Genomic DNA, 72,089 nt, shown 5'->3' with positions numbered 1-72,089 from the left:
GTATCTGTCTACAATGGTCCAAATTTTCTACAAAAGGAGAAAAGTGTTTCCAATTTTTCTCCTATTCATCTAATTCATCCTCACAGAACACTAAATCCTGACTGCCCAGATCCCTATCAGTACTCTAGGTTGCCTTGCACCTTGCCTACTTCTCTCAGGTTCTAATGAAGCCCTGCTATTCGAAAGATGATAAGGTGATATAAACCCCAAAAGACTCATCACCACAGCAGACCATGCACCGGCTGGATTTCTCCCTACACAAGCCACTGTCTTGTCTCTGGTAAAATGTTCAGATTATGTATCCCTTTATACCAAAAACATAGATAGCATCCCCAAGAGCATTAACATAAACTTCAATAAACTCAATGAGTAGTGCTGATAACTTAATAACTTTCCTCCACTGACTTCTTGAAATCCAATAGAATGATTGCCTCAGGGTTCTACCTCTGGCCTTACTTTTATACAATCTTTTATATTAATATTTCTCTCTTTCGTTTTATCATAGTGGTGACAACAGGGAAACTTACTTGAAACTTGTGCTCCTGGAAAGCAACAATGTTTAAGAATTCCCACCTCCCTCTTATATTGAGGGGGAGGACTAACTTGAAAGATCACCTGGCACTCATACCATTTCCATCCCCCCTTGATGACTCTCCTAAGACTCAAGGATGATTCCCTTGTTTACTTGTCTCTCTAAAACCTCAGGCTCCCTTCTTTACTTTGAGACATTGTACATTAATGAACATTATCCCTATTGCAATAACCTGAGTAAAAGCATACCCTTAATTGTCCCATGCATTTTGTCTTTGACATTGATTATACCATTTTACATTACCACTAGCAATGAATAAATTGTTAGTGACAGCTTTGGAGAAGCTGAGCAGCACCTCCAGATGTCTTGTCTCTCCATCCTCCCACATGAAAACATAACCTCTCATATGAGTAAATGTTGAATCAACAACTAAACACTATATATTTTAAATGATATAAAAGTCATTAGCCAACCCAATTTTTCTTTCTGTTCACATGTCTTGTTTTGATGATGGTCTAGATTGCCAAGATAATAACAAGAGCAATATTTTGCCTTATTTATTTTAATCAAACAATTACATTATTGTATTAAAGCAGAGGATACTCTCTGCTTATAACTTGGCATTGTTTTCAGTCATAAGTACTATCTCTTAAAAGATACTAAAGCAAAATAAATCCTTTACCGGGAAGAATAATGAGGATAATGAGAGGCTTTTGGAGTGTTGTGTGAGGAATTCATTTTTTTTAAAGGAATTACCCATACCCTTATGGTAAAGAGAACTTTTTACTTTTTTACTTTTTTATTTTTTTAATCTTTATTTATTTTTGAGAGAGAGAGAGAGTTTTAGAAGGAGAGGGACACCGAGAGAGGAAGTCACAGAATCTGAAGCAGGCTCCAGGCTCTGAGCTGTCAGCACAGAGCCCAACGCGGGGCTTGAACTCACAAGCTGTGAGATCATGACCTGAGCTGAAGTCGGGTGCTGAACTGACTGAGCCACCCAGGCACCCCCATTGCTATTATTATTAAAATATAATACAGAGGTTAGACAAATAGTTCTTGAATATTCCTTAAAGTCATGCATTCCTTAAATGCAACCTCAGGCAGTACACTTTATCTGAACTGTTAAGCTAAAAATGATGCATAATTAAAATAGTCACCTTTTCTAAATATTCTTTTTTAAAGTAGTTAATTCAGTTTCTTTCACTGTTAAAAACATTCAAACTAACACTGGATTTAATAACACATCTTAATTTATCAGACAGCATTTATATTGCACATGATTTCTCAGTAATTAAAATATTTAATAAACCACATAGGAACAAATATCATTTTTACTTAGTGGTAAAGAATGAGATTTTAGTTTTCTTTTTAAAAAGAATTTTTTTAAGTTTTTTTAAAGTAATCTCTACACCCCACATGGGGCTCAAACTTGACCCTAAGATCAAGGGTTGCAACATCTTCTGACTTAGCCATCCAGGTGTTCCTTAAAAAATTTTTTTAGCATTATGATGTTTGAAAGTAGAAATGTGCTTGCTCATTTTGCAGACACATAAACACACACACACACACACTCATAAAATGAATAATCACAATTTTTGTTGATTATATGTCTGCTCATGGACTATGGATATTCATATTCATAAGCATTTTATTATTCTATTAAATATTTATTTTGACATTAACTGTTCATGTATTTACTTTTCTCTGTGTAAGTGGTATATTTAAGTAAGCATCTTAGTTCTGGTAAAAACAAAACAAAACACAGACCAAAAAGCCACAAATTCACTATACAAGACTGATTAGCAATAGTGTTCTCTCATGAACCCTGGACAGACTAACAAAATGAGTGTATAAAAAGAGTATTCAAAAAGAGTGTAACAAAAAGAGTGTACATAAAGAGTATTCAAGAGAGAGCTGAGAGATGAAACTTCAGGATTACTTTGATTAATAAAGTCAGATGCCTCAAAGTCATGATTATAATAGTAAACCACATGGGAGGACTACCCTGTGATAAAGACTTAGTATATATAGCAAAGAACATAAACAACTGGAGAGAACTTGGAAGTGAAGAAGGATAACAGAGCAGGAGGAAGTGACATCCCTCTGCTATTTCTTTGCCTGTAGCTCAATTTAAGCCATGCATAAGTTATTTCTTATGATTACTAAATAAGACCCAACCTGGGACTCAACAACATCTGAAGTTACTTAAATTGTTGTATAAGATAATAATTCTAGCTTGTTTAACCTTGAAACCTCATTCATTATTACCATATCAACCATGGCAAAGAAATTTCTAATAATATTACAAGTGATAATACAGAAAGGAGTTCACTATCTTCAACATTAATTTGACTATTTCTTGTGGAAACTGAATTAAGGTAATCTTTACACATGAGTTTCTTATAATTACCTTTTGTATTTTGACAGCTATTGCAAATTGGTTATAATATTCTCATTAAATAGAGTTACTCAAACTATTTAAAAAAACTGTTAACAATCTATTAAGTGATTTTAGTTGGAAATTATTCAATTAAAATAGATATTATCATACCTTACCTAAAATAAAGTTAATACATGTATAAACAGTGTTTGACTTGTGATCATGTCTCTTCACTCTTGTTCAAAAGAGCTGCTTTCCTATTTTTCACTATCTTCATTCACTCACAATGTTTTTCATTATTCTTTCATTGATTGTGTAACAAATATTTTTAAAAAATACATATAAGGGGAGAGATCTGATAAATTCTTATCCACACCTTCTTAGGAAGTTAGTCCAAAGGAACCCATTAATCTAGATTACTCAACCGAACTACAGAGTGGCCCAGAAGTGAAAGAGAATGAACTTGAAAGAATGTGTGGCAAACATAAATTCCAAATAAGAGTTCAATAGACAAAGTGGAGTAAGGCGTGTTCTCTAAATTGCCAGTTTGACTTCCAAATTCTTAGAGTTGGATTTACTCTTTAGTTGGTAAAACTTAAGATCCAGCCTCCTCATTTATAAGGGTACATTTTAAGACCCCTAAAAGAGGCCTTAGAAATGTCTCACATGTTCAGATATTTTTGTCATATATAAAGTTCTAAAATAATTGTGTATTCTTAAACAAATAGGACTATAAGCTTCAGACCACATTAAAGCTAGATTTACCAGGAAGTAAATCTGCATACCCTTTTTGTTGTTTTTACCTTTGTGAACAACAATGCATTGTTCCAAACTTAGTATATATGTTGTGAAAGCAAGAACAACAGCATTGTATCAAAGGTAACAGAAAAGAGTTGTCCAGCATTCATTTTGGAAATTCATTGAATTGTGGGCAAATGTTCACAGTGGGAAATAGGCAGAGATAAGAGTCTGGGGTAGGATGAACTAGCTCAGATATTCAAAAATCACAGCATCCTTCTGAGAACTGTGGGCAGTGGTGGTAACAAGAGACTATAAAGATTGTGCCTTGGCCAGCCCCCATATCCCACATGAACTGAAGTCATAAGAGGTCAATAAAGCATAAGAACAATTATAAGGCATAATAGCCTGTGGTTCTGAGAAGAAAACCCAGGACTAAATTTTTCTAATTGGGAGAAAAGCTAAAGATAGGTAAGGCCCTTTGGCTTATCTGAACTTCCCAGGATAAGCATTCACTATGTAGTAACATAAAAGTGACCAAAATAGCAACCTTCATATTCCTCTCAGTTTAACTTTATTTATTTTTTGTCCTCTCAGTTTAACTTTAGACAACAAGCTTCTTCTTGATTCTGTGCTCCCGGCATTCCTTTCCTCAGAGCACTTACTTAAAACAAACAAAAAAACCTTGTAATTACAAATTCGTTCCTCTATCCCTTGACATGTATGTAAACCCTTTAAAAATCATCTTGCCAATTTTATAATCCAGTAAAATCTTTCTCAAGCATCTGGAACCATGTCTTTGAAATGAAATACATCAAAGAAGATAGCACCCCTATCTCCAGTCTCTGTGGAAAGGTAGGAGCCTAATATTGATAAGGCCAATTAGCAAACACAGGTGGTCTAATCATAAAAAAAAAAAAAAATTGGCTAACTCAAAAAAATAACTCAAATGTTTCAAAACATCTCATTGAGCAAATTCCCCACTAACATTCTTATATAGTTTCTACTAACTCACTCCAGCACTTAACTCTCCACCCTTTGTTTCAAAATAATTGAGTTCTGACTGAGCTCTGGTCTCTGTGTCCTATGCAATAGACTTGAATAGTTTTTCTTGCCTTTTTAAGATTGTCCAGTGCAATTTTTGCTTTGACAAAAGAAAGTTGGGAAAAGATTCCTACCCTTTTATGAAAAATGGTCATGTGGCTAGTGTAGGGAAATGTTGTCCATTTTACAGGCTAAATATAAATGCCCAGAACACAGCTAGAAAAAGCCTCTAACAATGGTGCTAGAGAAGGCCTCTAACAATGGTGTTTCCAGGAACAGGATTTGAATGAAAATACAGGGAGCACTGGAGAGCAGGAGAATTCTCTGTCACATGGGCCAAGAAATGGCAGTTCTTTCAACACCTCAGGAATCACACTGTCCTCTTATTCTTGGGCAAAAAAGTAATTTGGATCAAAACTACATTTTTAGCATAGTAGTCCCTGGAGCTGAGCTATAAAGAAACAGACATAATTATCTTGTGTCCTGACTTCCCCTCGAGGCCGGTATGGCCTAAAGAATTATCTTTAACATGACAGAGAATGATAACATACTAATTGGTGCCTATAAACAGTAAGATATTAATACTATTTGTACATTAAAGAAAATAATTTACTTCCAGAGCAAATCTTTGTGCCGTTTTCAGGTTTAAAAAATGCATGGCTTTGAATTAATGACTAAGTTCCAAATATTTTCAATATGCGATCTGGTGCTTTAATTTAAAAATGGATATAGAATCAATATATGCTTATCCATATGGATTTGTTATTTTGTAAGGATTAAATTCATTATGGCAGTACTTTCAATTCAATAATTGGCAAAATTTTAATACGCATTTAGAGAAAAGTGCCCAATTACAGACAATTTACAGTTATAGCCCTAACAATTGAGCTAGTCCAGGAAACTATTGATTAGTTTTTCTTAATTTGCAGGATAACTTCTTGATCAATTCTCAATTAAACCAAATCTTTTCCATTTAAAAAAAAATAAAAAACAACCCTTAAATGCACACACACACACACACACACACACACACACACACACTTTACAAGGAAGATTTAAGTTACTGCATTGAGGAATATCTAAAAGCCTACTCTCTACTCAGAACACCTGAGAAATTGTACAATTGACATAGTTATAAATCCTTGTTTACCTAGGATGACTCCAGTTTATGCCAGCTGCTCAACATAATTATTAACAGTGTCAAATTTGTTTTCCAAAGTATTCTAATTTTGACAACAAATTATATGGTCACCTCAAACATAGCAAGCAGTTTGTGTTCCATATGTGCATGCACTCTCAATATGAAAGTAGAAGTAAAGTGTCATTAACACAAACTGATAACAGCAAACATTAAATGTTGCAGAGGAAGTTGACCTTTCATAAAACCGTACTTATATCATCATCTAAATTATCATAAGGCACAGCAAGCCTTCTTTTGTTATTTTAACCTAAGATTTTGACAGAAGTCTGCTTTTGAGCAGCTTATCCAATTTTCAAAACACTGTGGCTAATCTTCATTTGAAGGGTCTGCTTTCATTCCTCTCAAGATTCATGTTAATCTCTTCTATACACAGATGTCCTTCATTCCCCTCCAAATCAGCCTCCAAAATGGAAAGAAACAGTTTGAAAAACTCTTCCATAGAAATTATCATAGTTGCTTTTTCTTGTGTATTGTATTCCTAAAAGCTTCCAATGACCTGCCTAGTGAGCTGTCCGCAACTATAGTGGGCCACAGAGAGAGCCAGCATGTGCGTCTGCACATATTGTCAATTTCTTCATCAGTGTTAGCACACTTAACCCTCCCTACATTACAGATGATGCAGAATATAGATATCAGTGTTCCAGGGTTTTAAAAAGTTTAGAAAAATTTTTAAAAATTATTAAAGCAAATAAAGGGTTTATTATTTTAAAAAGAATTTTACTTTAATACTAAAAGAGATAGAAGAAAGTAATGCTACCATTTATGAAGTTTTATCCATGTTTTAAAAGACAGCATTTCTTAATACAGGAGAAAGTATTTAAGATTAGGAATCTCTGGATATATTGACAATTAGACAATTTACAGATTTCACAAATATGTTTTTATATCTTTCCTAAACAAGTCTTGGGAGCTCTACCTAGTGTTAAAGAAATGGTGACAATACATGAGCCATAAATATGCACTTGGGCTTAAGTAATCAGAAGTATTTTAAATAATCCCTTATTTCTGCGAAACTCTTGAAAAATATACCAAAATATAGGTAATGAAAAAGATGAGAAAAATCATATAAAATCACAGAAGTGAGAATAAATATATCAATTGTTATGAGTTAATTTCTTAAACCTCCCTATACAGTTATTTCAAATATTTTCAAAACCAAAAATTATATTTAGAAAAAAAATTTCTTTTAATTGTGGTTTATTGTACAGTTTTGTTCCCTTGTTTCTTTTCTTTTCAACATTACAACTAGGAGACTGGTTATTATCCACATTGTTTTCTAGGAATCACCCTTCAATGATACATGGAATTTCCTCCTGTTATTGAATTTACCACTTTTCTGTCAAAGGTCCCCAGGTGAGGTCTCAATTCCACTCTTATTTGAACACTGTACTTATACTGAAATTCACACATTTATATCTCCAGGTCACATCTTTCCTCTGACTTTATGTGTATATAGATATAATCTTTCCACCTAATACCTGCATTTGGATATCACACAGATATTTCAAACTTGATATAATTAAAATGAGACTTTTTATCTTTCTCACAAAATTTTCCCCTTTCCAAACTCTAGGCTTCCTCATCTCTCTAAGGAGGATTAGCATCCAATCTCCAGGTCAAACGCTAAATTTAGAAGAGCTATGATCTCCCCTCTCACTCATTTACTAGCCTCCAATCCATTACCACATCCTATCAATTCTTCCAAGTAAATCAGGTCTGTTTCCACTTTAGTCCTAGCCATAGTCAACTGGAGCCTGACTTTGTGAGCCTACTAAATATTCTCCTCACAACCCTTTACTGGTGTTGTTTCACACTTTACCACATCCTTGAATACATTGCATTTCCTCTCTCCTACTTTTCTTACCCTCCTTCTTACTTGTTAACTATGCTCAGCAGCACTGACATTTAGATTTACTTTCTCAAATATGCCAGAATCTTTCATATAACAGGACATTTGCAACCTGTAATGTTCTTCTTCTCTTCCTTCTGTTTGTTTGGCAATCTCTCTTCATCATGTGTTTATGAGCTTGAACATCACCTTTATAGAAAAGTCTTCTTTGATTATTCTATTAAAATCCAGGTCCTTTTCTCCATTCTAACTTAGCATTCAATTTATTTTCTGCTTGGATTTTTCTCCAAAAACACCCAAATCATTTTGTCTTTTTAAACATCTATCTCCTCCACAATTGTAAGTTCCATGAAGTCAGAAAATGTGTATATATGATTCTTTTAAAAACCATGCTATGCACCAAAACAAAACAAAACAAAAAAAACAATCACTGTGGAAAGATTATAAATTATTTTCATTTTTTTGTTGTTGGTCTATAGTATTCTAAATTTTCTACACAAAATATACAATATGTTGAAAGATAATAATGGCACCTGTTTAAAGAAAGCTAGAAAACATGATGACTATAAATGCTATTACTATTAAATTAATCATTCATATTACAATGAGTTGGTGATATTCTAACCATAAGAGTTTTCAGTGGGTATATTAAAATTATGCAGCTATAATAGTCTCCTCGGGGCACTTTGCTGGCCATTACACTCTTTTGCACTAAAGAAAAAACAATACAGCACTGAAAAAAAAATAGATGCTTTGAATGGACTAGGCACATGTATCATTGCATATGTGATTTCATACTTTACTTAAAATTTAAACTAAACCAACTCTTCCTTTAAGGTGATGATTTGAATTGCAATGCACAATCATAAGTTTCAGCAGAAATCAATTTGAGCATTTTTACAAATATAAGTATACTATTTTAAACACTGGCATTTAATTTTATCTTTAATCTTATAAAGATTTGATTTTCTGAGCATTTAATCTATAAATAACCATAACTGATATTCTTACTCCTAACCACAGGAGCTACCTGTCTATGTACACGGATATTCAGCCACACAACCAGTTTCACATTATAGTCTGAAAGAGCATACACCATTATAATCATCTGACTATACACACTGAAAGGAATATAAAATTCAATAGCATAAATGAACAAGAAGAAAAAATCACATCTGTGAAATTAAAGATTGTCATTTTTGGGAAAAACACAAAAGAGAACATTCTTACTATATCAAACTGTTGTTACCAATTTTATCTGCAAATCATTCCTGAAAATGTTACATATGTTCTGCTATTATGCAACACAATACATTTAGATTGGATATTCACTATCAAGGAGATTTATTATATCTTTCCTGAATTTACTGAAATGAATAATTAAACAAAAAGTGTCTTTATTCTGTTCTCAGAATGTAAATTGGCAACTGCAGCAAATGTGTAATATCAAAATACATATAAAACAAAGTAACAATTATCTAATATGTTTTGGCCATGGTGTTATAACAGTATTTAATGCCCTTAATTATTCTAAACATTTTCTTTTTATAATTTTTTCAATAAAATTAGTGAAATATCAATATGAATTTTTTAAGTTTATTTATTTATTTTGAGAGAGAAAAATAAAAGGAGAGAGAGTGAGAACACAATGGGGGCGGGGCACAGAAAGAATCCCAAGCAGGCTCCTCACTGTCAGTGCAGAGCACGATTCAGGATTCCATCCCAGAACTGCGAGATTATGGCCTGAGCTGACACTTAATTGACTGAGCCACCCAGGGGACCCAAGATGACTTCAAATGTTTTCTTGCAATACCTTATGAAGTTGTTAGAGTTTCTTAATTATCGTTGTTTTAAACACTAGGGGATTATATGTTATTCTGCCTCAGATTCCCTATTTGAAAGCTATACTGGCAAGTTCAAATAGCCTGAGTGGCAAACAGGGATACTGGTTAATATGTGCTTGTCTAACATAATAAACATATTGTGAAAAATAAACAGAAGAAAAAAAACACGATTAAGCAGTTATTCAAATACTATCTACAACCTTTCTTTAACTCTACGTCTTAATAATTTTAATTATGCATTTAATTATGTATTCAAAATCATTTTTTTCACCATCTTTCCAGACATCTGGATTTTTAGTTTTGGCTGTGACTATTTCATTGATGCCAAAAGGGCTTTTTCAAAATTCATAATTAATTTAACATTTATTCAAATGGCTACTAATTACAATATACTCTGTGGATTTCCTGAAATAAAGACGCCTGTGACATGGTCACTTTCACCAGGAGCACACAAATGGGTTTTGAACCTTGATGGCATCTGATTCCCATAAATAAACATAGCCAAGTGGATACACGGACTCCTCTACATATCATCTATCATTTTGGTTCCACACCATGCAGAAATTGATGGATTTGATAATATTATGACAGATTTTAGGGAACTAAAAGGCCATCTTTATTCCAAATACAAAGCCATCAACAATATTCATGTTCAAGTCAATACTCGTAAAGCATGTAAAATAAATATATGCACATCTAAGGGAATGGCTGAATGACTTTGGATAGAGAGTGAGAATAATAAGCTACTAGAATCTAGGTCTTTGGCTTTAACATTCTTTCATTTTTTAAGCCTGCTGATTTTCAGAAACACATGTCATATTACTCTGTTTTTCTTTTTTTAATTGAATAAATTCCTAGGAAGAAAAAATTAAGGATATGTATTTAATAAATAATGTAAGATCTGAAAAGTGAACATACTTCTATTTTAGTGTTAAAATAGTGTTTAAAATAGTGTTTAATCCATTGGAGTTTCTTTTTTAAATTTTAGTGTTTTAAGTTAATTTCTTTATATCATATTTGTTTAACCATTTAAGTCATTTCTTCATTTTATTTTGCTTCTATTTTAACTGTTTGTCTTTATTTGCACTTTACTCTTTAACCTTGTTTAGTAACAAAATAAAATTTAAGTATTTTAACATTTTATTTAAAGTGTTTTAACTCTGTATTTATCCAATGCTTCCATTTTACTTTTCTAATGAAACATATTCCAAATGTGTTTTAGAGAAAAATGTGTGTTTGAGAAAAGGGTGTTTTAGTGATCAAATCATTTCTCCAAAACAGGGTTTTCTTAGAGCTTTGCATAAATATATTGTCAATTTCAAAGGGATGGATGTAGAATATAGTATTGCTGATATTTATTTGACCATCATATTCATCTTCACTAGAATATCTTAAAGGATTGTAATACATTCTGGGAAATAAATGCATGTGATAAGGTCTGAAACATCATGAAGAAAGATTCCACTGAGCCAATAGATAGCAGTGATTCCATTAGTGAATGCGAAAGTGATCTTATATAATAATCCTCCTCTCTTTTGTCTCCCTCGCACCAGCCACAAAGGTAAGTGCAAGCTAATTTGTTCATTCCTCTTTATATGTTGTATTTTATTTATTTTGTACTATACTACAGTATTATAATCATTTTTATATGAATATTTTTGGGTTGTGGAAAGGATCATCTGAGTTTCCATTATTCCTTATGGGGAAATTTGCTTTGATATACAAGTGCTTTGGATTACAAGCATGATTCTGGAAGAATTATACTTGCAAACCAAGGTTTTACTGTATTTTAAATACTATTGTAAATAAGATTGTTTTCTTTTATACATTTTTAAATGTTTTTTTAATTTATTTTTGAAAGAGAGAGAGAGAGGGAGAGAAAGAGAGAGACAGAGAGACCTAGCAGGGGAGGTGCAGAGAGCAAATCCCAAGCAGGCCCTGTACAGTCAGCACAGAGCCCGATGCTCAAGTGACTGAGCCACCCAGGCGCCCCTAAATAAGACTGCTTTCTTAATTTCCCTTTTGGATTATTCATTGCTAATGTGTATAAAACAACAGATATTTGTGTTGATTTTGTATCCTGCAATATTGCTGAATTTATTTGTTCTAATAATTTTTGGTGGAATTGGTAAAGTTTTATACATACATCATGCCATCTATAAAGAGATAATTCTACTTTTTCATTTCCTATATGGATGCTATTTATTTCTCTTTCTTGCCTGAATGATCTAAGACTTCCATCACTGTGCTGAATGGAAGTAAAAGAGAAAGCATCCTTGCTTTACTGTTGATCACAGAGGAAAAGCTTTTAATTTTTCACCATTGAAAATGATGTGGGCTGTGGCCTTTTCATATATGGCCTTTATTATGTTTAGGTAATTTTCTCTATTACTAGTGTGTTCAGTGTTTTGTTATTTTTTTCTTCATGAAAAAGTCAAATCCTTTTGTGAATCAAATGAAATGATCATGTGGTCTCTGTCCTTCATTCTGTTAATGTAGCCTAGTGTGGTTAATGTGACATTTGCTAATGACATTGTTGCTCCTTTCAGAGAACCAACTATTAGTTCCATTGATTTTTTTGGTTTCTCTATTTCACTTTTTTTTTCCTGCTGTAGTCTTTATTACTTCCTTCCTTAGCTAAGTTTGATTTTAGTTTGTTCCTCTTTTTCTGAGTCCTTAAGGTGTAAAGCTAAGGTGTTGATTTGGGATTTTTCTTCTTTCTTTAATGTAGAAATTTCCATTATAAATTTGAGTGTTAATACTACTTTTGCTGCATCCCATAAGTTTTGATATTTTGTGTTCCATTTTTATCTGCCTCAGTGGGAGTGGAAGTCAGACATCAGCTATGAGTATTCTTTCAATTATTTTAGCAATTATTGGTCAATAGACATTTACCATGTCTTGGGTTCCAACACTGCATATCATTTTTCTACAAATTAACCCATTTCATTCAGGTTTTCAGATGCATTAATATACTCACATTATATTTTACATAATTATCTTGTTATATTTTAACCATGTTATATGTTGTGGTTTCAAAAGTGTCCAAAGATTCTTTGGCCCCCATTCCTTTAATGTATGTTAGACTTACTGACTCACTTCAAACAAACAATACAATGGAACTGAGAGCATGTGAATTTGGAGACTAGGTCATGAAAGGCACTGTAAATTCCTCCTTACTTGGGAGTATTAACTGCTATCTTATGAGGATTCAAGCCACCTATGGAAAACCACATATGGTGAAGAATCGATGCCTTCTGTAGAAAACCCTGTGAGTAAGCCATCCTGGAAGTGAACATCCTAACCTCTGTACAAGCCTCAGACAAATTTAGCCTGTAACAACTTAACTATAATCACTGATTAGACCCTGATCCACAATCACCTGGCTAAGCCATGCCCATACTCCTGATCCACAGAAACTGTGACATCATCAGATCATTGTTTAAAGCCACTAAAATTGGAGTAATTTACTCTGCAGGAATAGATAACTAATATTAACACACATATATATAGTCACTTCTCTATTGTTTCGAATTTGTTTCTGTCTCCCGCTCTCTCATTTTAGGAAATTCAGCTCTATTATAACTTCAAATTTTTGTGATATTGTGACACTTTTTGTCCAGATATTGGCACTTACAGTTCCATTATCTATATCACTTACTTTCCCTCAGTACTTTAAAGTGATGTGCCATTGCTTTCTGGCTCAATTGTTTTTTTCATGAAAAAGTGGCTGACAAACTCATTATACTTTTTAATATTTAAAAAATATTCTAATTTGAATGCTTTGAATATGTCTTCCTTCTTTGTCTTTAGTTATTGTATTCTAATAGTCTAGATGTTTTATATTTATGTTCATTTTACTTGAAACCAGAATACTATTTTTGTTGGGGCACCTAGGTGGTTCAGTAGGTTAAATATCTGACTTTGTCTCAGGTCATAATCTCACAGTTCATGGGTTCAAGCCCCATATCAGGCTCTGTGCTGAGAGCTCAGAGCCTGGAGCCTACTTCGGATTCTGTGTCTCCTCTCTCTATGCCCCTTCCCTGCTCACGCTCTGTCTCTCTCTGTCTCAAAATAAATAAATATTAAAAAAGTAATAAAAAATTTAAAAAGTCTGTAACTTCTTCCTACCTCCTTGATTTCTTCAAGTATACCTTAATTGATTCCTTTAAATATACTCTAATATATTTTGTGTAGCTTTTTTAGTTATTTCCAGTCGAAATTTGAGGATAAAACATACTGACTGCCATTGCTGGAAGTGATAGTTGACACAACCACTTTCCCTCCTTCTTTCATGGGCAGCTAGTTTGTGAGGCCAAATTCTATTTCTCCATTTTCATTTTTGACAAGTATGAAGCAATATACATAAAAGACCATTTCTACATCTGTTTTTTTATTTTGTTTTATTTTATTCTATTTTACTTTATTTTTTGAGAAAGAGAGAGAGAGAGAGAGAGAGAGAGAGAGAGAGAGAGAAGGAGACAGGGTGTGAACAGAGGAAGGGCAGAGAGAGGGAGACACAGAATATGAAGCAGACTCCAGGGTCTGAACCGTCAGCACAGAGCCTGACACAGGGCTTGAACTCGCGAACCGTGATATCATGACCTGAGCCGAAGCGGGGCACTTAACCTACTGAGCTACCCAGGCGCCCCTATACATCTGTTATTTTAAAGTGAGGTTAACATGTATGTCCAGCTCATATAATAAGTACTATTTGCACATTATCCTTCAGAATAAAATTAAAATAAACCTTGATTTTACTTAAGCAGACTATTTAAGTATAGTACTTATCCCATAATCAATTATTAATCCCACAATCAAGTTAACTATTTATATAGGTAGTCAAACATTAGTTAGAAATTGGAACATCTTATATAAATTTATCTTCAATAATATTAAGTTCTCAGAACAAGTACTTTCTTTTTCTATAACAATATATAGACTTCTACACAGATTCTACATATATGTACATATTGGTGTGTGTTTTACATGTGTTAAGTAAACTATTTTTTAATATTTGAGTTCTTACATGATGGTTTTATGAAGTGAAAAATCTATTAATCTAAGCAATTCAATATCCATGCATATTCTAATTCAATTGCTTAAAATTATAATACACTTCTGCAGAGTATGTAACATTTCCATATGGTAACAAAGTGCATCTGTTTAGGATCTGAATATAGAGTGACAACAAATATCATAACTTAATCTTGGTAAGAAAGTAAAGAATGTTCCAGACTTTACTGTCTTTAAAATGAATCCCTTTACTACAAAAACAAAAATCAGGGGCTCCTGGATGGCTCAGTCGGTTGGACATCAGACTTCAGCTCAGGTCAGTTCATGGTCTCATTGTGAATGGGTTTGGATTCTACAGTGACAGCTCAGAGCGTGGAGCCTACTTTGGATTCTATGTCTCCCTCCCCTACTGGAGCGCTCTCTCTTTCTCTCTCTCTCTCTCTCTCTCTCTCTCTCTAAAATAAATAAACATTAAAGAGAGAAAGGAAAAAAATCAAAGGGGGAAAAGAACTTAATCAATGTCTATTGGTAATTGTGATCTGCAATAAAAGCTATAGAATGTACTGTATGTATCATGTCCATTCCAACTGCCAAATGAGAGGCAGCTAGTGTGATAATTTTAGTAGCAAAATTCCTTAGAGCTCTGACATAAACAGGAAAACAAGCAAACAAAAATAAATTTTCCTGTTGGTTGCAATATTTGCAAATTACTCAGCTTTTAACAAAGGGACAGAGTGGTTATTTTCAGAAAATGGCTTTTTTCTCTTTACTTGCAGATAAATTGCATGAAATATTAATTCCAAGAGAAGTTTATGATAACCATGTAGAATTTGTGTGGGAATGAGCAAAATTTTTAAGTAGCCCATTAATTTCTTTTTTAATACAAAATAGCTAGATGGTTCACTGAGGTTTTAATTATAATTGCAAAGGATTATACACTGAAAAAAGTAAAATTTAAATATAATCTCAATGATAGAGATACTATTCACTTGATACATATACTGTAACATCACTTTTTGTGCCCTATGCCTGCAATAAGTGAAAAAAATAAAAAGCTGAGCTAAGCTAAGGTAATATTTTGCATTTTCTAGAATCCCAAACAAAATCAGAACAATAAAGTTGATTGAAGACTAAAGTTTGAATACACAAACTGCTGAATTTACAATCATCAAATATTTCACATTTTTTAATGATTTACAGCTGTGTTTAAATAAATCTATCTAATTATACTGAAGTCTGCCATGTAATCATAGACTAATCCCATTTGCATGCTTAGAAAATGATAACAATGAGCTCCACTGGGCAATAAAGATTTAGATAAACAAATTGAGAAGTTTCTACACTAATCCTAGGTATTTTTTTTCTGATTTTTATTTGGCTCCCTGCTTCCAACAGATCATGTTTTTGACCTTAAACCAAAAGTAAGAAAGACAGATAAGTCAATGCTTGACACTTCCCCACAAAGACTGGACCATCTGGACGCTTTATATTTGTAACAGGTGCTTCTGGGATTTAGAGCCTAATTCTGGCCCAGATTCTGTTCTGTATGGGTGACTCTGTTGCTATGTGCAATTGTGCATTGCATTAATTGAAGAGAATAGAAAAGGCCAAGTACAGCAATTAGTCAGTTGGTCATGCAGAAAAGAGTCTAGTGGCTTCGAGCCATGAAATGTTGGATGCACAGATGCACAGTACCATCAGTTTTGCTCTCTGTGGTATGTTCCTAGTCTGTGACAGGTAAAATGCCTTTGTGACATGATCCCAGTTTTCTGTCCCCTTCAAAAACAAACTACATTTTGTAACCACAGGAGAGCGAATATGCTATATTGACACAATATGTCTTGAATATCTAATAGAATACCATACAATAGGCAGAAAACTAAAATATATATATATATATTATATATATATATATATTTATATATATTATATATAAATTTATATATTTTTAATATATTATATATATTTATATATATTTAATATATGCTTTAGCCATGAACTATTTAGATGTGTTATTTATTGTATGAAAGAACTATTTTTAAAAGCGCTTTCAAAATTAAAGAAATTTTCAAACTCATAACATGGGTACAAATTTAATTTTGATTAAATTGTTTTAAAGTACACAATATAGTTACTGAAAACACCGATTTTCTCATTTATAAATTAGTATAGCCAATAATCAAATGATAAAATGAGTGACAAGAATTATAATCCAAATTATTTTACTTGGGATCCAATAAATAAACAATAAACAACTCAAAACTCTAAAGGGTTGAGGCTATTTTAACATCTACAATTTCTTTACTTGTTTACAAGTTGAATTATGGTATTTTCACACTTTATGGCATTATCGTTGTGATAGTTAATTTTATGTGTCAACTTGCCTGAGTTTAAGAGATGCCAGATAGCTGGTAAAATATTATTTCTGGGTGTGGCTGTGAAGATGTTTCCAGAAGAGATTAGCATTTAAGTCAGTAGACTGAGTAAAGACCACCCTCACCAATACAGGTAGGCATCATCCAATCTGTTTACTGAGGGCCTGAATAGAACAAAAAGGAAGGGGAATTTTCTCTCCCTGTTAAAGTTGGGATATGCATCATTTCCTGCCCTCAGATATCAGTTCTCTGTTCTGGGGCCTTTGGACTCAGACTGAATTACACCACCAGCTTTCCTGGTTTTTGAGATTATAGACAGTAAGTAGATCGTGAAAATTCTTGGCTTCCATAATCATATGAGTGAATTCCTACAACTAATATATCCTATTGGTTCTGTTCTCTGAAGAACTTTGACTAATACAACCATTGTATTCTATAGTATTTCCATTATTTTATTCTGTACTAAAGTATTTCCACTATTCATTCTTACATATCACTTGTTAATTCAACTTATAATAACTTAAATAACAAAAGTAGTGTTAATACAAAATGGAGCCTGGGCTTAAGAATTCTCTGAGCAGAAAATCCATTTAAGCCATATAATCAAGACCAAATCTAGCTGATTTCATGAACATAAGACTTAATTTAGGTTATTTCTTGTAAGTGGCTCTGATAATCAAAAACAAACAAGAAACCTTAAGTCATCTTCCTAAAAATGGTGTAAGATAATCACTTTTAGCCAATCTCCTGCCATCTGGAAACCACCACTATAATGACCAAACACTGGAAAGGTTAAACAATTTCCTCATTTTTCACTTCTTAAGCTATCCTGAAATGCCATACCCCTGAGCTACGTATAAATTTTGAATGTGAAATCTCCCAGTTTATGAACTGTTTTTATATGCACAATAAACTCTTAATAAATAAATACTATTTTACTGACTCCATGGTTTTTTGTTTGCTTTTTGGGGGGTTTTGTTGTTGTTATTTCTGGATTTTTTGACAGTAGTAACTATTAATTTAATAAAATAAGCAAATACTTTGAATATGTTCTATAAATTAAAATTGTACTAGGTAGGGGGCATTTAACATTTAAAAAATGTCTCTACTATATAGAGCTAATAGTGTGTGAGGGAAGCACATTACACATTGATTGTTTATTTGTATGTTTTCATATGATAATAAAATTAAGCAATGGTTGGTGTAATAAGCAAATAAATCAGGGTAAAAAGGTGGAAATACCAGTGATGCTATTTTGGTTGCTGAAATCAGAAGTGAAATCTTTGAGGAGGTGATATTTGTGTAGAAACTTAAAATGAGAAAACAAATCTTGAAAATCAATGGATAAAGAGCATTACAGGCAAAGATGAACAGAGGAAACAATCAGGAGCTAGGTATCTAAGGTGAAACAGGCTTGTTGTGGATATAGAGCACCTTTTGTGAGCTAGGCAATTCACTAGATGCTTTTTAAAAAAATTTTTTTTCAATGTTTACTTATTGTTGAGAGACAGAGAGAGACAGGGTGTGAGCGGGGGATGGGCAGAGAGAGGGAGACAGAATCTGAAGCAGGCTCCAGGTGCTGAGCTGTCAGCACAGAGCTCAATGTGGGGCTTGAACTCAGGAGCCATGAGATCATGACCTGAGCCGAATTCTGACGCTTAACCAACTGAGCCACACGGGCGCCCCAATTCACTAGATGCTTGACCTGTTTTATTTTGACATGCAGATAGGTAACTTGGCAAACTGATTAAACACTAAATCCATAGAGCCAGATGAAATTATATTTAAATCCAGGTTTTGGTACTTCTTCATTGTTTTCCCATTTGTAAAATACAGATTATAATAACAGGTGGTAACATAACATGTTGGACAAAATAAATCAATACACTTCTTCTAATATCTGACATATAGTACGTAGTGCATAAATACCAGCAATCATCAGCATCATTATAATCACCTTCCATAAAGTATAAACTACTAGTCCTATTCTCTAAATGGGGAAGTTAAAACTAAGATTTATTTAACCCTGGTTTTGTGTTTGTTCTATGATAGCTTCCCAATAGCTTTTTTTTTCTTTTTAATAATTTTATCCAACATCTACAGTTGTTCTTATGAGAGGATTAGTATATTATAACTTATTCTTCATAAACAGAAGAGATCTCAATGCTTAAAAAACATATTTTCATATAATTTTTAAAGCACATTTGAATTAAAATAATATTTGTACTCTTACTGCATATGAAACATAAAAACACGAAATTGTTACTATCTCTCAGCATATCACAGTTCATAAAATCTTTTCTTGGACAATGTGGTCTATCAAGAACTCAATCCTCAAAGTGTATCATTTTTCTTTTCTGTCTCATTTGTTTTAACACTCTGAGTATGTATTTAAGACTCCAAAATATCAGGTTTCTAAGGAAAAAGAGTTGTTTTTTTTTATTTTTTCTCCAAATTGTTTTCATTTATTATATGTGAAAGGAATAAAGCAAATAATAATAAAATAGTAACAATGAAAATAATACAAATAAATAATTGTCACAGGAGTTAAAAGAAAAAAAAATGTAGGACATCTATTTCAGGAGATGTTCCTTCCTTATTGCCAGCAGTGCAGAGACTTCTGAGCAATATCTCCTTATTCAAACCATTAAGTTTCTGATCCTAGAGAGAACCCTCATGGGCAGCACTTTTCCCCACTGTGGCTGTTAGTAATGGCTCCTGATAAAGGCTGCATGCAGAATCACAAGCTTTCATTCCCATCACATTAGCAACTCCTGGTACTCTGCTTATAGTGGCTGCTTCATATAGTTCTCAGATATTCTTGGTAGAAGCATATATCAAAAGCTATTCTTATTTGCTGGATCAGTTTCAAAGGGTAATGATTTTTGGTGGCCATATTTCCTTGTGTCCTGGTCCTTGCTTAGTCTTCTGTTGGACCTACTGTGTCCTAAGAAATTTATAAGATCATGTTGAAAGACATCTGGGGGTTGCAGAGAAATTTTAAAAAATGGTTTTACATTCCTATGTAAACTTTGTTTTGCATTCACATGATGGAGGAAACAGGTAATTTGATTTCTCTGCATCAAAGCAGGGCACTTATTTATTTACTTACTTCTTTTTCATTTTTTAATTTACTTTTTAATTTTTTTCTTTTATTTTTTTTACCTGAGTATAGTTGACACACAATGCTACATTAGTTTCAGGTGTACAACTTAGTAATTTGATAAGTTTGTATACCATGTTATGTTCACAATTATAGCTATTCTCTATCCCATTACATTGCTATTACAGTATCACTGACTGTATTCCTCATGCTTTGCCTTTTATTCCCATAACTTACTTTTTCCATAACTGGAGGCCTGCAACTCCCTCTGCCCTCCACCCATTTGCCCAAACTTCCCCTCTGGCAACCATCAGCTGTTCTCCATGTTTATACTTCTGATTCTGCTTTTTGTTTATTCATTTTTTTAGAGTCTATTTATAAGTGAAATTATATGGTTATTTGTCTTTCTCAGTTTGACTTATTTCACTTGGCATAATACCCTTTAGGTTCATCCATGTTGTTGCAAATGACAAGATTGCATTATTTTTTATGGCTATGTAATATTCCGTTGTGTGTATATATACCTTATCCATTTGCCTATTGATGGACACTCAGGTTGCTTCCATGTTGTGGCTATTGTAAATAATGCTGCAATAAACATAGGAGTTCATATATTTTTTGAGTTAGTGTTTTCATTTTTACTGGGTAAATACCCAATAATGGAATTATTGGATGGTATGGTAGTGTAAAACCTTGGATTCCAAGTAACTCGTTCTGTGAATGTTCCATAAGACAAGTAAATATTTCTAATATAGTTTAAATTGATGAGTGATGCCTTGCAATGTGAGTAGTACGTCACACCAAATGTCACATGATCACAACTGAGGCTTTTCTCTCTCCCTCTCTCTCTCTCTTCTCTCTCTTCTCTTACTGTGGGATTGTGGGTGGTCATTTCCCATGCTCAGCTGCTCAGTCTCAGGCCACAGTGTTTGGCAGAAATCAGTGATTTTTCAGAAAGTTGGAAGGTGCTTATAACTGGCACTGGTGTGTTTTTTGTCACTTCAAAGCACCTATGTACAGTCCTTTGTGTTTTCATACAAGAGTAACCTTAGGAATGCTTTGCTTCATTCTAGGTCAGGCTGCCTGCAAATATAGACCCTTTCCTCTGCACCTTTATTGCCAGTTACATTCAATAATGTATATAACAAAAGTTTATTAATACTGTACTGTACTCAACATCCACGCTAGTATATATGATGGCCCCCAGGCAGAAAAAGATTCTATTGAGCCAACAGATAGCAGTGATTCCATGAGTGATAGTGAAAGTCATCCTATGAAATAACCCTCCTCTCCTTTCTCCCTCATACCAGCCACGAAGGTTTTCAAAGGTAAGTGCAGGTTAATTTTATTTTTCTTTACATTTTGTATTTTATTATTTTGTACTATATTAAAGTATTGTAATCATTATTATATGAATATTTTTGGATTTTGGAATGAATCATCCATGTTTCTGTTATTTTGTATGGGGAAACTTGCTTTGATATGTAAGTACTTTAGATTACAAGCATATTTCCGGAACGAATTGTGCTCTCATAACAAAGTTTTATGTATTTTTATTTTTAACTTTTTGAGGAACATCTATATTATTTTCCACAGTGGCTATGCCAATTTACATTCCCACTAACAGTGCAAAAGGATTTTTTTTCTCCACATCCTTGCCAACACTTGCTATTGGTCTTCTTGATTTTAGCCATTCTAACAGGCATGAGGTGATAACTCATTGGGGTTTTGATTTACATGAGTGATGATGAGTGATGTTGAGTATCTTTTCATGTATATGATAGCCATCTCTATGTCTCCTTTGGAAAAATATCTATTTAGGTTCTCTTGCCATTTTTTTATACAGATTATTTTTTTGGTGTTGAGTTGTATGAATTCTTTATATATTTTGAATATTAACCACCTATTGAATATAACATTTGAAAATATCTTCCCCCACTCAGTAAGCTGTCTTTTTGTTTTGTTGATTGTTTCCTTCACTGTGCAGAAGCGTTTGATTTTTAGATAGTCCCAACAGTTAATTTTTGCTTTTGTTTCTTTTGCCTTAGGAGACTTATCTAGAAAAATGTTGCTATGGCCTATGTCAAAGAAATTATACTGCCTGTGCTCTCTTCTAGGATCTTTATGGTTTCAGGTCTCACATTTAAGTCTTTAATCCATTTTGAGTTTATTTTTATGTATGGTTTTAGAAAGTAGTTCACTTTCGTTCTTTTGCATGTAGCTGTCCTTTTTTTCCAGCAACATTTATTGAAAAGACTGCCTTTTTCCATTGTATATTCTTGCCTCCTCTATCATAGAGTAATTGACCATATAAATGTGGGTTTATTTCTGAGGTCTCTATCCTGTTCCATTGATCTATGTGTGTATTTTTGTGCCAGTACCATACTATTTGATTACGATAACTTTGTAGTCTATCTGAAATCTAGAACTGATACCTCCAGCTTTGTTCTTCTTTCTCAGTATTGCTTTGGATATTCAGGTCTTCTGCAGTTCCATACAAATTTTAGTAATTATTTGTTCTTGTTTTGTGAAAATGTTGTTGGTATTTTGTTAGAGATCGCACTGAAACTGTAGATTGTTTTGGGTAGTATAGACATTTTGACATATTAATTCTTCTACTCCATGAGCATGGAATATTTTTTATTTGTTTGTATCATCTTCAATTTCTTTCATCCATGTTATAGTTTTCAGAGTACAGGTCTTGTGCCTCTTTGGTTAAGTTTATTCCTAGGTATTTTCCTATTTTTGGTGCAATTGTAAATGGTGTCTTTTATTAATTTCTTTTTGCAACTTTGTTGTTAGTGTATAGAAACACTACCAATTTTGGGGCATTAAGTTTTGTATCCTGCCATTTCACTGAATTTGTTCATTATTTCTAGTAGTCTTATGGTGGAATCCTTAGGGTTTTCTATGTATACTATCATGTCGTCTGCAAATAGAGACAGTTTAATTTTTTCTTTACCAATATGGATGCCTCTTATTCCTTCTACTTGTCTGATTGTTGTGACTGGACTTTTGGTACTATGTTAAATAAAAGAGATCGGAGCAAGGCACCTATTCTTAACCACTCTCCCTCACTGAGGTTGCAGCTTGCCTTGTTCTATCCTTGCAATGGCCAAATTCAAGGATAGAGAAAACTCCTAGAAGTCATAAATACATTTTTAGTCCAGCTCGTAGGAGTGAAGGCCACTTAGGAAAATCAGGCTCCAGAACAGTAATAGACATGTCATAATTGTTCAAGATAGATATTCAAATAATGAAAATGAGTTCCATAGAATCTTTCCTAAATATTTCTATATAATCACACACACACACACACACACACACACACACACACACACACACACACACACACTATAGTTTCTCCCTCTCCCTCCCCAACAGGATTATTACACACACATGGTAAAGCATTTTAAAGTTTATTTTGTTTATTTTGAGAGAGAGAGAGAGAGAGAGAGAGAATGAATTCAAGCAGGGAGAGGCAGAGAGAGGGAGAGAGAGAATCCCAAGCAGGTTCCATGTTCTCAGCACAGAGCCCAAAGCAGGGCTCGATCCCACAAACCATGAGATCATGACCTGAGCTTAAATCAAGAGTCAGATGCTAAACTGAGCCACCCAGGTGTCCCCAAGCATTTTTAATTTAAAACAAAAAAATTCCTTCACTCAGTATCACTCTCCATTAACTTTTTCTTCCAATGCTAAGCTTGTCAAAATAATTCTGTACACTTCTTGCTTCAATTTCTTAAACTCATTCACTTTTCAACCAAGTACAATAATTAATTTATACTATTTCATTGAAAGTATACTAACAAAAGCATTGAAAAAAATAAAGTTTCCAAATTCTCACTTATTTGACCATAATGTTCTTCTTGAACCTCTATCTTTATTCTGTAGATAATCTCCTGCTTCTCTGGCCTTGCTTTTCAGTCTTGCTCTGGAAAATGACCTTTCTGCACTTATCCTTGCTATATTTCTTTGCACCTAACTGTTCTCCTGGACCTTGGTCTGAACTTGCCCAAACTATCTCATTTACTCCAGTTCACCCATATTACATTTTAATAGCTACATCTTTATCTCCAGAGCCCACTTTTTTATTCAGTTGCAGCCTCACAGAGCAAAAAAGTAAAACACATGAGTTTCTAGATGGCCCATAAGCACCTCAAACTCAACATTTAGAACTGAATTCATGGGCTTTATTTTTCATTGAAATCTGTGGTTTTCCAAGAATTACTCTGATGAAGATTTATTTTGAGTGGTTGTTTAATATCTGTATTCTCTATTAGACCTTAAGCTCCATATGTATTCTTTATTTATGGATTCATTTCCCACTATATCTCCAATTACAGGGATATAGTAAGTCTTCAAAAACACTGGCTACTGGAATGTTACCTAAGTTAAAAACCTGGTTTTGTCATGCTCCCTGTTAAAATGTTTATGATTTTGCATTTAAAAGAAAAATCAATATATTCCAATAAAGCATGATTTGATCCCTTTCCCTTCCCAGTTTCATTCCCCCCCCCTTTATTTCAAACCTTTCCTTTATACTTGAGCCATATACTCCAGTTCTTTAAACATAGGAGGTTACTTATGCTAACTCTCAATATGAACTTACTTAAAACTCCTTTTACCTTCCTAGTATCCAGTTCCTTATTTTTCTGGACTCATTTAAAAATGACCTTTTCCAAAAATCCTAACAGACCCACACCAAGTAAAACTATTGAGTCCCACTCAAGTTGTGACCCTACTGTCCTTTGAAGAGCACCAACCCTCTTCAATATGCATATATATATATATATATATATATATATATATATATATATAAATACACCAAATAGACCTAAATATACATGTATGTATAGGAACATTTTCATTCATATATATATATATATATATATATATATATATATATATATATATATGGTTTCAATCTATATCTATACCTATGCCTATACCATACATATATCTATGCAGAGTACATAACATGTACAAGTTTTTAAGGGAAAAGTAGGGTCTGTGACTTTTTTTCATGAAAGAGACACTTCAATGTCAAAAAACTCACTTGAATGTACTCAAAAAAACACAAAATATATATTTAAAAATTAATAATTTTTATTTAATGAAAGTAAAATAAAATTTAATAATTTAATTAAAGAGTGAAAAATACGCTTTTTTGTCAATGACTGGATTTAAAAATAACAAGGTCATATATAACTTTTGAATCAAGGCATTGTTAAACTATATTAATAATTAGATGTTTCCAAGAATTTAAATTACATCGAGTGGGATTACCAATACAAATTCTGTAAATAAAATTATATTCTGTTGATTAACTTACGCACTTTTTTAGAAATGGGGGTTAGAGACAGAAAAAGCAGTATCTGCTATTAGGTTGCAGCTTTTTTCTTTTTTTTTCAATTTTTCATAACTGATGTTCTACTTAAGGCAATCTGTCTTTTGGTAAGAAGGAGCTGATTTTCTTTGCTTAAATTAGTCTACTATCTGGGGTGCCTGGGTGGCTCAGTCGGTTAAGCCTCTAACTTCAGCTCAGGTCATAATCTTGCGGTTTTGTGAGTTTGAGCCCCACGTCGGGCTCTGTGCTGACAGCTCAGAGCCTGGAGCCTGCTTCGGATTCTGTGTCTTCCTCTCTCTCTTTCCCCCCGCTTGTGCTCTCTCTCTTTCTCTCAAAAATGAATACATGTAAAAAAAAAAAAAGGAAAAAATAATTAGTCTACTACCATTCAGCAGGATGTCACAAAGCAAACATGGAAATTTACAGGTTATGCTTCGTCTCTAAAAATATAAACAATGAAAATGTTGGTAACATAAAAAGAATAAGAAACATGAGATGGAAAAGTAATGACGATGTATGTATAAAGCACCATTATTATATAGTTAGGTCTACATTATCAAAAGAGCACAATTCTAAAGTGAATGAAATTTTACAGAGGAAATGAAAACAAATGAACTAAGGAATTTAGGCCAATTTATTGTTCATTTCAGATAAAAAATGACATACCTACATTCTTTACATCAATGTTTAGGACCAATGTAAAAGTAGAGATATTACACAATTATATTGAATCTTCATTACTTTGGTGCCTACTATTTTTTTTTGCCTCCTTAATATTTCTCACACTGCTTCATGTGTTCATTCTGTCAAGTTATATTAGTTAAAATCCTATCTATTTATCCAAGCCCTACCTCAAATGCCTCTTTCCTTGTATTAGCCTATAAGCATTATTGCAGTGTTAATTTCATTCAGATTTAGTACCTAGAATATCTGCTCAGCACTAATTATGTGCCATATACTCTCTCAGTGTTTTTTCAGTGCTCTCAGTTAACATTCTGCTTCATGTTTTTCCCAATATCCTCAATTAATTGTTCATAACTTAAAGATAGGATCACATCTGATTCACTTAAGAATATTCTACATGGTGTATTATGCTAAGCGAAGTAAGTCAGAGAAAGACAAATACCATATAATTTCACTCATATGTGTAATTTAAGAAACAAATAGATGAACATATGGGAAGGGGGAACAAATTAAAAAAAGAGCTAGGGAAACAAACCTTAAGAGAATTATAATGATAGAGAACACACTGAGTGTTGATGGAGGGAGGTGGGTGGGGGATGGGCTAGATGGGTGATGGTTACTAAGGAGGGCACTTGTGATGAGCACTGGGTGTTACCTGTAAGGGATGATCACTGAATTCTACACCTGAAACCAATATTGCACTGTAAGTTAAGTAACTAGAATTTAAATAAAAATTAGAAACATAATAAACAAATAAAAAAATAAAAAAATAAAAGAATATGTACTTTCTTCAATGTTTTTTGTTTTTGAGAGAGAAAGAGGAGAGACGGAGCGTGAAGGGGGGGTGGGAGGGGTTCAAAGAGGAGGCGCAGAGAGAAAGGGAGACACAGAATCTGAAGCAGACTCCAGGCTCTGAGCTGTCAGCACAGAGCCTGACGTGGGGCTCAAACTCAGGAACTCATGAGATCGTGACCTGAGCCAGAGTCGGAAACTTAACCGACTGAGCCACCCAGGCGCCCTTCTATATACTTTAGATCTAAGTTCAATACATATATATATTTCTCATGTAAATTTGAGTTCCTGACAAAAGTAGGTTTTCTCACATCATAAAGGAAAAACAAAATGTCTCCATTCTCCTTTTCCCTCATCTCCTGTAACTGTCATTCTTAAGTGTAGGTCTGCTCAAAATTACTACTTCTGTTTCATCTCTACCTCCCTCAGAGAAATACAAGAATGTGTAAATCATGGCTAAGGATTTTTACAGGAGTCTTACAAACATAAGCAAGTACTTTGTAACCCTACATCACATAGAGAAATAGAGTCATGGACTGCTTAAACAAATCGTAGAAGGATTTTATTTTTTAAGCTCACTTAAAATTAGGAATCAGAAAAAAAAACATGTCCTTAAATCATAAAAGCTCTTAGCAGAATTCACTAGGAAGAAATAAACAATTTGATCACATAAATTGAAGTTAGTTATAATATACTAAAAGCTAATCTGTTCTCCATGTCAAATACCTTGAATCTGTTGAAGAGTCTGTTGCTAACCACTTATATGGCCTTAGACATGAACCTTAGTCTTTTTTCCACATCAGCATCTTTTTTTTTTTTTTTTAACGTTTATTTATTTTTGAGACAGAGACAGAGCGTGAGCATGGGATGGGCAGAGAGAGAGGGAGACACAGAATCTGAAGCAGGCTCCAGGCTCTGAGCTGTCAGCACAGAGCCCGACGCGGAGCTCGAACTCACGGACCACGAGATCATGACCTGAGCCGAAGTCGGACGCTTAACCGACCAAGCCACCCAAGCGCCCCCCACATCAGCATCTTTATCTGAAGTAAAGATGGCAGATTCAATGATCTCTAAATTCTCTTAAAGCTATGGTAGATGCTATAAAAGGTCACTTTCTTATTACTACTGAGTTATAAACCATTCCTCTATTGTTAAAATTATATCTCTATGCTTTCAACCTTTCGTGTCTATGTTGTTTTATAAATAGGTTAGATTCATATAATCTTTTCTATTCCACATATGTTACAGCATATTTATTTTAAAGAAATGCATCAGTTTCATCGAGCTAGTGAATATTATTCTCATGGGGTATGAAGGAAAGAAAAAGATGCACAACTTTTCCTAATCTCTGCTGAAGCTCATCAAGGCTGAATGGAGAGAATAGCTGGACATTTACATAATTAATTTCCTTTATTATTTAAATTGTTCTAATCAATTACTTTAGAATAACAGTGCTTTTGTGCATCTCACTTTTAGGCTACAGATTCATTAACATTAAATACGAAAAATTGTTTATTTTTTTACTTTTTTTTAATTTATTTTTGAGACAGAGAAAGACAGAGCATGAACGGGGGAGGGGCAGAGAGACAGGGAGACACAGAATCCGAAGCAGGCTCCAGGCTCTGAGCCATCAGCCCAGAGCCCGACGCGGGGCTCAAACTCACGGAACACGAGATCGTGACCTGAGTTGAAGTCGGACACTTAACTGACTGAGCCACCCAGGCACCCGAAAACTTGTTTTTTTTTTCAATATACGAAATTTATTGTCAAATAGGTTTCCATACAACACCCAGCACTCATCCCAAAAGGTGCCCTCCTCAATACCCATCACCCACCCTCCCCTCCCTCCCACCCCCCATCAACCCTCAGTTTGTTCTCAGTTTTTAAGAGTCTCTTAAGCTTTGGCTCTCTCCCACTCTAACCTCTTTTTTTTTTTCCTTCCCCTCCCCCATGGGTTTCTGGTAATTTCTCAGGATCCACATAAGAGTGAGAACATATGGTATCTGTCTTTCTCTGTATGGCTTATTTCACTTAGCATCACACTCTCCAGTTCCATCCACGTTGCTACAAAGGGCCATATTTCATTCTTTCTCATTGCCATGTAGTACTCCATTGTGTATATGAACCACAATTTCTTTATCCATTTATCAGTTGATGGACATTTAGGCTCTTTCCATAATTTGGCTATTGTTGAGAGTGCTGCTATAAACATTGGGGTACAAGTGCCCCTATGCATCAGTACTCCTGTATCCCTTGGGTAAATTCCTAGCAGCGCTATTGCTGGGTCATAGGATAGGTCTATTTTTAATTTTCTGAGGAACCTCCACACTGTTTTCCAACGTGGCACCACCAGGTTGCATTCCCACCAACAGTGCAAGGGGGTTCCCGTTTCTCCACATCCTGTCCAGCATCTATAGTCTCCTGATTTGTTCATTTTGGCCACTCTGACTGGCGTGAGGTGATATCTCAGTGTGGTTTTGATTTGTATTTCCCTGATAAGGAGCGACGTTGAGCATCTTTTCATGTGCCTGTTGGCCATCCGGATGTCTTCTTTAGAGAAGTGTCTATTCATGTTTTCTGCCCATTTCTTCACTGGGTTATTTGTTTTTCGGGTGTGGAGTTTGGTGAGCTCTTTATAGATTTTGGATACTAGCCCTTTGACCGATATGTCATTTGCAAATATCTTTTCCCATTCCGTTGGTTGCCTTTTAGTTTTGTTGGTTGTTTCCTTTGCTGTGCAGAAGCTTTTAATCTTCATAAGGTCCCAGTAATTCATTTTTGTTTTTAATTTCCTTGCCTTTGGGGATGTGTCGAGTAAGAGATTGCTATGGCTGAGGTCAGAGAGGTCTTTTCCTGCTTTATCCTCTAGGGTTTTGATGGTTTCCTGTCTCACATTCAGGTCCTTTAACCATTTTGAGTTTATTTTTGTGAATGGTGTGAGAAAGTGGTCTAGTTTCAACCTTCTGCATGCTGCTGTCCAGTTCTCCCAGCACCATTTGTTAAAGACACTGTCTTTTTTCCATTGGATGTTCTTTCCTGCTTTGTCAAAGATGAGTTGGCCACACGTTTGTGGGTTTAGTTCTGGGGTTTCTATTCTATTCCATTGGTCTATGTGTCTGTTTTTGTGCCAATACCATGCTGTCTTGATGATGACAGCTTTGTAGTAGAGGCTAAAGTCTGGGATTGTGATGCCTCCTGCTTTGGTCTTCTTCTTCAAAATTACTTTGGCTATTCGGGGCCTTTTGTGGTTCCATATGAATTTTAGGATTGCTTGTTCTAGTTTTGAGAAGAATGCTGGTGCAATTTTGATTGGGATTATATTGAATGTGTAGATAGCTTTGGGTAGTATTGACATTTTGACAATATTTATTCTTCCAATCTATGAGCAGGGAATGTCTTTCCATTTCTTTATATCTTCTTCAATTTCCTTCATAAGCTTTCTATAGTTTTCAGCATACAGATCTTTTACATCTTTGGTTAGATTTATTCCTAGGTATCTTATGCTTCTTGGTGCAATTGTGAATGGGATCAGTTTCTTTGTCTTTCTGTTGCTTCATTGTTAGTGTATAAAAATGCAACTGATTTCTGCACATTGATTTTGTATCCTGCAACTTTGCTGAATTCATGTAGAAGTTCTAGCAGACTTTTGGTGGAGTCTATCGGATTTTCCATGTATAATATCATGTCATCTGCAAAAAGCGAAAGCTTGACTTCATCTTTGCCAATTTGGATGCCTTTGATTTCCTTTTGTTGTCTGATTGCTGATGCTAGAACTTCCAACACTATGTTAAACAACAGCGGTGAGAGTGGGCATCCCTGTCATGTTCCTGATCTCAGGGAAAAAGCTCTCAGTTTTTCCCCATTGAGGATGATGTTAGCTGTGGGCTTTTCATAAATGGCTTTTATGATCTTTAAGTATGTTCCTTCATCCCGACTTTCTCAAGGGTTTTTATTAAGAAAGGGTGCTGGATTTTGTCAAAGGTCTTTCTGCATCGATTGACAGGATCATATGGTTCTTCTCTTTTCTTTTATTAATGTGATGTATCACGTTGAGATTTGCGAATGTTGAACCAGCCCTGCATCCCAGGAATGAATCCCACTTGATCATGGTGAATAATTCTTTTTATAGGCTGTTGAATTCGATTTGCTAATATCTTATTGAGAATTTTTGCATCCATATTCATCAGGGATATTGGGCTGTAGTTCTCTTTTTTTACTGGGTCTCTGTCTGGTTTAGGAATCAAAGTAATACTGGCTTCATAGAATGAGTCGGGAAGTTTTCCTTCCCTTTCTATTTCTTGGAATAGCTTGAGAAGGATAGGTATTATCTCTGCTTTAAACGTCTGGTAGAACTCCCCTGGGAAGCCATCTGGTCCTGGACTCTTATTTGTTGGGAGATTTTTGATAACCGATTCAATTTCTTCGCTGGTTATGGGTCTGTTCAAGCTTTCTATTTCCTCCTGATTGAGTTTTGGAAGCGTGTGGGTGTTTAGGAATTTGTCCATTTCTTCCAGGTTGTCCAATTTGTTGGCATATAATTTTTCATAGTATTCCCTGATAATTGTTTGTATCTCTGAGGGATTGGTTGTAATAGTTCAATTTTCATTCATGATTTTATCTATTTGGGTCATCTCCCTTCTTTTTGAGAAGCCTGGCTAGAGGTTTGTCAATTTTGTTTATTTTTTCAAAAAACCAACTCTTGGTTTCGTTGATCTGCTCTACAGTTTTTTTAGATTCTATATTGTTTATTTCTGCTCTGATCTTTATTATTTCTCTTCTTCTGCTGGGTTTAGGCTGCCTTTGCTGTTCTGCTTCTATTTCCTTGAGGTGTGCTGTTAGATTTTGTATTTGGGATTTTTCTTGTTTCTTGAGATAGGCCTGGATTGCAATGTATTTTCTTCTCAGGACTGCCTTCGCTATGTCCCAAAGCGTTTGGATTGTTGTATTTTCATTTTCATTTGTTTCCATATATTTTTTAATTTCTTCTCGAATTGCCTGGTTGACCCATTCATTCTTTAGTAGGGTGTTCTTTAACCTCCATGCTTTTGGAGGTTTTCCAGACTTTTTCCTGTGGTTGATTTCAAGCTTCATAGCATTGTGGTCTGAAAATATGCATGGTATAATTTCAATTCTTGTAAACTTATGAAGGGCTGTTTTGTGACTCAGTATATGATCTATCTTGGAGAATGTTCCATGTGCACTCGAGAAGAAAGTATATTCTGTTGCTTTGGGATGCAGAGTTCTAAATATATCTGTCAAGTCCATCTGATCCAATGTGTCATTCAGGGCCCTTGTTTCTTTATTGCCCGTGTGTCTAGATGATTTATCCATTTCTGTAAGTGGAGTGTTAAAGTCCCCTGCAATTACCACATTCTTATCAATAAGGTTGCTTATGTTGGTGAGTAATTGTTTTATATATTTGGGGGCTCCGGTATTCGGCGCATAGACATTTATAATTGTTAGCTCTTCCTGATGGATAGACCCTGTAATTATTATATAATGCCCTTCTTCATCTCTTGTTACAGCTTTTAATTTAAAGTCTAGTTTGTCTGATATAAGTATGGCTACTCCAGCTTTCTTTTGGCTTCCAGTAGCATGATAAATAGTTCTCCATTCCCTCACTCTCAATCTAAAGGTGTCCTCAGATCTAAAATGAGTCTCTTGTAGACAGCAAATAGATGGGTCTTGTTTTTTTATCCATTCTGATACCCTATGTCTTTTGGTTGGCACATTTAATCCATTTACATTCAGTGTTATTATAGAAAGATACGGGTTTAGAGTCATTGTGATGTCTGTATGTTTTATGCTTGTAGCGATGTCTCTGGTACTTTGTCTCACAGGATCCCCCTTAGGATCTCGCGTAGGGCTGGTTTAGTGGTGACAGATTCCTTCAGTTTTTGTTTGTTTGGGAAGACCTTTATCTCTCCTTCTATTCTAAATGACAGACTTGCTGGATAAAGGATTCTCGGTTGCATATTTTTTCTGTTCAATACATTGAAGATCTCGTGCCAAATCTTTCTGGCCTGCCAAGTGTCAAAAGAGAGATCAGTCACGAGTCTTATAGGTCTCCCTTTATAAGATAGGGCACGTTTATCCCTTGCTGCTTTCAGAATTTTCTCTTTATCCTTGTATTTTGCCAGTTTCACTATGATATGTCGTGCAGAAGATCGATTCAAGTTACGTCTGAAGGGAGTTCTCTGTGCCTCTTGGATTTCAATGCCTTTTTCCTTCCCCATTTCAGGGAAGTTCTCAGCTATTATTTCTTCAAGTACACCTTCAGCACCTTTCCCTCTCTCTTCCTCCTCTGGGATATCAATTATGCGTATATTATTTCTTTTTAGTGTATCACTTAGTTCTCTAATTTTCCCCTCATACTCCTGGATTTTTTTATCTCTCTTTTTCTCAGCTTCCTCTTTTTCCATAACTTTATCTTCTAGTTCACCTATTCTCTCCTCTGCCTCTTCAACCCGAGCCGTCGTTGTTTCCATTTTATTTTGCATTTTGTTTAAAGCGTTTTTCAGCTCCTCCTGACTGTTCCTTAGTCCCTTGATCTCTGTAGCAAGAGATTCTCTGCTGTCCTCTATACTGTTTTCAAGCCCAGCGATTAATTTTATGACTATTATTCTAAATTCACTTTCTGTTATATTATTTAAATCCTTTTTGATCAGTTCATTGGCTGTTGTTATTTCCTGGAGATTCTTCTGAGGGGAATTCTTCCGTTTGGTCATTTTGGATAGTCCCTGGAGCGGTGGGGACCTGCAGGGCACTTCCCCTGTGCTGTGGTGTATAACTGGAGTTGGTGGGCGGGGCTGCAGTCCGACCTGATGTCTGCCCCCAGCCCACCTCTGGGGCCACAGTCACACTGGTGTGTGCCTTCTCTTCCCCTCTCCTAGGGGCGGGATTCACTGTGGGGTGGCATGGCCCGTCGGGCTACTTGCACACTGCCAGGCTTGTGGTGCTGGGATCTGGTGTATTAGCTGGGGTGGGTAGGCAAGGTGCACGGGGGCAGGAGGGGCAGGCTTAGCTCGCTTCTCCTTAGGTGATCCACTTCAGGAGGAGACCTGTGGCAGCGGGAGGGAGTCAGACCCGCTGCCAGAGAGGTGGCTCCACAGAAGCACAGTGTTGGGTGTTTACTCGGAGCAAGCAAGTTCCCTGGCAGGAACTGGTTCCCTTTGGGATTTTGGCTGGGGGATGGGCGAGGGAGATGGCGCTGGTGAGCGCCTTTGTTCCCCGCCAAACTGAGCTCTGTTGTCAGGGGGCTCAGCAACTCTCCCTCCCTTTGTCCTCCAGCCTTCCCGCTTTGCTTTCCGAGCAGAGCTGTTAACTTATGACCTCCCAGATGCTAAGTCCCGCTTGCTGTCGGAACACACTTTGTCCGGCCCCTCCACTTTTGCAAGACAGACTCGGGGGCTCTGCTTGGCCGGCAGGCCGCCCCTCCACCCCGGCTCCCTCCCGCCAGTCTGTGGAGTGCACCGCCTCGCCCTTCCTACCCTCTTCCGTGGGCCTCTTGTCTGCACTTGGCTCCGGAGACTTCGTTCTGCTAGTCTTCTGGTGGTTTTCTGGGTTAGTTAGGCAGGTGTAGATGGAATCTAAGTCAAACTTGTTTTTTTAAAAACAAAGTGCAGAATCAATTGGTGCAGTTGCCCCTTATGGAATATTAGTGGGCCTAAACAAGGTAGCAAAATGAACCTGTCTTTCTGCCTTTTGCATCATTAGAATTCGTGGGATGGAAACGATTTAGAAAATATATGGAGAAATGTTTGCAATAGTTTATCTTAAACTCTTTTTTTATTTTTTTATTTTTTTTGAGAGACAGAGGGAGAGAGAAAGAGAGAGACACAGAATGCAAAGCAGGTTCCAGGTTCTGAGCTGTGAGCACAGAGACCTACGCAGGGCTCCAACTCACAGACTGTAAGATCATGACCTGAGCTGAAGTCAGACGTTTAACCCACGAGCCACCCAGGCACCCCTTTCTCAAAAGCTTCATGTCTCTTCTCTCTTTTGATTGAGACTTTGAAACACCTATTCTATAAGATCGGATCTATGGCTTATAAAATGAGGATATATACTAATATTGATAATTTGACTTGCTAGAAATAGTTTAAAGAGCTCTTAACTCATATTTTTAGAGAAAGCTGAATAGATGATGAAAGTCTCCTATAGCGAAGCTCTCCACCAAAATTTAGAAAAAAAAACTTCTTTAGAAAGTAAATAAGATATGAAAACTGTTCTTCAGTGTATGTTAAGAAAAGAAAAATACACACGCATTCACACACATAAGCACAGTTAAGGACCCACAGGAGATCCAGAATGATAAAGTTACCAATCAGCTCCCTTATTGCCTATGATATTAATGTATTGCTTACACTAATGAATAAAATAAAGCCTTTTTTCTTCTTCTTTGATTCAGCAACTGAGCCACTTGGTTTATAGCATGTCTGTACATCCGGTCATCTAGTTTTATTGCATCTTAAACTGTACCAGTCCTCTTTTCTGAGACATCTAAAAATCATGTGTGTACTCAAATATACAATGATGAAGTATTTTGGGAGATATTAGCTAATTATATCTAGTAGTCAATCAGAAAAAAAAATCCTACTCCACCCAGTGTAGTCTGAAAAAGTTCCCCTAAGATTTCTGAGAGTCTGAAATCCATTTGATCAGTGAAATTCATAGCACAGAACTGTCACAGATGTGTACCCAAAATCCTGGAGCTCTGCCTTTTCATAATAACCAAGTGACTTTGAGAAAGTAATAGATATGTTTTGTTTTTAGATTTTATAGGTAGATAGACATTCAAATTTAGAATATTCATCTTATTATTATCTTCATAATAAGCATTTAAAATATTTCTGCTGTTGTTACTAACAGTATTTTGTTTTCATTTAGAATTCAAAATACGCATTGATATAATAATTGCAACTAATTTCATTCATCACCAACCATATGTTATTAAATTTTTACATATATCAATTTGTTTAAAACTCAGAGTAAACCTGAGGATATGCTATTATTATTATTACCATTTACTGATGAGCAAAATTAATATTAAAATATTAATCAAATGTTCCATTCAATATTTGGCCCTAGAGATTTCTTACTGCTTTCATTCTCAAATTTTAAATTTTGTTACCATAAATCAGTCCAAAATCATTTATTGGGAAGAAAATAACCAGAGTAAAAATGCATGCATATCAGCACTTTTGCTGCCCAAAGAATGAATTATTAAAGATGTGCAGAGAACCACAAAACCCTTTAAAAATCTAATATGTGAAGTTATTCACATTCTACTTTCTGTGTTATAGTGTGACAACTGCAGAAAAACAGTGAAAAAAATTCACTAACATGATAATCAGACACAGTAAGAATAGCAGTTGAAAAGGTTAGGTCACCATAAAATGTCCAAATCACATCATAACCTCACATTTTCACTTCCAAATTATCTTTTCCCAGCAGGGTAGAAATAAGAGATTCAAACTGCATAACCTTTCATCCAACATTATTGCTGTGCTAGAGAGAAGGCTTAAGTAACTTAATTTTTCTCACAAAACCTGATGTTGATATTTGGCAGCTTCTAATCTGGCTGGGTGCCCTGACATGAATTGCAGATTCTCTGTGCTCCTTTTGAGAAGAGTTTGAGGAGGATAAAAGCAGATGCAGATAAACGCAGATGGAGCCCAGAAGCCAAATAGCATGAGTCTCCTCATGTAGGAGTAGATTTGGCAGCCTCACACTGTTTTAAGGAGGAAAGGTAATTTTCTATAAAGTAATTAGTCGCTTAACTCAAACAAACCATTGTGGTGATTGTATTTTGTTTTCGTAACTTCAGGAAAAGTACTTTGGATGCAAGTTAAAATTAAACAGTTGTTTTTGGTTGTTACTGGCTTTGATTATCATTTTTTTTAAGGCAATAATGAAATTGTAGGGTTGAAAGTGATATTTAAATTGGAACATATCCTAACTGATCTCCACAATCAAAGTCAATATTGACCTTTACAAACAGATACAACAAAATGAAAGACTGCCATTGCCTGGTGCGGCAATTTTAAGTCTTACTTCCAAGTTTCTTGATTTTCTCATTATTACTCTAAACTTCTTAGGGTTGCACTATTTCTCTTTAATCTTCTATTACAGAGCTGGAGGCTCTCATACCTGTTCCTTCATGCCCTTCCATCAAGTTTTCCACAATGGTGGTTCTCTATTTTCTTGTTACTTCTTGGGGATATGAAGGGGCATTTTCTTTTCATTTCCATTGGAAGGTTCTCAATTAGTATACTTTCTGACCCCGCAACACCACTGTACTCATTCTGCCTTGGTTAGAGGGGTGATTAACTCAACTTTGTATAACTTTTCTTATGCACAGTAAATACCTACTATTAATTGATCCTAAAAAGTTTATGCTTTACAAGGTCCTATCAGTCCCTGGCATATTTGCAGTTTTGAGCAGTTAATTTCAGAGACCTTAAACTTTGATATACTCTTTAGACAGCCTAAAACATAAAACAAAAAGAAATTTAAGAAAGTGATTAAGGCTACCCATGTGTACAGGATATATGACATTAGGCCTTGGATTTTAGTTCGTAGACAAGATATTTTAAACCTGGAAGAGACTTATGTTTATCCAGGTGATATTTTTACAGTTGAGCTTATTTATTTATTTATTTATTCATTCATTCATTCATTCATTCATTCATATTTCTGAGGCCTGTGCAAGATGTTCAAGCCAGGTCTCTGGTGACTACAGGCACTTGAGCAAAGATATCACCTTAAGAAAAAATGTCTAGACTTCAGAATAAGTGCTGGACATCTACAGGCTTGGCAAAGTTGCTTGGACCTCAGAGAAAGCTTACAAGGGACCACTTTGGGCGCTGTGGTATTCTGCAAGACAGACCTCACAGGGCTTAACAGCTAGCAGAACCCCATGATTGAGGTCTGATAAGTAAAGAGTGGTTGTTGGGGTTTAGCAAGAAAAAGGCATGGAGACTTTGTGGCTACCCTCTGCAAAGGCCAGATTGCTTGTGATCCTGCAAGCAAACAACCATACCTGTAGTTCGTTCAGGTGGCTTCAGCATGCATGCTTTCATCACTTACTTCACAAGTTCACCATTTCCTAAATAGGTATAGATGAAGCAAGAGAATCTTACATCTGTAAAGATCTTTTAAAATCTGATTTACAGAATATTTGCTACTTTTATATCACATGCCCTCTAAATTTTACGTGTATTTCACAGCACTAGCAAAGTTCTGGCTTTAAAATATAAATGCAAAGCCTGTATGGGTAGGGCTAGATTAGCAGCCCCAAATTTTTTCTTATAGCCCCAGTGAAGAAAAATATCATGAACGAGGCCTACCCTGAGTCTCCTAGCCAGTGCAAGGAACCACAACAACTCTAGTTGGTTCTAAATTGGTTAATTTCACATAAGAAAGAAACCTCCTGAGGAGGCAAATTTCTTAAGTGTAAACAGTTCCATAAGGGCAACAGAAGAAGGTATCCAGAAGAAGAGTTTTCCAGAAGAAACAGCCATTGTGATGCATGACTGAAAACACCCACTTACAAGGCAGTGTAAATACTGGGTTCCTAGCTAGAGACCAAATGAATATAGAACTGGGTGTCAGAAACCAAAGACTCAAAGGGGTAATAGAACTTAGACGATTGTGCAAAATGGTAATGTAGGAAGACCAACACCAGTCAGTTGATGGTTGATATCTTCCAATTTTTTTTTTTTCAAAACTTAAGAAGAAAAGGACACTTCTATTAGTCTGCTAGGGATGCCATCACCAAGTACCACTGACTGGGCAGCTTCTCAGAGTCTTGGAGGCTACAAGTCTGAAATTAAGGTGTCAGGGTTTATTTCTTCTGAGGCTTGGAGAAGGTAGTCTTTCCTCTTTGTCTGCAGATGGTCTTCCTTCTGTGCTGTCTTATATCCAAATTTCCTTTTATTATAAGGACACAGTCACACTGGATTAGGACCCACACAATGACCTCATTTTAACTTAATTACCTCTTTACAGGCTTATCTCCAAATATATTCACATTCTGAAAGACTGATGGTTAGGACTTCAACATAGGAATTTGGAGGGGACACAATTCAGACCTAACAAAGCTAACTGGGAATGGTTCCTCAAAACTCCAATGATGCCATGCTTATCATACTTCATTCCTGCTTGTCCATTGTTTTACTTGTGCCAGTTTCCCAATCTTGGGAGCTCAAATCACTTGTGGAACACAGAATTTAAGATTGCAGAACAATTTAAAATTTTAGGACTTCACCCTTATCTTGTCAAGTGTTTCTGGGCTTGTGTTCCTGAACATTCTTAAGGCTGTCATCTTCAGAAGGCCTGTGTTTACTTTAGATAAGAGTAATTTAGGCTGATTTTTAGAGTGGAGACAACTCACTGTCAAGAGATGATTTACAAAGCCATAGAACTGGAAAGTGACAGAGCCAGGGCCAGACTGCACTAGTGTAAATATTCTTATGCAATCAACATGTGCTAAGTCTTCAACTGAAAAAGCAAAGAAAGTAAGTCATATTAATTATAAAATTATGCTGGATGATTCCTCAGCAGCTGTGGGAAGTTTCCTGAGGACACGATTTTTAATCTTTACTATATCCTGTTTTACCCATTAGTCTGCAATTATATGGCCATTGTTACACTACTATTTAAAACATGACACTAATCAACAGGTTAAAATTAATAAAAAGTCTGAAACCAGATAATTCATCTAAAAATTAATAAACACATGTTTATAAAAAGTTTGAAAGCTTGGAAATGTTCTAAAATGTTATTAAATGTGATATTTGTTTTCCATTAATTGAGTCTATATCTTCTTTTATTAGCTAAGGGGTCATTTTCTTTGCCACTCTTTCTCCTATTTGTTTAAATCATACCAAAGCAAGACAACCTTGAAATCTGATTTATGCGAAGATATATCCATTCATCTATGAATGTGACTCTTGGCCTGTTTCTACAGTTTGGCTATTGTAAATAATATTGCAATAAACATAGGGGTACATGTATCCCTTTGAATTAGTGTTTTTGTACTTTGGAGGTAAATACTGAGTGGTGCAGTATCTGGACCATAGCGTAGTTCTATTTTTTATTTTTTTTGAGGAGCCTCCATACTGTTTTCTACAATGGCTACACCAGCTTGCATTCCTACCAACAGTGCGTATGGGTTCCCTTTTCTCCATATCCTCACCAACACTGATTGTTTCTTGTGTTTTTTATTTTAGCCATTCTGACAGGTGTGAGGTGATATCTCATTGTGTTTTGATTTGCACTTGTCTGATTATGAGTGCTGCTGAGTATCTTTTCATGTGTCCGCTGTCCACCTGTGTGCCTTCTTTGGAGAAATGTCTGTTCATGACTTCTGCTCATTTTTTACTTATGTATGCATATGAGAGAGAGACAGCACAAGTGGGGGAGAGGCAGAGAGAGGGAGAGACAGAGAATACCAAGCAAGCTCTGCACTTTTAGGGCAGAGCCCAACACACGGCTCAAACTCACGAAACCATGAGATCATGACCTGAGCCAAAACCAAGAGTCAAGAGTCGGACGCTTAGCTGACTGAGCCACCCAGGCGCTCCTGCCCATTTTTTAATTGGATTATTTGTTTTGGGGGTATTGAGTTATATAAGTTCTTGATATATTTTGGATATTAACCCTTTATCAGGGGTCATTTGTAAATATCTTCTGCCATTCAACAGGTTGCCCTTTAGTTTAATTTTCAATTTATATACACACCTATACAAACTCCTGAGATTATTTTCCTAGGGAATCCATTGAACATATAAATCAATTTGAGAAAACTTAACATCTTTCCAATATTGAATCTTCCAATCATAAACGTGGTTTATTCTTCCTTTTATTTATATCTCTATAATTTCTCTCAATAATTTTTATACTTTTCTATTTAGAGGTCTTGCATAGATTTATTTCTAGGATTTTTATTTTTCTTGCCAATGTAAATGATATATAATTACAAAATTCATTTTCCAAATTGTTTCTTGGCTAAATATATGTAAATAACACAAATTTTTAGATTGACCTTATATCCAGTTGGTTTGCTAAGTCATATTTAATTTTAATAGTTTAGCTATTTTATTATAAATGTTTGCAATATTATTTGCAAAGAGTGAGAGCCTTTTTTTTTTCTCCAGTCCTACATACTTTATTTCTTATCTTGCAGCAATAAGGAACTCTAGAACAATGAAAAACCCAAGCGGTGACAATGGGCATCCTTATATATTTGTGATCTATTAGTATTTCATCATCAGGTATGCCTCTGCAGGTTTTTGTGTGTTTGTCTTGTTTTGTTTTGTTTTAGATTCATAACTGAATTAAGTAAGGTTTTTTATACTCCTGCTACATTAAGTTGATGGTGATAATTGTTGGCTTGGTTTTGGTTTTTAATCATGAAACTGTATTGGTTTTTGCTTTATCAAATGCTTTTTTTCTGAATCTCCTGACATTACTTTCCTCATCTTGGTACAAGCTGAAAGTTTTTTTCCCTTGTTCTGTTAATGTAGTGAATTACATTAATTGACTCCCAGTATTAACTCAATCTCACCTTCATGAATTAAACCCATTTTGGTGATAACATATACTTTATCTTATGTATCATTGCACTTAGTGTGCTTATCTTTTGTTTAGGATTTTTCAACTGTGTTCATGAGATACTTTAGGTCATAGTTTTTCTTTCTTGTAATACTCTTGTGAGATTTTTACGTAAGGTAATGTGGTCTCAAAACAAAAAGTTGTGCATTTTTTCCTGTCATTTGAAAATTCATGGATATATTAACAGTATTTCTTTCTTAAACATTTGGAAGAATTCACTAATGAAACCATCTGGGTCTGTAGTTAATTTGAAAAAAGTTTTAAATTATGAATTCAATTTATTCAATAGATAAGGGCTGCAGAGATTTTTTTTCTTCCTTCCTAGTTTGCCCTTAAACTTCAAAACTTATTCATTCCAATATAGAATGTCCAGAGTTCTTTGTCTTTGGAACTCTTTCTGAATCTTTAGCTACCATGGTAGCAAAAGCAAAAGAGCAGAAACACTAATATAAAAAAGAAGCTGGTGCATAATCACATAAACTACTTTCACAATTCAATTATAGGTAGAGATGATCAAATGGATATTTCATTCTCATCAAGTTAAAAACAAAGAAATTGAAAACTTTCACATGGATTTTCTTAATTTTATATTACATTCCATAACATTATGTTTTACTATTTTTGTTAAATACAGAGTTATGAATGTGTTAGAAAAAATGCCTTTTTTTCAAACTTGTTAAACAAATAAAAGGTAAGAAGCTACTTAGGTAGCTTAGGTAAGAAATCTGGTACAGTTAATAAATTGACAGATCTTAATCAGATGTGAGTGGTTTAGGTTTACACGTTTGTATTCAATTTTCAAGTTTATACCTTAAACCAAGTATCATTTATATGTATAAATAGTTAAAATATGACATGTACATAAATACACATATTTTAATATCTCATTAAAAGTTTACATTTAAAGAAATATACTCTTTTGCTTTATATTCTAGCAGCGAACATATTTTGGGTCACATAAAACTTATCTTAGATAAGATTACTAGAATTTAAATGTTGCTAGTGCTATTTCTTTGGTATGACATACAAATTTATTTAATACTAAGTATTCAGCAGTGATCTTAAAATCATTTAAAATACTTTCACCTTTGGGGCGCCCGGGTGGCTCAGTCGGTTGAGCATCTGACTTCAGCTCAGGTCATGATCTCACCGTTCCTGGGTTTGAGCCCCGCATCGGGCTCTGTGCTGACAGCTCAGAGCCCGGAGCCTGTTTCAGATTCTGTGTCTCCCTCTCTCTCTGCCCCTCCCCCACTCACGCTCTGCCTCTCTCTGTCTCAAAAATAAATAATAAACATTTAAAAATAAATAAATAAATAAAATACTTTCACCTTTGATTGTATAGTGTTTCCTAACATTTGTCAATTCTAGGATAAAAACAGTTACCTTCTTAATAACAAAACTCGGTGTTTGAAACTAATTCTAATACTTTACATCAAAGCAAGGACTAAATACATGTTCAATTATTAATACAGAAAAACATTAAATAAAACCTTACATTTTAATTTACATTTTTCCTAAAATGCCTATAAAAAAACCAAAAAACAAAAAACAGCCAAACACTAAATACAGCACCCATTATATTATTAATGTCAACACTATATGACATCACTATGGATGACATAAAATGTTGCCTAGTTGCTTTCTAGTACTAAAACAAATCAGGCTTGCTGGAAATTCAGAGACCACAGAAATGTAAGTGTGAATGTCTGTTTAAATATTTGATAACACTACTAAATATCTAAGTAAATATGATAAAATTATAGTGTATTTGATTTACACTATATATTTACATAGATTACAAATATATTTCAAATTATATTTGAAAATGTTTTCTAGTTCTTACAAAGCCAAAAATGTTTTTATAAACACATGGTATTTTTCTACAATATCAATAATGAATAGATTAGAGGAAGATTAATAGTTTAGTAGAAGCAGTTTAACTCAGAGCTTAATTTAACACAAAACAATTCAATGATTTAACCTTGATCAATATTCAATATGTAACCTAGAATTATTAATTGGTAATTTAAATGTGTTGAGATTTAAACTTTGTTACATCAACCAAATAGTTAAGTTACTGAATTGTCTTCATATTTGCCTGTTCTTCTCCTGCAGTCGGCCTAACTGAGCCTTGTTTAGATCCCTGCTATATTACTTGTATAAGTCAACACAACAGCCAATTCCATATGAACAAATTCTCAACAAATTTAGAACAGCTTTTGTTGTAAATATCACTAGTCCACCTTTGGCTGAACCCAGAACACTTGGAGTGTATATATTTTTGCTCAGATAAAACACTAAGAAACAATGGTTGTCTCTCAATCAAAGTGGATAAATAGAGGTAAGATATTGCGATTGTTTTCCTCTTTTTTCTCTTGCACTCAAGATCAAAATAAACTCAAACATGAGCCTCATGAGGTGGAAAAAAATCTTCAGAGAGACAATAAGGCATCCAGGGATGAGAACAAGGCTCTTAGAAAAGAAAATAAGTCCCTTTGGAGAGAAAATAAAGCTCTTCATCAAGAAAACAAAGCCTTCCGAATGGACAACCATTTGATCTGGGAGGTGAATCAATCCCTGAGAGAGCAAAACCAGGTCCTATGGAAGTTTAAAAATGTGATTTTGGAGAGCCAAAGACCACTAGAGGAAAAAATCAATGCTTTGAGCACAGAAAGAAAGTCTCATTGGCAACAGAATCGAGCCCTGGAGGCTCAGATCAAGGCTCTCAGAGAACAGGAGAAAGCCTTCCAGAATGAGGCGAAAGCTCTTCAGGAAGAAATACAGTCTCTCCATGAGGAGATCAAGGCCCTGAAACACCAGGAGAGAGCACTCAAGATGGAGGAACAAGACTTGATGAAAGAAGGAATAGCACTAGAGATGGAAGAACGGGCTCTGTGGAAGGAGGAGCAGGCCCTTCGTGAGGAGAACAAGGCTCTTAGAGAAGAAAACAGTGCACTTCAAGAGGAGGAAAAAGCCCTTCGGGAAGAGGCAAAGGTCCTTGAGGAGTGGAATAAGATTCTTCTGGGAGAAGATAAGAAACACACTTACGGGGAAAATGCACAATAAAACAAAGCAGGAGAATTGTGACTTGAAGGTGTAACCAACAAACCATGAAGACCATTGACATTCCAGTAAAAATAAAACTTTTGAAGGTGAAATACTATTGTTAGGATTGAAGTCAAATCTGGAAATTTACAGTACTTGGTATCTGGTCCTGGAAACTAAATAAAGTTCTGAGAATTTAAAAAAATAAAGGAAATGATTCTTTTAGGTTTACTTAAATTTTACATTACTATTAGAGGTATATATTTTTCTACAGTGCAAAGATGTATTGTTCAAAACGTGACACTGAATGGGCAAAGGGTTTTCCCTTTAAGTTCAAAAACATTGGATGAATATTATAAGAAATTAACAGAATGGGAAATATTTGTCTCAACACTCATTCTTAGAATTATGAATATATGAAATATAAAGTTTTGCATACTTCATTCATATGTATTGTAGAAGAATATCCTGCCTCTTTATGCTTATTTCAGTAATCTAGTTGGGGAGCTAATCAAATAACAAGAATTTTAAAAATAGGTGATAGTACAAGAATTGAGTGTTCACTGCCCTCCCCACTTTCTCTTTATTTCTCCTTTCGGCTATTGTCTTTCTCCTTTTGCTTTCGGGGAGGGAGGCTGTTCTCCATCTAATCAATGTATTAAAGAAAGAAAAGAAGGAGAGAATAGAGTCCAAACTTACAACAAGCGTTTTGGAATTTGGAATGTAAACGTGTAGAGTTCATAATACAAGTTGGGGGAGAAAGAAGTGGAGTTTTCAGAAGTGTTAATGTTGATAATTGATCTAACTGAATGCTCTTCAAACAAATAAACAACTGAGTCACATGAACTCATGGATTAAAGTTACATATGTAATGGCAGAACATTAGATTACAAACCATGTAAAGGGTTGGTGCCATACCTTGCTTTTCATCATTGCAAATTTTGAGCACTTAATAATCAGGGTAAATGTTTAATGGGTTTTATTGAATATAGCTGAAGTTATATCTCATTCTGATTCTTTTCTGGTATTGGGGAATGGAAGAGTAAGAAAACTATAGGAAGATAATACTTTATTTGCTGCCACATCTGCAAAAGCCCAACATACATTTGTTGAATATCTATAATTAGCACTTCATTAAGCAATACACTTACATTTAAGTATAAAAAGTGAAAAAAAGACATGTCTCCTGACTTTAACAATTCCACTGAGTATAAAAGAAGAAAAACATTATTACTTTATTCCTTAAGAAAGTCTATCTGGCCTCGGGCTCTGTGCTGACAGCACAGAGACTGTTTGGGATTCTTTCTCCTCTCTCTGTCCCTCCCCTGCTCGCACTTACTCACTCTCTGTCTCTCAAAATAATAAACATTTTTTTTTTAAGTCTATCTGCCTGGAAACAGTTTTCAGACCACTGTTTCTAGGAACTTATAGCCACTATTTAAATAAAATAATCAGCCTTGGAGAAGATTAAAAAGCAAAGAATGTAGATGTATGCTTGACTGATCTGCAGTCCAATCGGTACAGGGAAGAAACACAAATTCATCATTGTTTCTACCTCAAAAGATGTGGAAGAAGCCTGCAGGCAGGAGAATGGCCAAATTAATGTTCTATGTATGTGACTCTAATGCCTACACATTAATTTTGATATTTTTTTGTTCAGAAAAGAGTCCTTGCTCTGCAAATTCCCTGCTGTAGAATTTAGGACAAATAAACTATTTTATACTTTGGTGATGAGGTCGGGAGAGCAGTGTCTATGGAGTGGGTGTAGTTATCAATGACTTCTCTTAGTGAGAACGTTGCCATTATTATATCATATTTAAATTAGTAGCAACTCAGGTTAAACTGTAAGGCTTATCCATACAGAGAAAGACAGATACCATATGGTTTCACTCTTATGTGGATTCTGAGAAACATAACAGAAACCCATGGGGGAGGGGAAGGAAAAAAAAAAAAAAAAAAAAAGAGGTTAGAGTGGGAGAGAGCCAAAGCATAAGAGACTGTTAAAAACTGAGAACAAACTGAGGGTTGATGGGGGGTGGGAGGGAGGGCAGGGTGGGAGGGAGGGCAGGGTGGGTGATGGGTATTGAGGAGGGCACCTTTTGGGATGAGCACTGGGTGTTGTATGGAAACCAATTTGACAGTAAATTTCATATATTAAAAAATAAAAAAAAAATATTTACATCTTAAAAACCCAATGAATAAAACCATAGGCACTGAAAAAACTGTAAGGCTTAGTACATTTGGATCAGAATTTCAATCTCTCCTCTTAAATTTAAATGCTAACCTGAAAACTGGCACTATTACAAAGAAATCTTGGTTAATGTTTGTAGCCCACTCTGTAAGACAAAAATTACGTAAGTAGAGAATGGATTAAAACAATTTATATTGACAAATTAACATTAAAACATTGCAGACAAATCAAAAGTTTCTACTAAAATGTCCAGTTACCATATTTATGAAATACTATATTGAAAAATGTATTTTCCCATATAAGTGGGATACATTTATATGTACATTAAAAAGTTTTCATATTTATTGTTAGATATAAATTTCATGGAAATTGTGTGTTGAAAGGAGAAAATATTTGTGGATGAAAAATGGGGGCATTTGATGCTCACAATGCAGGAACTTTAGTGTATATGAACTTTGTTTCTTTGTTGTTCATTTCTAGAATTTTCCTCATAGTTTCCAAAAAGTATGGTCACCTGAATATCTAATGTTCCCAATGGGATTGTCCCTCCTCCAGATCAGCAGTCATTAACTGCAGGACAGAACAGTGGCATTGATGCTCCAAATATCTTCTTAGAGATGATGGATTCCTTAGCTTTCCCACGGCACCTTCAGTCTAAACCCATATATACTAATCTCCATGTATTTAAGACCACAAGTTCCAGGCTCTGAGGTACATCCATCTTCACTTTGATTTATAATTCATGATGCCCTATATGACCTGCAATATATCCCAATTCAACATTATTCCTCTCCTTCCTAAACATTTTAACAAATATCTCATATCTTGCCCTTTTTCTGAATGTTCCTTTGGTCCTCTTAACCTAGACAGACTTCAGTGTTACTGTTCTCTTAGTATGCCTTGAAGGTGAAGGCGTTTAGGCACTAGCAAAGATGGAACTAGTGTAGGCTTCCTCATTTCCCCATTTGTAAAAATTTTATCCTGTTTCCTCCTACAAAAGACTATGTTTCAGTGAAGCACATATGAGATACCACTTCGATCTTATGTGATATTTCATATTCAGACTTCCTGTTTGCTCATTCAGACATTAAAACCTTTAGAATCTGGCTCACAATATTTCTCTTCACCCCTCCTGCTTTTACCTCTTCTGTATGACTTCAAACTGCACACAGAGGATCAGTCCAGAAATGTTCTACTCAGCATCTTGGATCTTGTTTCCAAAAACCATTGCCTCCATATCACCTCAGTCTCCATCCCCAATGTTATATCTCAACACCTTTATGATTAGCAAGTACCCTGACTCTGACCTAATTCTCTGCCTAGTGTAATAATTGCCTGTAGGGAATACTAATCTCCAGTTCACTGTAATTCCTATCCCTAGTTCACATAAATAATTTTATCAGTCCCTGGAGGTCTTTTCATTGGCAGAAGATCTACAAGAATAAACCAAATCTTCCAGGCCAATAGCACAGTGCCTGCTTGGGATTCTCTCTCTCTCTCTCTCTCTCTCTGCCCTTCCCCTCCCCTCTCTCTCTCTTTCTCTCTCAAAATAAATAAATAAAAATTAAAAATTTTAATGAAAAAATAATAAGCAAAAGCTATTGCTATATTATTTGAAAACAGTGAGACAAGATATTCAAAGACTGAGGGGTACTGAAATGTGCTCACAGAGACTCTCCATATTGGCTCAAAGAGAGGACTGTACACATCTTTTCCAACTCGGCATTCATGATGTTACATTGGTATCTTCAACTCTGCATCCTCCAAATCAATGCTTTATTTTTTATTCATTTATTTTTTGGGAGGGTGGTAAAGCTAGTAAAACATTTACCAACCCAAAGTCAAAGTACTTGAAAACTGATTAAAGAAAGCAATGAAATCTATGTATTTTATCATCCTTGAATTTGTGTATTTTAAATAGAGGGGTGCTTGGATGGCTCAGTTGGTGGAGTGACTGACTCTTGATTTCAGCTCAGGTCATGATGTCACAGGTCATTGGTGAACCCTGCATTGTTCTCTGTGCTAAGAGAGCAGAGCCTGCTTGGGATTCTCTCTCTCTCTCTCTCTCTCTCTGTCTCTCTCTCTCTCTCTCTTTGCCCTTCCCCTGCTCACTCTCCCTGTCTCTCTCTCAAAATAAATAAGCTTTAAGAATAAATTAATAAATAAAGAATACTGTCCACTTAATTTCAGATACTGGTAGCATCAGTTATTTATGCTGATGACATTAATGATCTATAATTTGCTGACCATGATTCATATTGTAAACAGGAAAAATAAGTGGATAATTGAAACAATGAAGCAAATAGTTTTCCTCTAAAACACCATTATCATTATTTTATTTTTATCAATGCATACATTTTAATATTTACATAACCACTTAAGAATCATGTACTAATAGGGGCTCCTGGGTGGCTGGGTCGGTTAAGCGTCTGACTTCACCTCAGGTCATGATCTCACTGTTCGTGGTGGTTCAAGCCCCACATCGGGATCTATGCTGACAGCTCAGAGTCTGGAGCGTGCTTTGGATTCTGTGTTTCCCTCTCTCTCTGCCCCTCCCCTGCTCATGCTCTCTCTTTCTCAAAAATAAATAAACATAAAAAAAAATTTAAAGAATCATGTACTAACATTTTACTGTTCTTAAAAATATAATTAGTAGATAATTTTATAATGGGAATAAAGAACATAAAGTAACTGGAAAGCTGCACAGATCTGAGAAGGAATTGAGAATAGATCACTAGCTATGTTATGTTCAGGGTACTATACCTTATGTTCAGGGACTGTAATAGACCAGACTGCAATTCCCAGAAAATGGCTCCCTACGGGTCTCCATAGGAATCATTGTGTAGTTTAAGGATGCTAGGAAAATATTAGAGCTATCTGCAATTAAAGATTTTGCATTGAAGGGGTTGTGATAGATTCACAGTGAAAAGTGAAAAAGACCGACAATTAGATCAACAAAGGAGAACATATTTATGGCTATTTATTTTACTAAATAAAAACAAAATAAAACAATCATGATTCACATATTTTTGATATTCATATTATTTCTGAAAACATTAAAAATATAAGTTTACTCAACAATATTAAAGTATAATATTTGATATTATCCAAGATTTTGCTCCAACCTTTATTTTAAATTCTAAAGACCCTGGATCTATCTTTGAGGCAGTAAAATTACATGTTTTATATATGTATTTTATACCTCCTAAAAATAGCTAGCAACATTCAGTTTATAGAAACTATCAATATTACCACTGCACAGTGGCAAATCTTAATATCTTTGATAAAAATTATTAACACCTTTCTGATTTAAGCTCATTAGAATGTAAAATTAGAGGTAAAATTTCACTACAACACATAATGCCTTAACAAATGAGACCAAAATGACCTGTAAAAATCTTTTCTATAAATACTAGGGATTCAATTTCCCAAGTGTGATAGTTTGCAAAAACAGTTTTATTATGTCATCACTCCTTATGTTCACACTCCAATTGTTTTCCCACATTGAATCTAAGCTAAACCACCTGATTTGCTTTGGTCAAGGGGATGTAACCAAATGACACAAATGGAACCTCAAAAAAAACACTTGGCTATTTCTACTTATATGCTACTATCTCTACCATTGCCCTCAGAGCATTCCTGGGCTAGTTTGCTCTAAGGTAGGAGACTTATTGATTTGATTCATTTTCTACCAGTCATCCCAATGGAAGCCAACAATCATCTGAGCAAAGGCATATGCATGAGCTCAGTATAAAACAGAAGAACCCAGAAGAGCCAAGTGTAAATCACCAACCCACACTCCAAATAAATGCTTGTTATTTTTAGAAACTGATATTGAGCTTTTTATAAAATTAAATCAATAAAGACAATAAGGATTTGATATATTGAAATTTTTGTCTTCCTTCTCATTATTTTATGATATTTGTTTGAAAATTTTAGTATTTAAAAAAAGTAAGGCATTTTCAGTTAAACAATGACATTTTATGTATTGCTGTATACATTTATAATAATAAATTTGCTTAAACACTCATTGCTTTAAATACATTTAATCAGATCATTAGGAAAGTAGCATGGTTAACTGAAAACTGCAGTGATAATATTGTTTAAAATACTAATAAACCCTTCAATTTATATGAAATAATTAATCATAACTACTAGTAAATGATAAAATTTCAGAGTGTTGTATATTAATTTAGACTGAAAACAAGATGACATGTATCACTAATGAGTTACATATGACAAGAAAAGTGCAAGCACTTTAAATTATAGTGAAGTAAAGAGAGGTACATCTAAATCATATTTCTAATCTGTATTCAATCTATGGAAAATCCATACACATATAATCTGTGAGAGTATCTTCATACTCAGCAGAAATCATATGATAGAATGAAGGGGCCAGGGTAATTGGAGAAAACTGGGTTATTCTAGCCCAGCTTCATTTATTTTTCTGGTAGAGATAGCCAATTATTAGTAAATCAGAGATAATCCATCTTCTTGGATGGCTTCATGACCAGCCACTTTCTGTTACAACAGCACCGAGTCATGTGTCCCACAGTTCCTGAACCAATCTTAAAGTAGTCAGTACAGCACTAGGTAAACTTTGGAATTAAGTTAAACCCCACAGATGTCAGATATTAGAACCAACAACATTCACTGTGTTTCCAAGTTCCCTTTATTGATGACCTGTCTGAAAATTTGGTTTTCCAGAGACAAACTTCCATATAGCTTCCTCTATAGTGCAGAAAGTGAGTCTAAAATCTGATGCAGGTATATAGGAATTTAGTTAGTGATAAGTGTTATTTAATGCATTGAATAAAAGATGAATTAGCCACTTGATGATTTTCAAAATAGACTACTGTCTGATAAAGCGAAGTTAGGTACATCCTCCACTTCTCACCATCACTACCATCAAAACACAACGTATTTTTGTATGGGTATGTGAAATATCTATACATTGATATCTGTACCCACATACAGTCGTTTGCTAGGGCTGCCATAATGAGGTAGCACAGATTGTAGTGCTGGAGGCTACAAGTCTAAAATCAAAATGTGGGCAGGATTGAAGTCTGAAGGCTCTACTTGGCTTCTAGATGGTCATCTTCTGTGTCTACACATGGTCTTCCTTCTGTGCCTGTGTTCTAATGGCTTCTTCTTATATGGACATCAAACATATTGGATTAGGACCTGCCCATGTGACTTCATTTTATCTTAATTACCTCATTCAAGTCCCTATCTCCAAATGTAGTCACATTCTAAAGTACTAGGGGTTAGGAACTTAACATATACATTTTAGAAGAATATACTTCAGCCCATAACACCATACATAAAATATAGATATACTTCAAGATATATCATATCATAACAAATAAAACATATCATCATAAAAAAGAGACAATCTAGAATCTATACAAAAAAGATTTATGTATTTGTTAAAATAAAAAACAAAATTCTCCATGTCAAAATTTACTATTAGCAAAATGGATGAACAAAGATTCAGAAAAACAGTTGCAGTATACATCTCATATTATTTATTTCTTAAAAAAAGCTCTAAATAGTAATATGAAAAAGACAAAGATCTTTGGAGGAGGAATACAGTCTGGATGGAATGAAGAAGGAAAACAAAAGGAAATCAACAGATTTCCATTCCTGACAAACTATGCCTTTCTGAGCTTGGTATATATACCCCTTGGATATTGTATCTAATCTTACCAGTGTCTCTAAGTTAAGATAAGCTTTTCTGGTCAAAACAGATTTTCTCAACCATCACATTCCATTCTGTAGAGAAAGTTGAGATGCTGACTTCCCTTTTCTAGCTGTTTTTGATGGCTTAAACCTCTCATGCGTCTCTCTTGACATATCAAGATGGGTAACAGCACTATCAGAGGAGAAAAGTCCAGGTTGGCAGGGGATTGGTTGCTCTAGCTCAATTCTGGGAAATAGAAACTCACTCACAGCCTGTTGCCATTATTTCTTGCTGTGTCAGATGACTGTAGTAGTAGTGTGGGTGGTCTGTGTGAATATATCAAGGAGAGAGCAAAGTGGGGATTCAAGTTCCCTACATACTCAGAATATCTGTAAAACATCCCCAGCATACAGTAGTACTTTGAAGAATGTTTCTGAATAAGCTTTGACCTGTAATGCTTTTTAACTATCCAGAGGATTTAAACTGCAATCTTGTTGAGGCATACTCTTAAATATATGCCAAAGCCATATGGTTGAATTATGGAAGTGAATTACTCTGCTGATGAGTGAGTCTTACAGATCCTTTACAATCACATCTCTACATCCCTTTTTTCTTCCTGATAAATGAGTTATTTTTAATTCTCATAAAACCCTATGAGCTGGGAAGATATTATATTCTAGTTTTGGAATGTGTAAAAATCTCAGGCTATCCCTTGACATGAATAAGAACTGAGTTGCCATTCTGCAACATGGGATTATGCCCCTATAAGGATGTTTTCCAAATTGTTTCATGCCCTACCTATAGTGACAGATCATGTTAATCCAAGGACTGTTGATAAGCCTTTTATGGCTTAACTTTAGAGAATTTTTCATCCTACCCAGGATGAGTGAATTTACATATTAGCACTCAAAAAACCATCCCTAAAGTTTTGGTTTGTTGAAATTTCATGATAATGGGGACATTTTTAAAAAATTTATCATGAATTGTAGACCATTTTCTTCATAAAGATTCATGTTTTAGGGGTGACTGGGTGGCTGAGTTGGTTCAGTGTCCGACTTTGGCTCAGGTCATGATTTTGTGGTTCATGAGTTTGAGCCCCACTTCAGGCTCTGTCCTGACAGCTCAGAGCCTGGCGCCTGCTTTGGATTCTGTGTCTCCCTCTCTCTCTCTGCCCCTCCCCCACTCATGCGGTCTCTCTCACTCTCAACAATAAAGACTTATGTTTAATAAACATTAAAGACTCATGTTTTAGTCTTTGTCACAATATTATTAATTAATATGATCCTTCTGTACACAGTATAAATACCACAACATAACACACATTAAAGCTTTACAAAGACAGGACACATATTGTTTTCCATTATATGATAAATGACACATTTCTTTCCCAGTAACAGAAGGATAAATTTGAAAGAATTAAATAAATTTTGTTAAAGCATATTTAGATATTGAAGAAATGAATGAGTACATTTTTGAATGTCATTGCAGGGTTACAGCAGAGATACTCAAAGTAGAAGTCTATTGATAGAATTCCAGTAAGCACGGTTTAATTCCAAATCAGTCACAGTTCTGACTCGGAGAGAAAAATCTTTTTTTTTTTTTCAATCTACTTTGTGCACGTTGTTAGTGAACATATTAGTTAATGACCTGAAGGCAAATCCCTGACAATGTGATTTTGTGCTAATTGTGTGGAAAAATATTTCTAGCTTTTAAAAATGCTACATTCTGAGATGCTATAGGGAATTCATCTTCCTTATTTGAGCTATTCTATTCAACCTTCCTCAAGGGCACTGAATCATATTGAATGAGTCATCCAGTATTCACATCATATCTAAAATCAAGGAAAACTCTCAAGAGGCAATATTAGGGATTAAACACTCTCATTCTGTTTACATTCAGTTGGTATTAAAAAAAACAGTTAAAAAATCAATTGTATTAAGACTATAGATATTTTAATATCTCATCTTCAAAGTGCCTTATATTAAAATGTCAAAACTTTAGATATATTATAAAAATATTTTTATCTTTACATTTGAAAAAGCTCCTTATTTAAATTTGTTTTCTTTAAAACATTTTTTTCTTGATTGTTAATCAAATTAACATATATTAGACTCCTATTAAAATAAGTATGTTTCATGAGCATGCTTATTAGAGCAAGGCCAGTGCTTTAACAGACTTAGGTTGAAAACTATTAAGTTGAGGTATGTTAAAGGATAAGGCTGTAAAATACATGTAAATTTTAAGTTGTTGCCAGAACATTTGTTATTGATTTTAATATGATTATAAAAGCTTATTTAAAAATACTGAATCTTTGATTTATAGCACATAATAGACTCGAGGATATTTTATATTAAATGTGTGCAATATTTTGTTTTCAATTAACTAAATATAAATATGAATGCTCTAAACACAGAAAAAGTTGAAGTTTATAAGTTAAAATTTCTTGAATTGTCACTGTTCTTATTTTAATTGTATTTTTCACATAACGTGAATTCCCATCCTCTACTCCCTGCCAGGCACATCCATGGCACCTTCTCTAATGTATTTAACGCACACATCTAAATTATGCTAATTAGGTCTTTTAAAATGTCTTTTAAAGATTATATAGATTTGTTTTGAAATCTGTGTTTTCATTCTTGGAAACAGTATTGTCCTATAAACTATATTATATTCTTTTTCCATTCATCATTAGTTTTTTGGGATACATCAAGCTCTTATACAATAAAATAGAATTCATTCTATTCAATATATTCATTTATCATATCACCAAATAGATAGATCTCACAATATAAATCCACCTCTCCAGTAATGGACTTGTAATCTGCCTATATCTCTATGCTACCCAAAACTACGACATTGTGATGACTATCTTTATTAATCTACAAGTCCCTGTAGACTTGTCAGAAAGATTTTGGAGAATATTTACTCTGCTGTTATAGTAATTGCTAGATGTGGGGTATTTGCAAATATGTTTTTACCAGATGTTACTAAATATCTCCAGAATGCCTTGAACAAGTTTATATTCCCATCAGCAATGCTTAAAGTTTCCAATTTCCCCACATTCTTACATTTCAGTGTACTGCCTTTACATGTTTTGCCAATCTGCTCCTTGCAAGAGGGTATGCAATTTTTGTTTTAATCTGTATTTCCACATTTACTGGTTAAGCTGACTGTGAATATATCAGCTATGTGGGTATTTCCTCAAAGGAAATGTAACAAACCTATAAAGAACACAAATCTTGGACCAAGACAGCTTGAGGGCAAATCATGCCTCCATCACTTACATAGACAAATATAAACTTGGATATATATTATTTACCTTTCTATGCCTCAGTTTATTCATCTCATATCCTCATATGGTAATGAGGATAACCACAACTCTGTGAATGTTAAATAAATTAATATATATATAATGCTTAGCACAGGGTCTAGTACACAATAATTGCTATACATTAACTATTATTTTTTATTCATGTCTTCAGCACATTTTTGCAAATATTTCCTTTGGTGTTGAGCTAAATTATTTCCTTCATAATATAGACATTAATCATTTGCGTGCATTTCACATTGCATATATCATCTCCAGTCTGTTATACAGCAGTTAACTTTGCCTATAATGAAGTTATTTAATTAAAGATCTTTCACTTTTACTTAACCAAAGTAAAAATTATTTGCACATTGTTTATAATATAAGGGTTTGTTTAAAAATAATCTTCCTAACCCTCTGGTCACAAAAATATTCTATTTTTTATGTCATTAACTTTAGTTTTACTTTTAACATTTGGGCATTTGATCCATGTAAAGCAATTTTTTAATCCAACTCTGTAATCCAACTTTTAAAGTCCATATACTGAATCAAATTTCCATATACCATCGACTAAACAAATGAGGATTTTCTCATAGTTGAACATACTACCTACCTTTTATTAAATATGAAGCAATCACATGTTCATGGATTTGTTTCTGGGCTTTCTCTGGTCTATTTGTCAGTTCTTAATCAAAAACTACATTTTTTTACTGTCAAATCTTTGTTGGGTGTCTTAATGTCTGACAGTGATATATATATATATATATATATATATATATATATATATATATATCTCATATATATATCTCATATATATTATATATATAAATATATATTAAACTTTTCCTTTTAGAATTATAATGGATATCCTTACATTTATCTTGAGATATAAATTATATAATAGGCTTAATTTCTCAAAAGTTTCTCTTAGAAATCTGTTGGGATTTCATTGCATGTATAGATAAATTTAAGTGGAATTGACACATCTAAAACTAAGTTTGCCCATCCATGAACATGTTTTGCCTTTTATTGAGGTTCTCTTTATAAGATTTTTCTATAACACAAAGGATCGAATTCTCAAATCTGACTCACTATAATTATAGTTTTTCTTATACAAATTATAGATTTTTTACCAGTAATTTAAAGGGTCCAGGTAATCAGAAAGCACAGATAAAACATGGCTATGTCTGAGAATTCTTCAGCTCCCTGGGTCCTTTCTTAATATACCAGAATGCACCGTATTTTAGAATTCACATGTGAGATTTCAAATGATTAAAACAGAACATAACTTGCAAAAAGTGAGATAAATCAATTGTGAAATATCTTCCTCGTATATTCCCATAAAATATATTCCTCATATATTCCAGGGTGTGAAGTTCCATAATTCATAATTCTGGCTTTATTTACAGTAAACATACTGCAAGACAAGATACATCCTGCTGAAATATCATACAGTTTAGGACTCTCCATTATCTTTCCACTAATTGCTTCTAATTGCAATCTTTCCCTATTGCTCCTTCTTACTTAATAAGTTCTTTATATTTTGAGCAAAAAGTTGTTATGCATTCTTGTTAGAGTAATTCTTAGGCAATATTTTTGTATTTGGCAGCTTACCTGAACTTTTGTAGTAATTCTAATTGTTGTATACTGCTTCTGTATCAATTATCATACTATATCTGCATGAAGGCAATTTTGTCTCCTCTTCCAATTTTTTAGATCTCTAATTTTGTTTTTAATCAAATGTCACTGGCCAGGACTTCCAGTAAAATAGGAACAGTACTGTTAACAGAGATTCTTTTTTTTATCCATGTCATTAATGAGAAAGCATCTAAAATTTATCTATTAAATATGATGTTAGATTTTGTAAATATCACTTATTAAACTATAAGAAAGTTACTTTCTAGTCCTAGTTTCTTGAGTTTTGAAAATAACAAAGTGTTCAATACTTTATTGGGCCAAGTAGACTGTTTAAGAAAGAAAAAAGAGAAGACACAAGTTACTAATACCAGCAGTGAAAGATAGGACATCACTACAGATTCCATGAACATTGAAAAAAAAAAAAGATTATTATAAACACCTCCATGCCCACAAATCTGATAATCTAGATGAATTGGACCTATTCTTTTAAATATATAATCTACAAGACTCCTACAAGGAGAAATAGAAAATTTGACTAGACCTATATCTAATAAAGAAATTGAATCAATAATTAACAACCTTTCAAAAAAGAAAGCGCATGGCCTAGATGGTTCACTAGAAAATCGACTAAACAAGAATGAAATTATACCAGTTCTCTACAATCTTTTTCAGATATAAAGAGCAGAGGGAATACTTCCTAAATAATTCTGAGGGCCAGCATTACCCTAATACCAAACCCAGGCAAAAATATTACAAGAAAAAAAAAATGTAGACCAATATCTCTTACGAACATAGATGTAAAACCCTTCAACAAAATATTCACAAATTCAATACAACAATTTATGAAGAGTATTATACAACATGACCAATTCAACTTTTGAAGTTGAACCAAATTGAAGACCAATTCAACTTTCAAAATAATATAATCCATCAGATGTATAGGCTAAAGAAGAAGAATCACTTTATCATATCAATAGATGTAAAAAAGCATTTACAAAATCCAACACCCATTCATGATAAAATCTGAGCAAACTAGGAATAGAAGAGGATGTCTTTAACATGATAAAGACTACCCATAAAAGCCTACAGCTAACATTATACTTAATAGTAAGAAACTGGAAGCTGTCTTGGGAAGATCAGGAAAAAGGCAAGGATGTCCCCTTTCACTACTCATTTTCAACATTGTACTGTAACTACTAGCTAATTATATAAGAAATGGAAGTGTAAGGTATACAGATTGGGAAGGATGTAATTAAATTTTGTTCCCAGATAACATTATTGTCCAGGTAAAAATCCCAAAGGATTGACAAAAAACCTCTAGGAACTATTAAGCTATTGTACTTAAGGTTGTGAGATACAAGGTTTATATTAAAAAAATCAATTGATTTTCTATATATATCAGTAATAAGCAGGCACATGATTTTTAGAGCAGTGAAACTTCTCTGTAAGATACGATAATGGTGGATACTGTCATTATACATTTGTTAAAACCTATAGAATGTACACCAATTATGGAATCCAAATGTAAACTATGTGCTTTGGGTGATTATGATGTATCAATAAAGGTTCATTAATTATATTTATTTTTTTAACATTTATTCATTTTTGAGAGACACAGAGAGACAGAGCATGAGTTGGGGAGGGGCAGAGAGAGAGAGGGAGACACAGAATCCGAAGAAGGCATGGGGCTCGAACCCAGGAAGCACAAGATCGGAACCTGAGCCGAAGTCTGAGGCTCAACCAACTGGGCCACCCAGGAGCCCGGAAGGTTCATTAACTATAAAAAATGTTACCACTCTGGTGGGGAGTGTTGATAATGGAGAGGATCATTCATATGCAGGGGCAGGAGATATTTGGGAAATCTCTACATTCTACTCAACTTTTGCTATGAACCTAAAACTGCTCTAAAAGATAAAGTTTGTTTTTATTTTATTTTTTTCTATATTTAATAAAAACTAATAGATTGTTAAAATTTATAGAAAAATTTATATTGAAGGTAGTATTAACTTATTCATTATGATTCATTGCATACCAACCTCCAGATAAAGGTTTTATTTTGCCCTCCTGAAAGAATCAAGGAAAACAACTACAATCCACTGCTTAAAATAATAAATTTTGTTAACCATAGGCTTTGACTCTCCCTGCCCATTCATGCATTGTAAAAGCCTTATAACTTAAGCACTGAAGTTTTTCTCCTGGAACATGATATCCAGCCCTCTTGTTTTCTACTGCAGAATGGACAAAGAGGAACCATACAACGGCAACTACTATGGCTTTCATAAGTTTTTAGTAGCTTATGAAATGAAATATAAAGTAATACAATTATTAAACGATGACCAAACAGGTCCAGTTTGTGTGCTATTTGACCATTTACTCTCATTTGTGTAATATAGTTAATAAATGTTTGATAATAAAACAATTTTGCATTTTGGGCATAAGCGTCACTTGACCATAGCTAGTTTTAATTTCCCATCAGATTAAGGGACATGTTGCATTTACATATTTTGCATCTTTGTCAATATATGAAATTAGCTTATAACTATCTTTCCTTGGTTTGCCTTTACCTTATTTTACTAAAATATACTGTAATGTTTTCTTTTCCCACAATTTTGAAAATTTCTATAAAATAGTGATTATCCGATGCATAGTAGAACTCCCATATAAAAGCCCATAGAATTGAATTATGGGGGTTGATTTTCTCTAACATTTCATTTATGTAAACAGTTATCCTTCCTTTCAAGTTTTCTATTACTTCAACTGTCAATTTTAGTATTTTACAATTGAAGAAATGTGTCTACATTAACTTTGTTTCCAAACTTATAGACATAGATCAAATAATATTACTGAACAGTTCTTTTAAAAACCTCTGTAGCTATTAGTATCATGACACACCTGAATTCTACTTAACTATCACCTGTCTTTACCTTTGAAAAAGAAAACTTTCTGAAGGATCCCAGGATCCTTTATATCATATCATATATATATATCATATATGATATATCATATATCATATATCATATCATATATCATATATATCATATCATATATATATCATAACATCCTAATAAATGTTTTGAAGAATAAAGATAATTTTAGACACAACTGAGTGAAACTATTACACCAAAAACAATGTGAAATTTTGTTGAAGGAGCATCACTGAAAACTGGCCGTCAAATTTGGAAGCACAGAAGCAACTGATAAATTTATACATTTATTAAAATAATAGCAACTATACTTTAAAAATAAGCAAAGGATATAATTTTGACACTCAGAATAGGCAGAAGTAGTGGTCTTATTTGTTTATAGTAGGTATAATAGCAGGACGGGTCACTATACAATTTTGCAGCACTTCTAATGTAAGGGACATTAGAATGTCAGGATTAGAGGAAAGGGAGGTGGACTTATTGAAAACATTTTGTTCCATGAGCTGTTACGTAGTGATTTTTACATAAAGATTCCTTGTGTAAACTCAGTAAATACTTTCCATAAATCTCAAAACAACTAGTTTTCATGTTTGATATGAATTACCAGGCTGTATGTGATTGTGGGGAAATATGTATTTGTAATCTTTGGAAGTATATCATATGAATGCATTTTATGTATAAATAACTAGAAAATTAGAATATATACTTCAATAAAAACATCTGGTATGTTACACGGAAAAAAGTCTAAAGTTCCAGTATATGCAAAGATACAGAGTATAATTTGGGGATATGCTATATCTAAAGGACTAACATAAAGATAACAGCTGACGGCAAAAGAAGGTGAAACAAGTGGCAACATGCATATTGACAAGAAATGTAGAAATTTATGACAAATGAAAGGAGATAGAAAAAGGGAATTGTGGAGATAAAAGTTATCATTATCAAATAGCACACACTCCCATTAAAATATATATATATTCTCGGGGAACCTGGGTGGCTCAGTCGGTTGAGCATCCAACTTCGGCTTAGGCCATGATCTCACATCCCGTGAGTTCGAGCCCCGCGTCAGGCTCTGTGCTAACAGCTCAGAGCCTGGAGCCTGCTTCAGATTCTGTGCCTCCCTCCTCTCTCTCTGCCCCAACCCACTCGCATTCTGTGTCTGTCTCTCTCAAAAATAAACAAACATTAAAAAAAATTATATTCAATGACCTTCCCTAGAAAAAAGTAGTTGGGCCTGAAATCTATACTCTTGATTTCCATGTTACAATGTTTTAATTCTAGACCTCTATTAGGAGAGACTTCAGGGCTACTTCACAGATCAGTTGTATTATAGAGGTTGTGTGTGCCATTAACACTCTTGGATAGAAAATGGTAGAGAAAAAGAAAGCAGTCTCTAGGGAAGAAAAGCAGACAGTGGGATAGATAAAAATAGGCTACCAGAAGGCCAATCTTACTCTCTTATCTGGTATCATTGCCAAACTCACTTATCTTCTGTTTCCTTGAGTTTCAGCTGCCTGAGGCTTGAAAGTCACTTATCTGAGGCACCATAGCCCCCAATCTAGACAGAAAAAAACAAAAAACAAAAAACAAAAAACTGGAATCCTACCCTCCCTGGAAGCTGTTTGCCCTCAAAGTGTCATATGCAAAGTCACTTGTCATTGCTGCCAAATCACTCTTGTGCACAATGCTACAACTCAAGAAAAATAAGTATTCATTTCTACCCTTTGGCATGTTTTTGGAATTTGTACTCACCCTGTTAATTTAAAGTTTGTGAACCACCTTAAAATCCTTGAAGTTGACACACACATTGTAAAAATAGAAACTACATAATATAACAAGGAGATTGTTAAGGAATACCTTAGGTAACTGGCATTCTCTGGAGGATACCTATCAATGACAAAGTTGACCCAGAGAATACATAGGGGTCATGCTGAAGACCTCCAACAAATTAATCTGTGTTCTTAATTCAAACACATATAGTTCTTTACAAAAAGAGATCTTTAAGGTTTAATAGCAAATATTAATTTTTGAGTTGTGCTGCTGTTTTGAATTTTTTCTGCTTCTCTATGTAGAGGTTATTTACCATAATTCCCCAAATTACATTATTTAGTTTAGGTAGATTTTATTTTAATTATTTGATACAATATTTATTTACTTATCAAGTAATTAGAGAGATTAAAATGTAATGACAACTATAATATTTTAATTTTTACTTAAAAATCAAGGAGGGTCTGGCACCTGGGTGGCTCAGTCGGTTAAGCGGCCGACTTCGGCTCAGGTCATGATCTTGCAGTTTGTGAGTTTGAGCCCTGGGTTGGGCTCTGTTCTGACAGCTCAGAGCCTGGAGCCTGCTTCAGATTCTGTGTGTGTGTGTGTATGGGTGTGTCTCTCTCTCCGCCCCTCCCCTGATCACACTCTGTCTCGCTCTCAAAAATAAATAAACATTAAAAATTTAAGAAAAAAACAAGGAGGGTCACATGAAGGGTATATAACCACATAAGGGTATTTTTATGAAGTTTCTTTATAGAGAAGGATATAGTGTTAGCCTATATCAAGATGTGGTGTATGATGTGTAAGTCTATCGACAGAATATTTCAATTCTAATTTTCATATATTAAAAACTGGTAATTATTTATTTAGACATTTCTAATTTTATATCGGGTCATTAGCAGCTATTAGTAAATAAAAATTATGAAATGCTCAAAAGATTTCAATTTGATTTATAACATAGTGTTGCCTTTTCAATTCAGTTCTAAATTAAAGTACTTCTAATATAAAATTATTAAAACATTTAAAACAAAGTGGTGCATTAATAGAAAATTGCAATATATTATGAGTAATCGACATCGATAACAGATTATATCGTTTAAAACTTCGCACCTTAGGGGATTTGAAATTAGGAAGAACGTACTAATTAACACTGCATATAGTTGTCATCATTATATATGAATCAGTCTTTTATTCTATCTTAATGACTGATTCCCTTACTAGCTGTATTTTTACTCTAAAGAAAGATACCATGTAAATGTTGAATCACTAAATTGTACACCCGAGATGAACATTACATGTACGTTAACCAACTGGAATGAAAATTAAAACTTAAGAAAAAGAAAGGTAGAAAACGAATATAATGATTTCTCTTAAAAACACAAACCAGCAATCAACCATAATATTCCTGTAGGTACTCTGGTTTTAGATCATGTTCTCCTACATTGGTATAACATAGTTAAAATGATTATCATTCCCTAACCTGTGATTTTCATGTTGCTGGAGGGAGACAAACATCACTAGGAAAGGTAGGACACTATTCTGCATGGAGGAGATGACCATCATCTTCCTCTTCCTTATTTGTGTACTCGTTCTCAGTACTGGATGGGGGTGGTAGAAAATGAGCAGGCATGGTGGCACACCCAAAATCCATATATCTTTATATGCTGATCATTCAATGGTACAGCTGAGGACTATGCCACCAATATTCACAATAACTTAGTGTTTTTGTTCTATATCACTGCAGAAAGCTCTCTTTCTAAAAGAAGGGAAAGAACACAACGGAACATTTCTAAGTTGCAGAAATGAAGATATATACAAACATATTGATCTTTCCCTCTTTGTTACCCTTCTATTTTCTCTTCCTCCTTTCGGTTTATTCTCCATCATCCTTTTTATCTTTCTGCTCTTTAACTGAAACTTCTTATTATTTCCCTATTTTTCACATGTCCCTTCATTGGCTATTCAGCTTTGTTAGTACAGTGCTTCTGGAGTGGTTGGATAAAGAAATTTTATTTGCAATCTCCCCACCAAGAACAGACAATTTTTTTCTCTACCTACTATACATAACACTATTATACTACCTATTATAGTATATCTAGTACTTTCAAAATAATGTAAAATACATAATATATATGTATATATATGTGTGTGTGTATATATATATATATATATATATATATATATATATATTAACATCTCATAAGGCATTGATCTTAGGCAAATAATTAAATTATTTTAATTTTAATAATTAAAATCAGCATTTAGGAATGAACTGGGTTCATTGATTGTGTCTTCACCTTCAGATATCTATATATTTACCTGTCTTTACCTTCAAATATGTACATAACAATTAAAGTTAGGAGCATAAAATCAGCATTCACTACTTTATTTAAATATATTCAAAGTAATATAGAATTCCATATCCAAATGCTTAAAATAGAGTGTGATAATTTACAATGCCATCCTAGTTCTTAGAGTGTTAGAACCACCTTAAATATATTTGTTAGTGCATAAAGAAATTGCAATCATACCACTTCCCTGTGTCTATTTGAAACAATGCACAAACCATCCCACTTCCCTTTGCTCATTCCTGAAACACGACATAAATATACATACATACACCCACTCCTAACAAAGCAGCCAAATGAACCAGGCAACAGATGGGAAACTGAGAGGCCATGTGTTCACATTCCTACTATGCCAATAACTTGCTGGGTGATCTCAGGCAAGCCACATATCTTCAGCTAATTGCCTTCTCTATAAAAGAACAGAGCCATAGGGCCTGAATATTAGCTCTCAGAAGCCAGTAATGAATTTGTCCCATCATCCTTCTTAATGCGGAAAACATATTCAAATAATAAAGAGCTAGAATTGATCTTATTATTATTGCATAATCTCACCAGGTCTTCCCTGCTGTTCTGAAGGCTATAACCAAATGCTTTGTAAAACCCACTTAAATAAAAAAGAAATTTCTTCACCACTACTACTGTAAAAATAATTTTTTATACTAACCCAAGCAACAAAAGAAAAATAGGTATACATATATCTAATTTGTTCAAAGAAGATATACAAATAAGCAATACAAGCATGAAATAAACCTCAACCATTAGGGAAACGGAAATCAAAATCACAATGAGATTTCATTTCACAGCCACTAGGATAACTATTTAAAACAAAACAAAACAAATATATATTATTAAGTATATATAGATATATATAGATACATACACACACACACACGTATAAAATAACAATAATTGGTAAGGATGTTGAAAAGCTAGAATGTTCATACACTGATATTATGATTGTAAATGTTACAGCCACTTTAAAAAACCTTGAATGTTCTTCAAAATGCTAAATGTAGAGTTAGCAGAAATTTCACTATTAGTATATATCTAGGAGCATTGAAAATACTTGTCCACAAAAAAAAAAAAAAAAAAAAAAAAAAAAAGAAAATACTTGTCCACATAAAAACATATAAACAAATGCACACAGCAACAATATTAATAATCACAAAATTTAAAAATCCAAATGTCTATCAACTGATAAATGGATAAATGAAATGTAGTATATTCATATAATGGAATATTATTCAGCCATAAAGAGCAATGACATACTGAAACATGCTACAGCATAGATGATCCTTGAAAGCATGCTAAATGAAAGAAGCCAGCCATAAAATGCCACATATTATATAATATCACTTATATAAATGTTCAGAATAGGCATATCAACAGAGAAAGAAATTAGATTAGCAGTTGCCAGAGACTGGCTGGCTCAACATTGCTCAACATCACCTCAATTTACCCCCATAGACTTTAATAACTGACTTTCAGGAAGATATTGGGATGTCCCAGGCTGCTTTCTTTAGATAGCAGAGCCTAAGAAAACATTTTTGTGCAGGTTGCATTTGGGCAACACGCTGGGCAACTACCGCCCAATCCTGGGCGGGAGGGAGCACATGCAACCCTCCACAGTCCCTGTAATGATCTATGTAAAATGCAACTCAAGGTATCTGTTGAAGGGATAAAAGAACATAATTGACCTGCAAATAACCATTGACCATTGGTCAACTGAGGCTTTAAAGAAGCACCTACTCAGAAGCAAGTCATATAGGCTATAGCTGAGATTAGGCACTGTCAAGTTACACATGTTTGAAACATTATGCAGCATTGGCTAAAGAAAAAATAAATTGAAAGGCTATATCATGCCAAGCACAAGGAACTTGTAATACCGAGTTTCCACCTACAGAGTTCTTTCTTAATTTAACCCAAATATGTGTAGTGGTGTATTAGAGCTGTGTGTACCAACTCGTGAGAGTTCACTGTGTACATCACTTGCTAACTCTGCATTCAGCAGCATCCTTTTGGTAGCTTGATATTGACCATGATGGGAGTATTTGCACAATAGAAATGGGCAAACACTAAAATTCAGCTTTTAGAGGGACATTAACCATTTACCAGCGTATCTCCTATCCATTATTCTTCAAAGTTTTTTCTAACTAGACACTATGTTAGGGAAATCATATATTTATCTATCTGAGAAATAAGAAACTACCACTGGCCTCCTTCTTTGTTCTTATTGAGACAAAAGGTAAGGAATATGAGGGGAGGAAGACAATGGCAGTATATATTAACAGCAACAAAGATGTTGACAAATCTGACGTATGCATTTATATATCATGGATATTTAAGACATGTATGTCACTATTTAAAAGTAAATAATATCTATAGAACACTTAATATATACAAAGCACTGTACTAGATTTTTTTTGTTTTACTTAAGCTATTTTTTGTTGTCCTCATGATGACCCTATGCGATAGGTAGTTTTATTATCCCCATTTTGCCAACAAAGAAACTACGAATAAGAGAGACAGAACAATTTACACAAGGTGACAGAGTTAGAAGTTATTTCACAACAATTTCAGATTCCGAATGTCAGCAATTTTCCTACTATACTTCAGACTTCACTTTTATAACATATGATTATCAAGAATTAAGGTAGGGTTTTATTAAAGGAATTATTCTTGTATCTTTTGCTAAACAATCATAAAGATATTTGCCTATTTTTTTCCTTGTATGTGATGAACTCCATGGATAAGTTTAATTATCAATTTCACTGATACGTATGAATTATTTTTGGGTCTGCAAGAATAAATTTTTAGGAGAGCAAGGTGGTTACTTTCTGTTCCCTTTCCTCATGAGGAATAACAAACATTGTTATCCATACTCTGTGCTGCTCTTACTGCCTTATCTACATTTTATTTATTTATTTATTTTAAGCTACTGTCAAGTTCGGAACTAAGTATACCAGGATCAGAGGTCAGACAACTTACACCCAAAGTGGGGGAAAACATGGTTTTCTTGCTATATATTTGTAACTGGGGCTGCACATAAGGCTGGCCTTCTCATTCATTGCAGTGGTATAAATTTACCTTCAGTTTGGGGAGTTAAAAATGCAGGGATTCATGGCACCTGGGTGGCTCAGTCGGTTAAGCATCTGATTCTAGATTTCATCTCAGGTCATGACCTCATGGCTCATGGGTTCGAGCCCTCAAGTCAGGCTCAGTGCTGACAGTGTAGAACCTGTCTGAGATATTCTCTCTCTCTCTCTCTCTCTCTCTCTCTCTCTCTCTCTCTCTCTCTCTCTCTTTCTCTGGACCTCCTGGTCTAAATTAATTAATTAATTAATTAATTAAAAAAACAAACTTTTTTTTTAAAATGCAGGGATTCAATGAGTGAAAATAAGTCTTCCTACAGGCCAATGGGCAACTCAATCCACAGAATCCTGAAACTAGGGGATTGGGGCAGGGAGGGGAATACAGAGGGAAAAAAGATCAAAGGTTTGCCAAGCCATTTAAAAAATCAGCCTTTGTTCTCCTCTTGACAAGGAAGAAAGAAAATAATGAAGAATATATTCCATCTGAACCATTTATATATCACAGGTTGATTTGAAACCATATGAGTGCATTTAAAAAGAAACTTTGAAGCAAAAGTTTGTGAGAAGAGCCTGAGGATCTTCAAGTGGCGGAGGTGATACCATAAACACGTCTGTTGCTACATTATTGATGAAAATATTTCCATGCCAGTAAGGTTCATCTCAGAAAAGGCAAATATAGGCAGATTCTGTGACAGTCATAAGTAGAAAAATTTGTTTTTTGTCTTGTTTTGTTTTTCTTGCTAACTCTGTTTTAATTTTTCTCATTCAGGTATGCAAAATGAGACTTTAAAAAAATAAAAAATTTAAAAAAAGCAATGAGTACTCATACATGGACTTTAGGGATATGTAAAGATTAAGACATTGATCTATAGCAGCATGGGGTGAGGCCTGCTACACAGTTTTCCTCTATATTTTGAACAACATTCAAGGCCCAGGAAAGCATTGTCTTAAATTAAATCTCTGTGGCACTCCTAGAAGTTCTTGTAGTTACCTCCCACCTGGTTTTCAAACCAGCTCTGACATCCACCCAGATTACAATTGTAGATTTCAGGAAACCACAGTCTGTGGATAAATCAACATCACAGTGGGATGGATTTGTTCAGTGAACAGAAAATGCACATGAAGATTTGATACCATGAGATATCATACTACTAAGATGAGATCGAGAAAAAAAATCATTGTAATTATTATAAACTTATGGGTTAAGTGATAATTTAAAACTGTTCTCATAACACTTTGTCAGTTGATTTAAGAGTGTACAGAGACATAGTGAAGAATGAAATGAGTTTAAAAACCAATTTGTTTGTTTTTAGTCAGAATTGGAACTGTGTTGAAAATGAAAAAGAAAAGCAAAGGAAAGCATGTTGATTTAGCAAAAGAAGAGATTTGCTTAGAAAAATGTGAAGGTCTTAAACAAATCTATAAATTAGGGAAAAATAAAGATAATATGCCATACTTAACTACTTTTGAAATTAAAACTAGGAAAGTTGAAGCTACACTTGCTTTCTGGATGAGGATTCAAAGAGATATCATATATAAGAAAGAGTCAAGATGTTAGAAACAATAAGAAAAAAGGTGAAGACTTCCATAAGAAGGTTGGGAGGCATAAAAGTATAGAGTTGTATCCTCTAACTGTTCATTACTAATTGGAACAATTGCACTAGTTTATTAGGTAAGATGTGGACACATTTCAGAAAGAGACCATCGGGGCACCTGGGTGGCTTAGTCAGTTAAGTGTCCAACTCTTGATTTTGGCTCAGGTCATGATCTCACAATTTACTGAGTTTGAGCCCCACGTCAGGCTTTGCGCTGACAGCGTGAAGCCTAGTTGAGATTCTCCCTCTCTCTCTGCCCTCCCCTACTTGCACTCTCTCTCAAAAACATAAATAAATAATACATTAAACTTTTTAAAAAGATAAAAAAAAATTTGAGAATATCAGCATGAAATTCAAGCATTTGTTGAGTTTCTTGATTAAAATAACAGAATCCTAAGTGAAGTAAAATAAAAATAGAATACTAAGTAGGAAAGCAGGTAATTCTTATACTGTAAGAGACTCTAAATGGGACTCGATGGATGATGAGATGCTAAAGTTAAGCAAAATATAAAAATAAATTAAATCCAGCTTTTTGGAATTCTGAACAAGTAGTTGGTAATCTTTTCAGTGGAATTACCCTATTTGGGGAAGCAAGAAATTTTTGAAATAAGTGGATGCTTTTGTAGTCAAAATACATATAATAAAGAATCATGAAATATATTAGCAAAACAAATATCTGGATTCAAAGCGAATTGAAAAAGAAGGAAAAGATAATCCTTCAATAGCAAATAGTGTTTTTCCTTCATCAGGTAGAGAAGGATGAAACTAAGGTTGAAAGCAAGTTAATTATTAAACATTTTGCCAGGTCTTGCTTGAAAGGTATAGGAAACTAACAGAAAGTAAATAAAACACACAGAGCATTCACTTGTAGGTGTAAATGTGGTCCTGCAGCTACTATAACAAAGCACTACAAACTCAGTGGCTTACACAACACAATTGTGTGTGTGTGTGTGTGTGTGTGTGTGTGTGTGTGTGTGTATTACAGTTTTGGTGACAATTAAAAGTCTGAAATGAAGGTGTCAGTAGGATTGGTTTCTCCTAGGGCTGTGATGGAGAATCTGCTCCATGACTCTCCTATCTTCTAGTAGCCACAAGCATCCTTATGAATGGCATTCTCCCTCTGTCTGCATATAGTCTTCCCTCCACTCATGTCCATCTCTGTGTCCAAATTTCCCCTTGGTATAAGGACATCAGTCACACTGTATTAGAATCCAACCTAATGATCTCATCTTAACTTGATCATTTGCAAAGAACCTATTTCCAAATAAACTTGCATTCATAGGTACTGGATGTTAGGGTGGGCAATTTTTGAGAAAACACAAATCAATCTGTAATGCCAGGAAAGGATGTAATAGACAGGAATGTTTCTGATGTCTTTGAAACAGCTCAAATTACTCAAGTCTTGTCAACTTATTTATTTTTTATTTTTTTACGTGTATTTATTTTTGAGAGACAGACAGAGACAGAGTGCAAATGGGGGAAAGGCAGAGAGAGAAGGAGACACAGAATCCGAAGCAGACTCCAGGCTCTGAGCAAGCTGTCAGCACAGAGCCCGATGCAAGGCTCAAACCCGCGAACCATGAGATCATGACCTGAGCCGAAGTAGGACATTCAACCAACTGAGCCACACAGGCGCCCCATTATGTCTTGTCAATTTAAAAAGAAAATACTGAGGAAAAGAAAGATTTTGCTGTACATATTACAGTACAGCCTATAGAGATTCTCATTAGAACTTTGCTTCTTCAAGCTTCTGAAGCCAAGCAGTTTTAATTAAGAACAGTGTTGAGGGCGATTCTGAAATACAGAAACGAAACGATTAGGAAGAAAATATCTTAGGAAGCAGAATTATGGACTGAGAATTATCTTTTTGGAATCTGCAGCGACTTGTTAACACTGAGACAAAACAAGAGTGCTATGGAATGCTTCCAGAGAAGGAAATACAGAAAACCCTAGATATGAGAGGTCATTGGGACTTAAAGGAGTACTACAGTTTTATGTTTCATAGTGGGGCATCTTGGTAGTAGAATTAAATACAGTCTGTTTCCCTATAAAATCCTCACACATATTTCAACTGTGCAGTGCCTTAAATTCACGGACTATTTCAAAGTACAGGTTTGTAAATACATGAGGTGAGAACCAAGAGAATGCAGGAGCCTCAGGGGAGCACAGGAGACAAGCATAGTGTCCCTTTATAAGTTCACATTTGGGCAAAAACAATCACTTCAAATGCTAAGAGAGAATCGAGTTATGGATGGATGCACAACTTTTTAAACAAGATGTCATAATTGACATTTTGATGGGTGATTTTCCCAAGTATAGTATAAATTCTAAACAGTGGGCTGGCATCTTGTAAAAGCTGAAGCCTAAATAATTGTTTTCTTCTTTCTTATGCTTTTTGTCTATACCCACTTTTGAATAACACTGTGTCATCGCTTTTTCTTTGAAATATATTATAGTGGTTGCACTGAGGTTAACTTTGGAAGAATGGTGTTGTCGTCTTAGAATTTTTGGAGTGTGAGAGATGTGAAGAACTTGAAGTTGGTTTAATTCAAATTTTGAGGTGTTATTCTTAGAAAGACAAAAGCTGGAGAAAGTACCCAGAAATCTCACAAGCACTGAAATGAGACCTCTGTGACTGCCTCATGAAGTGAAGCAAAACAAAACAAAAAAATAAGAAAAAACTTTTTGAAGTCTTAATTGCATTAAAAAGAAAGTTTGAGTTAGGAAATATTGGGAATCAACTAAAATGGGAATTTAACTTTGACATTTTCTACTCAGGTAACATAGGGGAAGGCAGTTATATGTTTAAAGCATTTTAATTGTTTTGTTATATTCACTGGAAAATTTCAAATGATCTATATTGAGAAAGTTATCTTCTTAGAATATGACATGGGAAGCAGAATCGACTAATCCTTGGCAAAAAGTTAAGGTACTGTCCAATTTGGAACCATTTCAGATTCTTATGAGAA

At 34.4% G+C, this 72,089-nt stretch overlaps 1 protein-coding gene across 1 annotated transcript; it reads left to right on the top strand.

Moving 5' to 3' along the window:
* Nucleotides 1-42,101: 42,101 nt before the first annotated feature.
* On the top strand, nucleotides 42,102-44,780 carry LOC109247135 (protein chibby homolog 2-like). Its single transcript, XM_053898869.1, is given in 3 exon segments — nucleotides 42,102-42,218; nucleotides 43,643-44,554; nucleotides 44,556-44,780. Coding segments are annotated over 2 exon segments (792 nt in total). The 5' UTR covers nucleotides 42,102-42,218; nucleotides 43,643-43,834; the 3' UTR covers nucleotides 44,628-44,780.
* Nucleotides 44,781-72,089: the final 27,309 nt, after the last annotated feature.

The sequence above is a fragment of the Panthera pardus genome, unplaced genomic scaffold, assembly GCF_024362965.1.
Source record: "Panthera pardus isolate Hobbes unplaced genomic scaffold, ASM2436296v1 HiC_scaffold_1, whole genome shotgun sequence".
In the NCBI taxonomy this organism is placed as follows: domain Eukaryota; kingdom Metazoa; phylum Chordata; class Mammalia; order Carnivora; family Felidae; genus Panthera; species Panthera pardus.
Note: the sequence above shows the minus strand (reverse complement) of the source record. Positions and strands in the feature narration are given on the sequence as shown.